The 72,089-nt window shown below is 37.3% G+C and overlaps 1 non-coding gene across 1 annotated transcript; it reads left to right on the top strand.

Annotated features, from left to right (window-relative positions):
- Positions 1 to 42,720: 42,720 nt before the first annotated feature.
- On the top strand, positions 42,721 to 42,827 carry LOC141721931 (small nucleolar RNA R71). The gene has a single exon (XR_012574971.1). It is a non-coding gene; the product is annotated as a small nucleolar RNA R71 (small nucleolar RNA).
- The last annotated feature ends 29,262 nt before the right edge of the window (positions 42,828 to 72,089 follow it).

Genomic DNA, 72,089 nt, shown 5'->3' with positions numbered 1-72,089 from the left:
GGTGCCTGCTTTAGTCAATATAGAGCCTTGAGTAATTTGTACTCAAAATTTGCAAATTCTGGATCTTCAAAGCCAGGTGGCTGTTTCACATAAACTTCTTCTTCTAACTCACCATTTAGGAAGGCACTCATGACATCCATTTGATACACTTTAAAATTTGAATGTGCAGCAAATGCTAGAAAGATCCTTATTGCTTCAAGTCTTGCAAATGGAGCAAAAGTTTCATCATAATCAATTCCTTCTTCTTGTGAGTAGCCTTTAGCAACCAACCTTGCTTTGTTTCTGGTAACTATACCATTTTCATCCATCTTGTTCCTGAACATCCATTTTGTCCCAATAATGCTCCTATTTTTTGGTGGAGGAACTAACTCCCAAAATTTGTTCCTTTCAAACTTATTAAGCTCCTCTTGCATTGCAGATATCCAATCAGGATCCATCAGAGCTTCTTCAGTTTTCTTGGGTTCTATTTGAGACAAAAAGCATGCATGTAGGCACTCATTAGCAGTTGCACTTCTAGTCCTCACATAGCAGTAGGATCACCAATAATTGCTTCTCTAGTGTGACTTCTATCCCACTTCCTTGTATGAGTTTGTTGACTTGTGCCTTCATCAATTTCTTCATTATTGGTATGACTGCTAGATCCTTCTTCTCTTTCTCCGCCTGAGTTTGTGCTATCAAATTCAGGTTTTTGAGATGAGCTTCCATTCCCATGATTTTCCTTGTTAATGGGATATATGTTCTGAGTGTAACATGCAGTGTTAACAGCCTATTCCCAGAAACTTGTTGGCAACTTGGCATCTTGCAGTATTGTTCTATCTGCCTTAACTAATGTTTTGTTCTTCCTTTCAACTACTCCATTTTTTTGAGGTGTTCTAGCTGCGGAGAATTCTTGAACAATCCCTTTATTTTTACGGAATTCACTCAATGTTGCATTCATGAATTCCGTTCCATTATCACTTCTCAATGTTTGTACACAGTTATGATCTTCAGCCTATTTTTCTATCTTCTTTATGTGCTCAATTATGATGTGTGGAGTCTCATCCTTAGAGTGCATGAACTCTACCCAAGTGTACCTTATGAAATCATCCACCATCACAAGAGCATATTTGTTTCTTGAAATAGATAAGACATTTATTGGCCCAAACAAGTCCATGTGAATAAGTTGCAATGGAGCACTTATAGAATTCACAGTTTCTAACCTATGACTTGATCTTTTCATTTTTCCTTTCTGGCAAGCTTCACAAGCTTCAACTTCAGCAAACTCTAGTTTAGGCATGTCTCTTACAAACTCCTTTTTGACCAAGGTGTCAACTTCTTACAAACTCCTTTTTGTTCTTCTGATGCCTTGGTGTAGAAGCAAAAAATTCCATTCTTATTTGTTGAGTCCAAGTATGCAACAAACAAGCTTCCTTTTCTTGCTCCTTTCAGAGAAACTTCACCAGTTTTCTTGCTGATAAAAGTGCATTCTTCTTTGTTGAATAAAATTTCAAAACCTTTGTCCTTAAATTGGCTAACACTGAGAAGATTCACTTCAAGACCAGCTACCAGTGCTACATCATAAATGACAATATTTTCAGAAACAATCTTGCCATATCCCATTGCGAATCCTTTGTTGTTGTCTCCAGAGGTCAGCAAAGGGCTAGCCTTCTCCTCAAACTGTGATAACAGGGCCTTATTGAAAGAGATATGTCCTAAGTCCAATCGCGTATGAGGATTTAGGAATAACTTTTATGTAATCTGTTTTGATTTCATTGATATTAATAAAAGACTTGTTTTGTTTTTATTACGGGCTCCATCTATTTAAGTGTTTAAATAAGATATACCATAGTTTAGAGTAAAGCTTTTTATAGATTATGATGAGATCATAATAGTGAGATCTAAAAGATTATAACTCTAAACTTAAATAGTTCCTGGTCATAGAATTACTAACTGGTAATTAATAATCTGCAAAGATTGGTACATACTATGCTTGCTCCCTTCAGGAGGATGTCTGTTCTCATAGGCATTTGTGTGGTGACATTATAGCTAGTATGTAGGTGCTTATTAGGGAATAAGTTCACTGAACATGACTCGATAAGTTGAACAACTAATGGAGATTACTCACGTGTCAATAGTTATTCACTGAGTGATAGTTGTACAAGTGTCCTTAGACTGGAGATCGTTAAAGGTATCTTATATATAATGAACTGTGTTTTGGTTTAGTCCTTAGTCTCAAGGACATCCATTAGGTCTATTCTGGGCATAGGGATTTGTGTATAGAGATAGTTAACGTCAATAGAGGATCTACCCCTTCCAGTATAGGAAGAGAATATCCTATGTTATTCTTAGTATGCGAGTTCTGGAATCTCTGGCCAGAGTGTATGAAATTAGAATGGAGTTTCTAATTTGCATTAATATGAACTTTGCATTATGAATAAGAAATCATATGATTAAATTTGACAGGCTTGACACAAGATCCATACCATGTATTTAATCGATATATTATAAGGGTAGAAGGAATTCATTGTACGGTAACTAGTCACTAACAGGTTCTTGATATTCTAAGCAGTGAATTCATATTATCCGGATAGTCGCGATATGTTGAGAAGCATCACTCACGATGTAGAATAAATATAATTAATCAGTTAATTATATTTAGTGAATTTTAATATTCACATAAATAATTAATAAAAGTTTATTATTATTTATTTCTACTACCGGCATAATATTGAACCTACAGGGTCACACCATAAAAGAATATTTTCTTTGATGAAATAATGAGAGAGAGAATTATTTTCTAAATAGTTAAGAAAAGAAATAATGATTAAAATAGTTTTAATTATTATTAAAGCATTTTATGAAGATAAAATGTGGGGGTTAATATATATAAAGATATATTATAAAACCCTAGGAAAGCCCTATAAATAGAATGAGATGGATGGCTCATTATATACACACACAATTTTGGTTTTGTGAAAACCCTAGCCTCCATCTTCTTCTTCTCTCTCTCTCTCTCCTAAAACTCCATTTTTATAAAAGCTTAGTTTTATAAAAAGGTTCATCGAAGCGGATCGTTCTTGGTGGATACCGGTAGAGTGCTTCACACACTGAGGAGCAACTGCTAGCACTCCAATTTATAAAGCTTCGATTCACGAGGTATGGTTTCGATTCCTCAGTTTTTTCCCTTTTATACGTTTTTCTATATGTGCGTTATATGGTTTTTACGGAATAAATGTTATTTCACGCTTCCGCTCATCCGTAAATTCCTTCATTGGCATCAGAGCCAGGTCCTGCATATAGAGATTCATATAAAAAATTTCAGATTTTTTAATGCATGTATGGATTTGTTATGATTTTTGCAAGTTTATTTGGATTTAATTATGAATTAATTCGAAATAATTTTTTCATGAGATTTTGACTACTGATCTGGGTTCTACAAGTGTTGTAGATCATCTAGGTATTTTTTTCATAATTTTGTGATGTGTAGATTATTTGTTATGAATTTTTAAAAATTGTTTTGATTAAAATTCATGAAATAATTATGCTTTTAAATAATTATGATTAAAATTTGCACAAGGACCCATGGCTGATTTGATGATTTTTCTGCTACTCCATGATTTAAGAAATCATATTATTTTGATTTTTATTAATTTATTAATTAAATGTTAATTAATTTATTACTAATAAAATTAAAATAATAAATTAATAAAGAGTTATTAAGGAAGGGAGTAAAGGGAAAGGGGGTTACATCTCCTAATTGTAACAGCAGCAAAAGGAAACGGCAGGAAGAAGAAACAAAAAATAAAAATAAAAAAAAACCTGATGCGGCTGTGCTAGGCGCGTGCGCTGCACGCGAGGAAGGGGTGTGTTGCGCATTCCGTGAATGCGTTACACACTGTTGCGCATTTACGGAATGCGTTACACGCGTAAATGGCTCAACAGTGTTGTAACGCATTACGTACATGCGTTACAGCCCGTATGTCCACATTAAATTTGATTTTTTGGGAGTTTTGTAACTCCGTTTTGGGCGTGCAATATATCGTTGGATTCGTTTTCCCGAGACGGATCTAATGGAGTGCTCAAATATTTTTTATATAAAAGTTTTTGAACTGTTTATATTCCCGAAAGTGTTTTAAAGCATGTTTTAATTGTTTTAATTGCTTTTAAATGCTATAATAAATCCATACATCATTATATCAATGTGTGACATGATATTACTTGCATGCTTACTTGTTTATTTATTTTTATATATGAGATATATGCCTGTGTTTACCTTGCGATGATAGATTTAGGTGAACTTAAATCAATATAAGGCGCGCTCTAGAAAATCTAGAATAGGAATCGTTTCTTGCCTTGACAATAATATTATGAATACAATCATGAGATTCTTGTGTTTATGAAACACGTAATTAAATATGAATTTTCAATTTTGAGAGAAAGGATGATTCTGTCAACAACATATTTCTATCTGTAAGAAAGGGTTATTAAGTGACGCCTCTTGACAATGCTCCACCCGATCTGGGAATCATCGGATTATCGATTATTGATTTGAAATATTTAATTTAAAAGGAAGAATCTCTTTATAATATGATTATGATTGTAACGTAATATAATCCCTCTAAAATTAAATAATATCAAGTAGTAATTGGTCAATGACACAACGGGCTTGTGTCGGTCATATCCTTCCAACATGATAGAAAGTGGTTCTTATTTTTAAATCATTTTCGTTTCGTGCTACAGCCGAGGGCTTTGATTTCAAAATAAGAAATACTTGTCTATTACATAGAGATGTGTACATTGAATTAGAATCTAAAGGTCGTTACGTGCTACAGCCGTGGGTCGTTGGAGACTGATTCAATTGTACGAAATGTTGGGTTAGACTTGACTTAGAATATTGAGTTTGTCATGCTACAGCCGTGACTCAATTATTCAAGAGGCTAAAATTATATTAGGGAATAACATAAGATGTAATTGACAAGAGTTGTCTGCCTATTGAACAACACATGACATTTCGTGCTACAGCCGAGGTTGTGTAATGGAATGTAGGATCCCTATTCCCACTAGCATTATGAATGCCTAATTTTGACTTAGGGGGTGTATAAATTAGATAAACTAGTGGGAGCCACTTATGAATAAAGACCCGATTCATATAGTGTTTTGAAATGAAATTGAATATTTGCTAAGTGTTGTTATGTGTTTATCATTTACAGATTTACCATATTCGTTATGTCTTCTGCACTATCACTCCGGAGTATACTAGATGCTCACAAGTTGACTGGTCCTAATTTTGCTGACTGGCTTCGAAACTTGAGAATTGTTCTCAGGGTTGAGAAGCTGGAATATGCGCTTGACTCACCTAAGCCTACTGAACCTGCTAACGATGCACATAATGATGAACATGTTGTGTATCGTAAGTGGATAGATGATGCAAATGTTGCTCAATGCATCATGCTAGCTTCCATGAACATTGAGCTACAGAAGCAGCATGAGCATATGGATGCTCACACTATCCTTATACATCTACAAGAGTTGTATGATATGGCAGGGAGGACAGCTCGATATGAGATATCGAAGGAGCTGTTCGGTTGTAGGATGTCTGAGGGATCATCCGTGAATGACCATGTACTTAAGATGATCAATTTGATTGATAGTCTTGGACAACTTGGTTTTGCCATGGATGGGGAGCTGAGCCAAGACTTGGTCTTGCAATCACTTCCGGGTTCATTTTCGCAGTTTGTTGTGAACTTTCACATGAATAAGCTGGATGTCAGCCTGGCTGAACTCCACAACATGTTGAAGACTGCGGAATCAAATTTTCCCCCTAAGAAGAGTTCTGTTCTTCTAATTGGTGAAGGTTCCAATCCTAAGAAAAGGAAGAGGAACCCTTCCAAGAAGAAGAAAGTAGGTGAAGAAAAGCCGGTTCCACCAAAAGCTGAAGACCCCAAGAGCAAAGTTGTTTGCTTTCACTGTAACAAGGTGGGGCACTGGAAGAGGAACTGCAAGGTTTACCTTGCAGAGTTAAAGAAGAAGAAGGGGAGTGAGACTACCGCTTCTGATTCAGGTAATGAATATGTCATTAAGTCAAATTTCTACTTGTGTATTAGATACCGCCTGTGGTTCTTACATCTGCAATTCGTTGCAGGGACTAAGGAGAAGTAGGACTCTTGGGGAAGAGAAGGTGATTCTACTGATGGGAAATTGAGCAAGAGTTGCTGCTGAAGATGTAGGATCATTTCATTTACATATGCCTACGGGCAAGACTATTGTTTAAAATAATTGTTATTTTGTTTCCTCAATTGTAAGGAATATTGTTTCTATTCCTATGTTGGATTTGGATGGTTTTTCATTAAGAATAATGAATGTTCTATCCTTAAAGATAATATTCTTTATTGACGTGGTATTTTAAAATGGTCTGTATGTATGTGACATAATTTACTTCAGATTGAACAAACTAATAAAAGAAAAGGGATGATGAAAATCTCACTTTCTTTTGGCACTGCAGACTTGGTCATATTAGTGAAAATAGACTGCGGACATTGCATAAGGAAGGGTTACTTGACCCCTTTTGATTTTGAATCATATCCTACATGCGAGTCTTGTCTATTGGGTAAAATGACCAAATCTCCATTTACTGGACATGGAGAGAGGGCTGCAGATTTGTTAGGATTGGTACACACAGATGTATATGGACCAATGTCTACGCAAGCCATGGGTGGATTTTCATACTTCATTACTTTCATAGATGATAGATCTAGATTCGGATATGTGTTTGATAAAACACAAGTCTGATGCCTTTGAAAATTTCAAAGAGTATAAGTATGAAGTGGAGAAACAAACCAAAAATGGTATTATAACTCTTCGATCAGATCGAGGTGGTGAATACTTGAATGGAGAGTTTCTGGATTATCTCAAAGAAAAGGGTATAGTCTCCCAGTGGACTCCTTCAGATTGGTATCTGAAAGGAGAAATCGAACTTTGTTAGACATGGTTCGGTCCATGATGAGCTATGCGAATCTTCCAGTATTCTTATGGGGTTATGCATTGGAAACCTCAGCATATTTACTGAATAAGGTGCCTTCCAAATCTGTCCTCAAACTCTATATGAGATATGGAAAGAAAGGAAACCGAGTCTTAAACACGTTAAGATTTGGGGATATCCAGCTTAAGTCAAGAAAGTTGACCCAGATAAGCTGGAATCTCGATCCGTAAAATGTAGTTTTGTGGGATATCCTAAAGAGACTTTAGGGTATTACTTTTACACCGATCATAGGGTGTTTGTCTCAAGACATGCTACCTTCTTGGAAAAGCAGTTTATCCTTGAAGGAAACAGTGGGAGAAAAATTGAACTTGATGAAGTTCAAGAAGCACAAACTACTACGGATCAAGTGGAAACACCTGTTCAGACTGAACAACCTTCTGTGGAACAGCCCGTTTGTAGGTCAGAGAGAGTGTCTCGCCAACCTGAGAGGTATTATGGCCTTGTCATTGAGAATGACAATGAGTTGTCAATCATTGATGATGACAACCCTATGACCTATAATGAGGCTATGAGTAGTGTTGACTCAGAGAAATGGCAAAGTGCCATGAAATCCGAAATGGAATCTATGTATACGGTATACAAAAGAAAGATTAGAGCAGATGGCCAGGTGGAGACCTTTAAAGCCAGGCTTGTGGCAAAAGGATTCAAACAAAGGCAATGGATTGACTTTGATGAAACCTTTTACTTGTAGCCCTGTTAAAATCAGTTCGGATTTTGCTTGCGATTGCTGCTTACTATGACTATGAGATCTGGCAATTGGCCAGATGGTTTTCTTTCCAAGGGAAATGAAAACCTAGTGTGTAAGCTGCTGCGAACCATATGTGGTTTAAAGCAAGCTTCTCGTAGATGGAACATCCGTTTTGATGAGACAATCAAAGAGTTTGGTTTTATCAAAAAACGTAGATGAACCATGTGTCTACAAAAGGGTTAGTGGGAGCACGGTAACATTTCTTGTATTGTATTGAAAGAGAGTTGACACACATAACAACATAGCAGACCCACTCACAAAGCCACTTTTAGAAAGTCACTTTGATCATCATAAAGACAAGATGGGTGTTAGATACCAGAGTGATTGGCTTTAGTACAAGTGGGAGATTGAAAGAGATATGTCCTAAGTCTAATCGCGTATGAGGATTTAGGAATAACTTTTATGTAATCTTTTTTGATTTCATTGATATTAATAAAAGACTTGTTTTGTTTTTATTACGGGCTCTATCTATTTAAGTGTTTAAATAAGATATACCATAGTTTAGAGTAAAGCTTTTTTATGGATTATGATGAGATCATAATAGTGAGACCTAAAAGATGATAACTCTAAACTTAAATAGTTCCTGGTCATAGGATTACTAACTAGTAATTAATAATCCGCAAAGATTGGTACATACTATGCTTGCTCCCTTCAGGAGGATGTCTGTTCTCATAGGCATTTGTGTGGTGACATTATAGCTAGTATGTAGGTGCTTATTAGGGAATAAGTTCACTGAACATGACTCGATAAGTTGAACAACTAATGGAGATTACTCACGTGTCAATAGTTATTCACTGAGTGATAGTTGTACAAGTGTCCTTAGACTTGAGATCGTTAAAGGTATCTTATATATAATGAACTGTGCTTTGGTTTAGTCCATAGTCTCAAGGACATCCATTAGGTCTATTCTGGGCATAGGGATTTGTGTATAGAGATAGTTAACGTCAATAGAGGATCTACCCCTTCCAGTATAGGAAGAGAATATCCTATGTTATTCTTAGTATGCGAGTTCTGGAATCTCTGGCCAGAGTGTATGAAATTAGAAAGGAGTTTCTAATTTGCATTAATATGAACTTTGCATTATGAATAAGAAATCATATGATTAAATTTGATAGGCTTGACACAAGATCCATACCATGTATTTAATCGGGATATTATAAGGGTAGAAGGAATTCATTGTACGGTAACTAGTCACTGACAGGTTCTTGATATTCTAAGCAGTGAATTCATATTATCCGGATAGTCGCGATATGTTGAGAAGCATCACTCACGATGTAGAATAAATATAATTAATCAGTTAATTATATTTAGTGAATTTTAATATTCACATAAATAATTAATAAAAGTTTATTATTATTTATTTCTACTACCGGCATAATATTGAACCTACAGGGTCACACCATAAAAGAATATTTTCTTTGATGAAATAATGAGAGAGAGAATTATTTTCTAAATAGTTAAGAAAAGAAATAATGATTAAAATAGTTTTAATTATTATTAAAGCATTTTATGAAGATAAAATGTGGGGGTTAATATATATAAAGATATATTATAAAACCCTAGGAAATTCCTATAAATAGAATGAGATGGATGGCTCATTATATACACACACAATTTTGGTTTTGTGAAAACCCTAGCCTCCATCTTCTTCTTCTCTCTCTCTCTCCTAAAACTCCATTTTTATAAAAGCTTAGTTTTATAAAAAGGTTCATCGAAGCGGATCGTTCTTGGTGGATACCGGTAGAGTGTTTCTGTTAGATATATTTGATAATGTCATGGCTAATATGTTTTATGTTTAGATTTCAGATCTTATTTGAACAGAACAAATCAGTACTTAACTGATCAGTACTTATACTGGAAGTCAGAACTTAAGGGATATCAGTACTTATGTTATCAGGAGATAGATATCAGAACTTAAGTGCTGAAGGACGATCAGATAAGGACAGTAGCTGATTAAAGTTAAGAAGATCAAGATAAACATAAGAAGAGATATGCATGAAGAAGGAATTCCGTGAAGAATGGAATACTTGGAATAGAAGATATCTGATTGATATATTTTAGGAAGCAGAATTATATTCCATATCAATTAGCGAATATCTTGTAACTGTGTAGTATATAAACACAGAAATAGAGTTTACACTATATGTGTTATCATTATCGAGAATATTATTTAATATAACTCTAGCAGCTCTCGTGATATTTTGTTCATCACTGAGAGATAACAGTTCCAGATTGTAACAGAGTTTATTGTTTAAATAAAGTTTGTTTTCTGTTACATAAGTTCTTGAAGTTCGATTTGATTGTGATAAACACTGTATTCACCCCCTCTACAGTGAAAGTGTGACCTAACAAGTGGTATCAGAGCTATCTGTTAACACACATACAGTTAAAGATCCAAACACAGTCATGTCTGACACAGAAACTGCAACTAAGCCTACCAAAACTGAGGAATCATCAAAGACATCAATTCAGAGTCGATATGAGACTATCAGAGTTCCCATATTGAGACCATCTGAATATCCCATATGGAAGGTAAGGATGACCATGTTTCTGGAAGCAACAGATCCAGAATACCTTGATAGAATCAGGGAAGGGCCTCACAAACCTACCAAGCTCGCTGTTGTAGTTCCAGGTGAAGCAGCAATGACCGTACCAAAGGAAAAGAATGATTACACTGCTGAAGATATAGCATCTATTGCTAAGGATGCCAAGGTACGTCACTTATTGCATAGTGCCATTGATAATGTAATGTCAAACAGGGTAATCAACTGCAAGACTGCTAAGGAGATATGGGATGCACTGGAGACAAGGTGTCAAGGAACTGAAACAGTTAAGAAGAACAGGAAGACAATACTCACTCAAGAGTATGAACACTTTGACTCTAGGACTAATGAGTCATTGACTGATGTGTATGAAAGATTTGTCAAACTCTTGAATGACTTGTCATTGGTTAATAAGGAGTATGATCTTGAAGATACAAATCTCAAATTCCTGTTAGCTCTTCCTGAATGTTGGGATTTGAAGGCAACAACAATAAGAGACAACTACAATCTTGATGAAACAACTCTTGATGAAATCTATGGAATGCTCAAGACTCATGAACTTGAGATGGAACAAAGAAGCAAGAGAAAAGGAGGAAAGTCAAGGACAGTTGCTCTCAAGGTTGAAGAGGAATCCCCCAAACCATCTTCCTCAAAGAAAGATAAGGGTAAAGCTCTTATCATAAAATCTGATACTGAGTCATCAAGTTCTGAGAGTGATGATGACTCAGATTCTGAAAGCTTGCCTGAAACTGATGCTGATGAGGAGATGATGAAGCTGTGTGCTCTTATGGTGAAAGGAATCACAAAGATTGCATACAGGAAGTTCAGGAAGGGAAAGAAGTTTTCCAGGAAAGGCATAAGTTCTGATAAGAAGAATTTCAGAAGATCTGAAGGAAAAGGAGGAAAGTCTGACAAAGGAGATTATGTTAATGTTAAATGTTATAATTGTGGTGAGAAAGGCCACATATCTCCTGAATGCAAGAAGACCAAGAATGACAAAGGCAAAGCTCTTGTCACAAAGCAGAAAAGCTGGACAGACACCTCAGACTCTGAAAGTGAGGAGAACTATGCATTGATGGCAAATGCTGAAAAATCAAGTTCTGAGAGCAGTTCTGAAACTGCTGAAACAAAGGTACCTCAGACTACTTATGCTTTTCATACTGATGATATTAATGAGTTGAGAAGATATCTTAAAACCATGTTTGTTAGTTATAGAGATCAAACTTTAACATGTGAAAGATTAACTTCTGAAAATCTTGCTTTTAAGAAAAGAAACAATTTCTTAGAAAAAGAGTTAGTCATGTTTCATCAAACTCAGAAGGATAGAGATGATGCTTTTTATGTTAGGGATGAAGTGCTAAAAATGAATGAATCTCTAAAAACTGAGTTAGAAAAGGAGAGAGAGATTATCAGAACTTGGACTAACTCTGGCAAAACAACTCAAAATTTGCTGAGCAGTGGAAACTGGAAAGAGGGCTTAGGTTATGAAGAAAATAATGAAAAAGGAACTGAAGAAATTAAGCCTGTTGATAAGCAAAAGCCGAAGTTAAAACCTGTTAAGTTTGTAACTGAAAAATCCGAAACTGAGAAATCAGAAGTTCAAAAGGAATTAGCTTCTGACAAACTAAAACAGGAAAAGACAGCTGAAGTTAACATAGGCTTAATGACAAAGAAGCAGCTTAAGCATAAGCTGAAAGATGTTAAGAATGCAAACAAGGTAAAATCACCTAGGAAAAACAGGAATGGAAAGGAAGGTGTGAATAAAAGCAATAACTATAAATCTATTCCTGATGCTCCTAGGAAAGCATGTTATAACTGTGGAAGTTCTAACCATCTGGCTTCTTTTTGCAGGAAGAATAAGAATATTAACTCCTTATCTACAAAGTCAGGAGTTAAGAGTCAGTCTGTTAGATACAAACCACAAAATCCTTGTTTTCATTGTGGTAGTTTATGGCATTCCATTTATACTTGTAAGGAATATCATAGTTTGTACTATGATTATTATCAAATAAAACCTTCTTTAAAGAAAGTTTCTGTTGTTCCTTCTAGTATAAGTTCTGATAAGAAAACTGTTAACATAAAATCTGATGTTAAATCCGCTGCAAATGTTAACAAACCTAAAAAGGCCAAAGGATCCAAGCAAGTCTGGGTCCTTAAAACTAATAATTAGTGGTCTTTTTGATTGCAGGGCAACAGGAAAAATATTTTAGTTCTGGACAGTGGATGTTCAGGACACATGACTGGAAATAAGGCCCTGCTATCAGACTTTGTGGAGAAAGCTGGCCCAAGTGTTTCTTATGGAGATGGCAACATTGGAAAAACTTTGGGATATGGCAATATCAATCTTGGGAATGTCATCATTAAAGATGTAGCTCTAGTCTCAGGACTTAAACACAACTTACTGAGTATAAGTCAAATCTGTGACAGAGGTTATCATGTTGATTTCTTTGCAGAACATTGTGAAATAGTTAGTAAATCTAAAGGAAAAATTGTTCTGAAGGGATTCAGGCGTGGTAACATTTATGAAGCTAAGCTTTCAACAAGTTCTGATGGTTCTGCAATCTGTTTAGTGAGTAGAGCCTCAACTGAAGAAAGCTGGAATTGGCACAAGAAACTCTCTCATTTAAACTTCAACAAGATAAATGAACTGATCAAGAAAGATCTTGTGAGAGGACTGCCAAAATCAGTGTTTGTTCCTGATGGTCTTTGTGACTCATGTCAGAAGGCTAAACAAAGAAAATCTTCATTCAAGAGCAAGACTGAATCATCAATTCTTGAGCCTTATTATCTACTTCATGTTGATCTATTTGGTCCAGTGAATGTCATGTCTATTGCAAAGAAGAAATATGCGTTGGTCATAGTAGATGAGTTCACCAGATACACATGGGTGTATTTCTTGCACACAAAAAGTGAAACTGCATCTATCCTGATTGATCATGTCAAACATCTGGATAAATTGATCAAAGATTCTGTGAAAATTTTGAGGAGTGATAATGGCACTGAATTCAAGAATTTGATAATGGAAGAGTTCTGCAACAATCATGGAATAAAGCAAGAATTTTCTGCTCCTGGAACTCCACAGCAAAATGGAGTTGTTGAAAGGAAGAATAGAACTCTAATTGAAGCTGCACGAACAATGCTTGAAGAAGCAAAGCTTCCAACCTATTTCTGGGCTGAAGCTGTGCAGACTGCTTGTTTTACTCAAAATGCAACACTCATTAACAAGCATGGAAAAACACCATATGAGATGGTGAAGAACAAGAAGCCAAATCTCATATACTTTCATGTATTTGGATGTAAATGTTTTGTTCTCAAGACTCATCCTGAACAGCTATCCAAGTTTGATCTAAAAGCTGATGAGGGAATCTTTGTAGGATATCCACTTTCTACAAAAGCCTTCAGAGTCTATAATTTGAGAACAAAAGTGGTCATGGAATCTATCAATGTCTCTTTTGATGACAAGAAGATCACTGGACTTGAAGATTGCATTGATCATGATAAGCTGAGATTTGAAAATGAAGATTCATATTCTGATATCTCAAGTCCTGACAGTCTAAGTCCTGATACTGTAAATTCTGATGGATTAAACTCTGATGTTATTGAAACTGTGGTGACTACGTCAAAGGAAGATGCACCAATGCAGGGGGAGCATACTCAAGATATTATCACATCTCAAGAAGCATCAGAACATACATCTGGCTCTTCAAATTCTGATTCGTCAAGTTCTGATAAGCCAAGTACTGACAGTGCTGAAAATCTAAATACTGAAGGATCCAACTCAGAGAGCATAGTTTCAGGGGGAGCATCAGAAAATGAAACCGAAGACAGCATGAATCATGGGGGAGCATCCAGTTCTAGAGAAAATCTTCCATCTGCAAGGAAGTGGACAAAATCACATACACCTGATTTAATAATTGGAAATCCTGAGGCAGGTGTCAGAACTAGAACAGGTACTTCGAATGAATGTCTTTACAATTCTTTTCTCTCTCAGTCTGAGCCAAAGAAAGTGGAAGAAGCTCTTCAAGATGCTGATTGGGTGCAAGCAATGCAGGAAGAGTTGAATGAATTTGAAAGAAACAAAGTCTGGACCTTAGTGCCAAGACCCAAGAATAGATCGGTTGTTGGTACAAAGTGGGTATTCAGAAACAAAACTGACAGTGATGGCATAATTGTAAGGAACAAGGCAAGGCTGGTTGCAAAAGGATATTCTCAACAGGAGGGAATTGACTATGATGAAACATTTGCTCCAGTTGCTAGGTTAGAAGCCATAAGGATATTCATGGCTTATGCTGCTCACAAAAAGTTTACTGTCTTTCAAATGGATGTGAAAAGTGCTTTTCTCAATGGAGAATTGGAAGAGGAAGTATATGTTGAACAACCTCCAGGCTTTGTAGATTCCAAACATCCAGATTATGTCTACAGGCTTGATAAAGCACTTTATGGACTTAAGCAAGCTCCAAGAGCATGGTATGAGACTTTAGCTCAGTTTCTTCTGGAAAGTGGATTCAACAGAGGAACTATTGACAAAACATTGTTCTATCTCAATCATGGCAAGGACTTACTTCTGATCCAGATTTATGTCGATGATATTATTTTTGGGTCTCCAAATGACAAACTTTGCAAAAAGTTTGCCAACCTAATGCAGTCAAGATATCAGATGAGTATGATGGGAGAACTTAGTTATTTTCTGGGCCTTCAAGTCAAGCAGACTGAAGAAGGAACTTTTATTTGTCAATCTAAGTATACCAGAAACTTGCTGAAGAAATTTGGAATGCAAGACTGTTCAAGTGCATCCACTCCCATGGCCACTGCAACAAAACTGGATAAGGATACTGGTAATTCAGTAGATATTACTGATTACAGAGGTATGATTGGCTCACTTCTCTATCTAACTGCTAGTAGACCAGATATCATGTTTGCTACCTGTCTTTGTGCAAGATTTCAAGCAGATCCAAGAGAACCTCACTTAACAGCTGTAAAAAGAATCTTTAAGTATCTTAAAGGAACAGCTGATCTAGGATTATGGTATCCTAGAGAATCAGATTTTAAATTAATAGGTTACTCAGATGCAGATTTTGCAGGTTGCAAAATTGACAGGAAAAGCACAAGTGGAAGCTGCCAATTTCTTGGAGGCAGGTTGGTTTCTTGGTATAGCAAGAAACAAAAGTCAATTTCCACATCAACTGCAGAAGCAGAGTATATTGCTGCAGGAAGCTGCTGTGCACAGATTCTCTGGATGAAGAATCAGTTACTGGATTATGGGTTAACATATTTCAAAATCCCTATTTACTGTGATAATCAAAGTGCTATTGCTATGACAGGTAATCCAGTTCAACACTCTATGACAAAGCACATCAGCATCAGATACCATTTCATCAGGGAACATGTGGATGAAGGTACAGTGGAATTGCATTTTGTTCCCACAGATCAACAAGTAGCAGATATCTTCACAAAACCACTGTGTGAAGCTACCTTTTCAAAATTGGTAAATGAACTTGGAATGATTTCAGGTTCTTTCTCTAAATCTGCTTAAACTTGTTCTATGTTATCAGACTTTATGATCAGTATTTACAGAATTAATCTCTTTGTATATTCTGTGCATTAATTGATAAATGTCTTTAAGTACTGACTGTTGTCTGATATATGTTTCTAAACTCTGATAAGTGATATGTCTGTTTCAGTAACTATTTAATCCCATGAGGATAACTGTGCTAGATACTGACCTACTAGTCTTCAATAAACAAATGATCCCATGAAAGAAGTAATTATTTCTGTGGAAATCTTATGACACAAGCAAATTCTGATAACTGAGCTTAGTTAAGTTTACTTTGTATATCTTATTACTAAGTCACAAATTAGAATAATGCTACTCATCTGTTTAAGTTCTGATTCTAGTAAAACTGCTGAATGTACTAAGTGCTGATAAACCTCACTTATCAAAAGAAAAAGAAAAAGAATCAAAGAATAATATCAGGTACTCCTTTGAGATCTAGAGTAAAAATGTGAATGGGACGACCCAAGTGCATTGCTGGTATTAAGTAAATATGCATTAGAAAAGCAAAATATTTTTCTTGGTGACTTTTCACACTCTATGATTACTGGAGAAATACTCTGATAATAGCATAAATTCTAATAAACAGTCGTGACTCACTTACACTGAGAAGCCTCTGTAAAATAGAATTTCAAAAGATGCATAAAATTAGCACAAAAACAGTAGAGGTGGACTCATGCATGAACTCATTTATCAGTAGGTTTCAGGATAATGACAGCTCTTTAGCAAAATTTTAATTATGACTTATTTCTAAGATGTACTGAAGTAGATCAGACTTTACTCTTTGTCTGTTATTTAGCTTAATGCACACACACATCACTCCATATGAATGATGAAATTTCTGTGGTGGTCTATGTTATTTTAGATAAACAGTCATTGTGTCACTTCTGCACAAATTCTGAGGACAAGTTCTAGTTCCACGTTCTGATGATTAAGTTCTGACGTTCATAACTAAGAACTTGTATGAGTATTTACTAAGATAGATATCCCTTGTTTGAGTTAAGACATTATGTTCTGATGACTGTTAAGTTCTGGTATAGGTCTAAGTTCTGATTTTTCAGTCTAACCCTTTACTTGACTTATCTGTGAATAAAATTTGGTAACAGTCTCAGATTAATTTCGAAATGTTGAAGTGGAAGATTAATAGTCTATGGTTAAAACATAATGGCACTAGTCCTTGAACAGATCACTCTTGTTACATGTGCACATTCCTTTTCCAATGACTGTTATTCTTTTTCAAAGTCTAGGGAGACGAGGTAGAATTACTTCTACCTGTCAGCATTCAATTTCTTTGCGTCTCTTGGCATTCTCTTGCCTATATATGCAGCCACTTCACATTAGTCTTCTCATCACACTTGTATCACAAATTCAGTCTTGTTTTTCATTTACTATCACAAATGGCTGAATTTGGCTGGTTCTACAATTACGGTGATGAGACGGTGCATGTCTTTTTGAATGGAATTCCAACTCCCTACCCTATCACCAACATCCCTCACAATCTCTGGATTCAATTTCCAGAGGTTATCAAACGTGATCTGGTGGCCGTTCGAAGAGACCTTCACCTTCGTCGTATCCGTCAGCAAGAGCGAATCATTCGACTCGCTATCTTGTTTGTCGAAGATAGGAAGAGGAAGATGACTTAATCTCGTCTTCTTCCTGTTCTTCTTCATCCTCAGCTTTGTCAGGCTTCTTAGCTAGGACTAAAACTGTTGATGTTAGGATTAGAAGCTTAGGGAAAATCTTGTATTGATGTAATTTCTATTTCATATATGTATTGACTTGATATATTAATGAAAACTGTCTTTACTTCAAGATTTTGTCTCTGAGTTATTTTATCTTGTGTTGATAAATCCTGATTGATATTCTGATGACCATTTAAATTTTGTTTTTATTTAAGTTCTGATTCTCCGTCAGCACTTATTCATAGAAATTATCTCGGTCATTTTTAACATGATTCATTTTCAGAATATTAATGTTGCAGTGAAAAACAATCCAATCAGTGATAACGGGTTAAAATTTGAATTGTTTCCCTTGATAAAAGGAACAGTTTTTTTTTCTTGAAACTCGGCAAATGGGTAAGTCATGATTACTGTTTTCTCGAGCCCAGTAACTATCCGTTATTACTGCATGTCTGACAGGTGTCCAACGGTAACATTTTTTTTGTATAAGTACAGCAGAGAGAAGATTTCTTTAATCTTTTTAATTTCTTCATCTTCTATCTCTCTTCTTACTTTTACTTTGAGAGATGAATCAGATTCTGAGGATCAGATTCCATCTTCAGAACCTATGATATATGAAGCTGAGAAGGCAACTTCTCAGAAGGATTCTGCAATTGGGGGTTCTAGGCTTCTCAAGAGGCTTAGACGTATGACGGTTCCTGCAACTCCCAAGGAATCCACATCAACAAGGAAGTACAAGAAACAGAGGGCACAGAGGCCAGTTTCAGATGATGAGGAGGAAGCAGCTAAGGAAGGGGATCAGGAATCTCTGATCTCGCAAGACAAGGAATTTGCTCCAGTCACTTCTTCTCCGTCAACTCAATCTCAGGAACCTGAATCTGACAAGGCTAATTCACCTTCTATATCTCTTGTTGATCCAGGCACAAGTGCTGAAATTGATATTCAGAACTTGGTTGTGCCTGAAATACTTTTGTTAGAAGCTCCAACAACAAATAATCCTTCCACAACACCTGTTACTGATGCTGTTCAAACTCCAGAGTTATCACTATCACCTTCTCTGCATCAAGATGATGATCAGATTTTAGGTGAGCATCAGGATATGGCTGTTGATCAGAACCTAGTATCCGATCAGCAATTAGAGGATGTTGAAGCCTCCATTGCTACTCACACAGTTGTCTTATCAGAAGATACTGATTCTTTAAGTTCTGATGCTGCAAATGTTGGAGATACTGGTGAAGCTGCTACAACTGTAGATGCTGATGCAGCAGGTCCTTCAGGACATACTCCTCCATTGACTCTTCCTAAGTCTGAACTGCTAAAGGAGTTTGTTATCAGGGATGCACCAGTACCTTGGAGTGAAACTCCTGCAGGTCAGGAGTGGACTAAGGAATGGAACTCAGTTTCATGTGTTCCAAATGCTTTACATCTTGCTGAGCACTTGACTAAAGCTGATGAAATGTTAAATTCTGATGATTTTAAAACCCAGCTTAGAGTCACTGCATTGAGTACTAAACATCTACAAGGTCTTCATTCCAATACTCATGCAGAGCTACACAAGATTCAGGAGAACTTTATTAAACAGGAACAAGTTTGGAAACTTGATAAGAAAAAGTTCTTCCAACCTACCATTGACAGGGTTGCTTATATTGAGAAAACTCAAGAGAAGCAACAAGCTCAGATTGATCAAATTCTGACAAATCAAGCTTCTCAGCAATCGCAACTTACTGAAATCCAGACCTCAGTGGAACTACTTATCTCTCTTTTATTACCTGCTGATGCCAAAAAGGGGGAGAAGGTAATTAAGTCCAAATGCAAAACCAACAAGTCACTGCAAGGAAAGGATGATGGAAAAGATGACCAAGGAAACTCTGGAATGGGTAGTGGTCATAGTCAAGGTAGAAGGTTTACATCAAGACAAGCTAGTCACAGAACAAGTTCTGATACTGGGAAAAGAATAAGTTCTGCTGCTGGTAAAAGGATAAGTTCTGATGAACTTCTAGATCTTGATGAGGAAATGTCAAGACAGTTATTTCTTCAAGAAAATCCAGGGATGGACTTGGAAAGTTTAAAGGAAGAAGAAGCCAGACTTAAATCAGAGAAAGTCACATCTAAATCTGAAGCTTCTGGTAAAAAGTTACTTCCAAAACCTAAAGGCATTGTGATCAAAGAAAGGATACATACTGAAGAAACTTTGGCTAGATCACAACCACAGATAGATCCAAGATCCAAGGGTAAAGAAAAGGTTGGTGAACCTATCAAGCCTTATGTACCTCCTGAGGAAGAAGAAATTACTGATGGAAAAGATAATCTTGCTCTGACTTCAAGAAAAGTTCTTAAAACAACCTCTGACATGGCTCAAGTTGTTCAGAGTCAAGAAATTGTAAGTTCTGATATTCAGAAGAAGCAAGTAACCTCTGACAGTGCTCAAGTTAACTTGATATCAGAAAATAAATCTAAAACACTCCTACCAGGATTCACTAAAGCAAAACAGACTCAATCTTTGAAGACTACTTCAAGTGGTTTTGAAGCAAGAGTAGTTACTGGAAAGGAAGCTAGAGATAAAACTGGATTGGGAAGTGCTGATGAAAGAAGAGTACACAACACTACTGATGATCCAACTTCCTTGTGTGAACCAGGTATTGGAGCAACTCCTGAAAGATTGAATCAACTAGAATCTGTACAGATGGTTTACCATACCTACTTGAAAGAATACATCATGTTGTATTTCATGACAGATGGTAGGGTTTATCATATAAGACAAAATGCCATTCCGTTGAAGTATTTTGAAGAATTGGAGCATGTATTGTTCTTACTTCAAGTGGATGACAGAATAACAGAGACTGCTGCAAACTACTTAAAGGAACAGATTCAGAGACAGAAAAGACTTTATTCTGTTAAGTCTGACAGCAGATATGTTCCAAAGTACAGAAATCACAATGGTGATATTGTTGATATGAAGCCTAATACTGCACAGATCAGAACATATCTTGGTATTAAGGGGCTTGAATTCAATCTAGAGTCTAATAAAGCTTATGTCATAAGACTAGATCGGGAGTTGAGAAAAGCAAAGATTAATGATCTCAGAGCTGCAATATTTCAAGCTGGTGAAGATACTGCAGAGCTTAAAGATGTCAAACGGAGAATGATTGATGAACTCAGATATGCTGAGAAATGTTTGTTGAAGAATTATCTCAGAACAACTCCTGACATCAGAGAGATCAGAAAATGATGAAGCCAAGTCGAAGATCTACAACTGCTTAAATTCTGATATTTATACAGATTGAAGTTGTTATCAGAAGTTGAATTGGTAAAAACTTGAAGGACTGTAAGTTGTAGTTATCTTGTCTATTTCTCATGCATTTGTACTTAATGTTTTTGACATCATCAAATATCTGTTAAACTTGTATATTTTGTTAATTTACAAGTTGGGGGAGATTGTTAGATATATTTGATAATGTCATGGCTAATATGTTTTATGTTTAGATTTCAGATCTTATTTGAACAGAACAAATCAGTACTTAACTGATCAGTACTTATACTGGAAGTCAGAACTTAAGGGATATCAGTACTTATGTTATCAGGAGATAGATATCAGAACTTAAGTGCTGAAGGACGATCAGATAAGGACAGTAGCTGATTAAAGTTAAGAAGATCAAGATAAACATAAGAAGAGATATGCATGAAGAAGGAATTCCGTGAAGAATGGAATACTTGGAATAGAAGATATCTGATTGATATATTTTAGGAAGCAGAATTATATTCCATATCAATTAGCGAATATCTTGTAACTGTGTAGTATATAAACACAGAAATAGAGTTTACACTATATGTGTTATCATTATCGAGAATATTATTTAATATAACTCTAGCAGCTCTCGTGATATTTTGTTCATCACTGAGAGATAACAGTTCCAGATTGTAACAGAGTTTATTGTTTAAATAAAGTTTGTTTTCTGTTACATAAGTTCTTGAAGTTCGATTTGATTGTGATAAACACTGTATTCACCCCCTCTACAGTGAAAGTGTGACCTAACAGTTTCACACACTGAGGAGTAACTGCTAGCACTCCAATTTATAAAGCTTCGATTCACGAGGTATGGTTTCGATTCCTCAGTTTTTTCCCTTTTATATGTTTTTCTATATGTGCGGTATATGGTTTTTACGGAATAAATGTTATTTCACGCTTCCGCTCATCCGTAAATTCCTTCACTTATCACCTGTCATATGTCTGGAACACCCACTGTCAATAATCTATATGACTTTCTTCACTTTGCCCTACACACAATGAATTTTAAGTGTATTTAGCAACCCAAATAGTGTTGGGTACTTTGTTCTTATTAACTGATTTAGCAGAAGTAGAATTAGTTGTTTTAGATAAAATAGAATTCAATGATTGTTGTGCATTTTCCCTATCCGATGTAGACCCAATTTTTGTTTCTTTAAGGTCTACTCTCAGTTTGTGGCAACTTTTCATCACTTTCAAGTTGCAAGGGATGCAATCAAACTTGTCACAGAATGAGTAGAGATCATTTGCATTTGCTTCATTATATTTACATGCTCCTTCAGCTGGCTTGCTAACAACCTTTTTACAAAGGTGAGTTAGATGATTTACAGAGCTACATTTTTCACACTTCTTTCTTGGAGCATCTACAACATAAGCAAAATTATTACTTTTATTTATCCCAATTTTCCCATTTCTATTTTTCTTCTTCTTTCTTGTATCTTCAGTCTTGGTTTTTTTTACAGTTATCTTGGAACTTTGATTATCCATGAGCTTCTCTTCAGATTTGGAAGATGGAGTTGCTTCGGCATTTTTCTTCTATTTATCTTCATCAGCAATTTCCTGCTTGATAATCAACTCTTCTTCACTGAAGTTGACCTCACATGCCTTGAACATAGGTGAATCAACCTTTTTCAGGATGGTTGGAACATTTTCAGTTTCTGTTTCTTTCCCTTTGTCACCTATATTCTTTTTCTTGCTGTTCAAGGCATCATGGTCAAGACCAATAGCAATGTTTGCACATGGCTTGTTTTTCTCATAGTACTGTCCAATTAACTCAGATGCATTCTTGAAGGATTTCAATTTAACTTCATTCTTTTCCAGCTTTTCCCTTAGCACGGCTTCAATTTCACTTGCACACTTGAGCTTGTTCTTCAGATATGCATTTTCTTGTCTTATAGTTTCAAGCTCTACCAACAACAATACAGTTTCTCGTTTCTCACTTTCAAGCTTCTCATTTATTTTTGTCAATCAGCTAACTTCTTCATTAGCAGCAATCATACTTGTATGAATGTGAAACATTTCTGTGCTCATCTTTTCTATAGTTTCCTTATATTGACTCACATTTAAATCAATGGTAGTGAGGGTTGGTACCTGTGATTTTGATGAGGATGATTCTCCTTGCTCCAAGGCCATTAAAGCATAATTTCCAACTTCCCCATCTTCATCATTATCAGAATCATCCCAACTTTTTCCCTCTGCAATATAAGCTTTGCTTTGTTGTTTCTTCAGAAGAGCTTCATACTTTGCTTCCAGTTCAAGATAAGCTTTGTCTTTCTTTGCTTTCTTGGGTTTCCTGCATTCTATAGAAAAATGGCCTACTTCATCACAGTTGAAGCACCTTATCTTTGATCTGGCAACAGATCCAGTTTTGTAACCATTTTTGCTATCAGATGTGTACTTCCCTTTTCCTTTCCAGCTGTTATCTTTGTTAAAAGACTATCCTTTACCCTTGAAGAATCTTGGCTTCTTTACTCTAATGTTAGAGAACTTTCTTTCCAGATAGGCCATTAACTGATCAAGCTCATCAAGTTCATCCAAAGTGTAAAACTCATCTTCTTCCAATTCCAGAATGACCAGTTCTTGTGAATCATTTATTCTTTGCTCACTTGTTGAGGCAGCTGAAGTCTGAGATCTTGGCTCATCATTAGAGGTCTGGTTATCATTGACAATTAGGGCACTTGAACCATCTACAACATCCCCTTGACCAGACCTTAATGATTTCCTTTAAATTATTTCTAGTTCATATATTTTCAAGATTCCATACAGGACTTCCAGAGTTATTCTGCTCAAGTCTCTCCCTTCCCTGATTGCTGAGATTTTCTGTTCCAAATGATCAGGGAGAGTACGCAAGAACTTCAGGTTCACCTCTTCAGCTTCATAGTATTTGTTATGGAGCTTCAAGTCATCCATCAGCTTATTGAACCTTTCAAACACATCAGTTATACTTTCTTTTGGCTTGGCCATGAAACCCTCATATTATGAAATTAGTATCCTTCTTTGATTAGATCTTACTTCCTCAGTTCCCTCACAGAGTAATTCAATTTTTTCCCAGATTTGCTTGACAGTGTCACAGTTGACAATGTTGTTGTACATTACATTATCAAGTGACTCTATCAATATCAGCGGCAAGCCACTATCCAGGGAAACTTTCTCTTTTTCAGGCTCAGAATACTCAGCAGGGTCTTTTGGAGCATAATGAGCTAGAATGACCATATCACCATTTGTTGATTGTTCAACTCTAACCATAGGAGTGAAGGGCCCATTTTTGAGAATCTGAATATAGAGTGGATTGGCCATCCTGATAAACAACAACATTTTCTTTTTCCAAAGAGTGTAGTTAGCTTTATCAAATGTAGGAATTTTAATGCCACTGATCTTCTGTGTATTCATTCTTCCAAGATCTTGAATCTGTTTACTTTCAAATTTTGCTTTGATATCACTTGTTAGGAAATGAATAACACACAGAGGGGGGTGAATGTGTTTTAATGTTTTTATGCTTTTCTTGAGCTTTTTATGGTTGAACAAAGTAAATTAAATCTTGTAGTGAAGTGTGTTATTGCAGAAATTAAACGTGCAATAATAAAGAACACAGATCTTTCAAAACTCACTTAATTTTATATTAAAATTAAGAATGTTTTGCTACAAAATTTATAGGCTCTTTGTTAAAGAGCTTAGCTTCTTCTTGAGAGAGTTATAAGATTTTCTATCTAAATTGTTACAACTAACTAAAGGACCAGTGTTAACTTTATAATTTAGTTAACTGCTGGTTTACACAGTGTACAATAAGACATGATATTAACTTTAGTAAACTGTCACTTGTCATTTCCATTTTAGGAAAAGTATATCTTCCATTTATGGCTTAACATATCTTAGCACCATGTATTTACTTTGATCTTCCTTTGTCAGTTAATCTTCACCATTAATCTTGCACATCTTTCAAGCTGCTTGTTGTAGACTTGTCAATCCAGCTATTTGGATTGTTTGTTGATTGTAAATCTTGGATATTGAGCTGGTCTGCAAATTTGTACTTTAAGACTTTACCTCGAGATCTCCATTTGGTCTATAGAGAACTTGACATCTCGATAAGTATATTGGCCTATCGAGATCTCTAATACTCCATAGTTAATTTGACTTGTAGAGGTCTCTGAGTTCTCTATAAGAGAATCTGGCTTGTCGAGATCTCTAGTCTTCATATATTCACTTTGACTTATCGATATCTCTGAGTTCTCTAGTGGCTTATTGACTTATCGATAACTCAGAGTTCTCTAGTCAAATTTGACTTGTCGATAACTCAGAATTCTCTAGTGAATTTTGGCTTATCGATATCTCTGAGTTTTCTAGTGGAATTTTACTTATCGATAATTCAGAGTTCTCTAATGAATGTTGACTTGTCGATAACTCTGAGTTCTCTAGTGAAGAAATGACTTGTCGATATCTTCAATCTTCATGTCTTCAATTTGCTTGTCGATATCTCTTCGGGTTCTCTATACGCTTTTCTAACTTCTCGATAAGTCATTTGGAGTTCGCGAGTGACTTTTCTATAACACTAAATTTGTGACTTGGAGAGATCTTGACTTAGAATATTTTTATCCAAACAAATTTATTCAACTCCAAGCTTCTTCATAATTTTCTGAGACATGATCTTCTTGATCTTCTTCCAGATAGAATCCTTAGGCTTGATACTGTTTAAACAAAAAGACTCCAGTCTGCTCTTTTACATTTTTACAGACTTTAAATGTTACAAGTATAAATGCAAACTAAGATTACAATACAACTTACTTAGGGTTGTTAATTTGACTTAGTCTTGTTAAAGTACAGGCATGTCTTGCACACCAGTTATGTTAAGTTATCTACTCATAGCCATTGATGAACAAGTATATCGATGGCTAAGAACTAGCAGTTGATATAATATTTTTATCAATTGCTAGATAACGTAGACTCCAAGTGTTCATTTTGTCTACCAATGGCTAGAATTATCTATTGATAGTTAGAGCAGATAAAATTAGACTAATTACAATTCTAAAACAGATATTTCCTATCAGACTAGAATTGTTCAGACACTTGGCTACTTGTTTACATGCAGCATAATTTCATCCATTAGATATTCAATTACCAAAAATTATGGCATGTAACTAACTTTGTAACAAACATCAGGGTTATGTGCTATGACTACTAGACAATTACATATAGTTTGATCTAGAAAATCCACAAGCATCAAACTGATTGAAGAATAGATTTTCATCAAAAATCAGAGCATATAATCCGGCTACTTAAAAACATGTAGTGTGATTTCATCCTTTGATATACAGTCAAATCATCAAAAATCAACACATATAAATGACTTTACTATAAATATCCAGATTGTCTTATGACTACTAGACATTAAAGCTTAAACTGATTTTGAAAATCTACAAGCATCAAACTGTCTGAAGAGTATATTATCATCAAGGTCATAACATTAAATCTGGCTATTTTAAGCATATATCTGAAAAAGATTGAGAGACGTTTTGGCATACCTAGCTCATTGGAAAACCTTGTGGAAGTGAATTCTGATTGGTAGAGATATCTGCTTGTTGTTGATGTGCTTGACTCTTGATTTAAAATTGAACCTTCAATAAATGCAGAAGCTCCTAGTGATGTCTCAATAGTTTAAATTCATTCCAACTGTAAGCTAAAGTCAAAAAACTGACATTTTATCCATGAATTACGTGATCATCATCCAGCTTCAGTGTCTTCACGCTCATTAGTAGAGATTGACACATTTTAAGCTTCATTGTAAGTTTAAGAGTTTATTTTCTCTTTTAGATGGTTACAACTGCTTGTAGATTCATTCATGTCCATTTGTACACTGTACAAACTACATTCAGACATCCAGTTAGATCAAACTCAGAGTTTTTAGATTATCAAATTTTAAGGATTTGATAATTCGTAGATATGTTTGAATAAATACTTCAAGTATCTAAGTAAGAAAATACTGGATACAAAATAAGAAAAGAGCACAAAATATGTGATAAATTTAATCTTTGATCTACTGTGAGTTAAATATAAAGAGAGCCAACTCAGTTCTTACATCTTGATATATTTACAAAAGCACACATTTCAGACATATAAGAGTTATCATAAGTGATTTTGTAGATATGTAATCAATTTGGTCAAACATCTAAAGAGAGACAAGCATACACAGTATTTGACTTAAACGGATTTCATCACTTCATTTTCTTGATTAGTGAGCTTACTTATCATGCTCATTTTATATTTAAATTTAACAAGATTTTGATACAACCTTTTTAAGAGTCATCAAAAGTAGAGTCAATGATTGTATTATTCACACTAATATACAATTATTCTAGATAATATTCATTTCTATCAGAGAGAATTCTAGGCATTTTTACCTCTAAAGAAATGGCTCCTAGATAAATATTGAAAGTAGCAGTCTTACCATGCTCTAGAAAATTATATTTTTTCACATACTGCTTTTAGAAGCTAGTCATCATGCGTCTTCTTCCTTGAATCATCCAGATCCTAAGATTGAGGTACAGAAGCTTCTAGTTTAATATCTTTAGTTAGGAAATCACTCCATGTTCCACCCTGGTAGTTTTGAAAGCCGGCATGTATCGAGTAGATATGAAAGATCTAGATTGCTTTTGACTTTGTCATCAGTGAAAGATTTCACTGTCAATATTTTCTTTCTGCACATAATCTTCAACTTCTTTGAATTAATTTCTTGAAGTCATTCCATTTTCATCTACCTTGTTTCTGAGTCCTCAAAAGATCCCTCTGACAGTCTTGTCTTCTGATCTAGGCACCAGCTCCTTAACTTTGTTTGTCTCAAGTTGATTTGACAGTTACCGCAAATCAAGTTGATTCTAGAAGAATTTCTTTCACTTCTTGAGATATCCCTTGAGCATGGGATTGTTGTGTAGGTATTCGATTTGAAATGATTCATATGGTTCCTTTTCTGATAGATATTTCTCAAGAAGATAAGATGATAAAGCGACTGATTATCTCTTTCCTTTGATAAGACAATTTTGATGTTGACAAAGAACCATTTTTGAGCTGCAGATAGTCATATTTTCTTGAAAGTCTTTCTGAGTTGTATCAACAAATGATGACATCCTATTTTTTGTTGACTAATATCCCATAAATGGCTAGCTCTTTTTAATCAATGACTATCTTGATTAATTGATCAATGGTTATTTCATTTTGTTTTTCAACTGCTATTTTCACTTGTATTGGATTAGCCGGTGACAAGTTTAAGCTTTCTGAACATATCATAACCAGCAGCTTGTCAGTCAATTTTCTTATCTTCTCATTGAGAAAATTTTGAAGATCATGATCCACCAATTCTTGAGTCTTCTTGTTGTCGGATGCATCATGGATTGATTCCATAATAATATTTCTTCTAACTGTCACACAATAGATTGTATAGATTCTTCTTGATAAGCAGGTCACTGAAGTTCCTTCTTCTACATAAACTTCAAGATTGATAAGAATCACTCCTTAATTTAACTAGAAGTGGATGCATCCAAAGTCATGAAAGAGACTCCAGATTATTTTCCTTTCAGATACTTGATTGACCAAAGACATATTCTGAGTAGAGCATGTGAAGCAAATGGCTTCCTTCCAAAGATATGTGATTATCTTTGATTCTCCAAGTGTTATTCTTCCTGAATATTTGAGTAATTATTTGTGCCTTCCAGTTTCTCCATTCTGTTGTGAAGTTCTTGAAATAGAAAACTCGGGAGTTATTCATTTCCTTGAGTAGAGTTCCTTAGTGTCACTGATGTTAATCTCAATAGCCCTTAGTTTCAAGAGCACCAAACATATCCAATTAAATGTTGAGATGACATAAGTAATCACAGAGTGGAATATCTATAGATACAAGACATGAACTCATCCCTTTGGATTCACATGTACGAATTGCAGGTGATTGCCAAAAACTAACTCTGTCTTCTTCTTCCTGCACAAAATGTTCTTCTTCTTATTAGATTGATAAGTACCAAGAATATCATTCTTGGACATCTTCAATTATGATGGTTCTCCTATGGAACACTTCTTGATTGAAGAATTTAAGTAATATAGCTTCTTGTGATCTAGCCAATCATCATCCTTGTTTGTCTTGTTGAGTTGAAAAACCATTAATTCACCATCGTTTGAGGTGAGATCAGCTACATACATATTTCCTTTTTTCTTTCCAGAAAAAAGGACCTTGTTATCATTATTATTAATGACAGCATAGGCTTCTTTGTAAAAAATGACTTTAGAGTCATTATCACATAGTTGTCTAACACTTAGCAAATTATGCTTGAGTCTCACAACTAGTTCTACATCATCAATGATGACATTTCCAAGTGAGATTAAGCTATATCCCAAAGTGTGACCTTTACTGTCATTTTCAAATGTGATGTTTGGGTCGGATTTTTCTTCAAACTTGGTGAGCAGGGATGAATCTCCAGTATATGACATAAACAACCACAGTCTATATACCAAACATTCTTCCTCTTTCCCTACACACATAAAATCTAATTCAAACTGATTTTGATACCCAGATCTTTTTGGTATAATCATGTTGATTGCCTTTTTTGCCTTGAACCCTATTGCTATTTAAGAATGGGAAGGGTTAAGGTCTACTTTTACTCTAGGTGATGGTCTTTGAGCAAAAGTAATAATGTTAAAGTTAGATAAGCAATTTAAAAAGTGCATCTTATTAAATGAAGATGTATATATGCTATTCTTCCTTGCAAACTCTAAGGGGAGTAATAAGGATTAAAATTTGTTGGCATGTTACTGTTGTTTTGACTAAACTCTCTAGACATGTTTGGAAAGGCATTCATATGTATGAGTGGAACAGACATGTCAGAAATGGTGATACTATTACATTGAGAAGATAAATGATTAACACTGCCACACTTGACGCAAGATTTTTTCGCACTAAAACACATGCAAAAATATACGCAAACGCACGTGATCACATGTAGTATAAGATATAAGTCAAGTTCATTCCCACATGGATTGGTTTAGGTTAAGTTCAGATTATGCACTTATGCAACAATGTATGATTATAGTTCACAACTAAGACAAGTAACAAGTTGGAGTTGATTAACTACTTAGGAAATTACAATAATAAACTTAACTAAGATATTAAAAGTGATTTACTTATATGAGAATAAAACATGGGATTCTAAATTCAATAAATACTTCATTCAAAGTTTATATCTTTATCAATAGCATGCGATGGTGATGATAACTAATCAGATAACACGAAATTAGTATACGCTATCTTTCGATATACGTATACCCTACTACGAAACATCCAAAATCAAGATAGAAGTTGAGTAGACACCAATTATGCTTAGTCCCTATATGTCTATAGAAATTGAAAACATAACGGTTGAAGAGCAAGTTATTTATCGTGATCACATAGGGCAGATAAGATGGTTAAAATTACCTACGAATCATGCATAACAAATATACATGAACCTATGTTAGCATGGCAATTTCTAAACCTCTATATTCATTTTCGCTTTATTGGAGATTAACAAACAATATTATATGTTAGCTACGCATCAAAGACGAATAAGCACAACTAAACTAGGAAATCATAAACCACCACACACTAAAGATTTAGAACAATCAACTATTGAAATCCATAAGTAAATCTACTAGAACCCCATGACAACGATTAGTTCATAATCGAATGCATCATCACTGTGTATTCTATTGAAAACATGATAGTAATTAAGTTCAGAAAACTAAGATAGAATATAGAAGTATCAAGATTTAGAACAAAGCAAAAACAAGCATCCAAATATCGACCAAATCAAAGAATACACAAGAATAAACTAGGTCTTCTTCTCCATAGCCGTCTTGTGCTCTCTAGGTCTTTTTTATGCTCTCCCTGGCTTCCTTCCTTTGAAAAACTTCTTTCTTTTATTATATATAGGCTGCGGCAGATCTGGATGCTTCAAATCTTCAAATCAGAGTAGAATCAGGATTTTGCAAAAACAACCCGGCGTGGCTGCCCCTCCTTGAGCGCGGGCGGGCCAGCCTTTTGACAAAAATGCTGAATTTTGTTATTTTGCCTCCTTTCTTCGTGCGATCTCCTGAAACTCCATTCCTGACCTCTTATTAGCGTAAAAACATTATAAAACACAAATCCTACTCCTCCTGAGTAGTGCCCTACAATGCAATTACACAAAACACATCAAAAACACCACATACTCGAGTTCAAAACATCAAATTTAAGCCGATATGAAGCGTTCCAAGTGGATATAAAATCCACTTATCATACCCCCAAACTTAAATCGATGTTTGTCCTCAAGCATGAACAGACTCAACACTAAAAACAACATAAATGCATGAATGCAACTACGTGAAAATGAAATGATCCCCTTCGGAATAACTATAACCAATTAATAAGCAAATGTCGCTAAGAATGTAATTATTCGAAACAGAGTTCGACCAAATCCCATAAACCAACTTACAAGCCAGAAATGTGCGTATGAGCGATGCTTAACAGATATACTCCCAACACTAGATCGATAATCATATCACATTCTTTTACCAAAATAATCACAAGTTTATAAATAGAATAAACGTTAAACACATAATGATTCACAACACTTCAGTTTTACTATAGTTATACAAGGATTCATGCTTTTATAGTGAACATATAAACACAAATTCTTATTTGACCACGCAATGAATGAGGTCTCAAAAGACTTATACAATAATACCCATGTAGCGAGTGTTAGGTTAGCAGATCCCAGACTATAAAAACCTTAGGTCGCTAAGCACAAAGTCCCCTAGAACTTAATAGCTCGAGCATTAAAGAGCTCACTCTTGGCCACTTATGCATGTACACATATTAACACATATTTTTTTCTTTTTTTTGTTTCTGAATGAGTGTGTTTCGCTCCATCTCATTCAACCCTAGACTACTCATAAAAATATGAGCCGTCTACTAGCCATTTGATGCCTAGCCTTATTCACTATAAGCAATGATATCCAAGTTTTTCTCCAGCTTAAAAATCAGTGTTACTTCGTCATTACGGGAATAGCACAAATTCTAAGTATAACCAAATGATTCAATCTCAACAAACAAACAACTATAATCATGATCTAGTTCGAAAGCAACCTATAATACTTGTGAATAAATTTTATTTCTGGCCATGCAAATCAATTCATTAGGACTTAACCATCCCTCTATTCGATATCATTACACTCAAATCAACATCAACGAATCAATCAGAAACAGCGCAACCTAAGGAATCATATTATATGCATGCAAATGTAACTAAATGTACTCACACAACAACATGAATAAACATGCAAACAAATATGAACTAAATGAAAGATCATGCAAAAATATGAATGAACTACAACTAATCATGCAAAATGAATCTATATGGACACACGCAAACTATTAATCCTTACATTATCACCCCCAAACTTAAAATTTTCAATATCCTCATTGAAGGTAATAATAAGGATTAAAGGCATACCTAGTCATCGGTAGGATCACCCTCCTCGGGTGGAGTATCAGGCGGAGGGTACACAGAATCAGCTCCAAAAATAGGCCAATCAACCTCGACATCAGTGGCTCGAAAAGCATTACCCAAAGCATGTGTTAAATCAGCTGCAAAACGACTGTGCATGTCATGCATCGCATCCATGTTCCTAGCCAATCACCTGTACTGCGCATCGCCAAGTCCAGAACTGTCACCTGCCTGCTGATCACGTGAAGATCTAGTGGCTCCACGAGCGGCTCTAGTGGCTGCCTAGCGTGCCTGAGAAGAACCCCCACCATAAGTCTGATTAGCTGGCTGGCCACCTGGCAAATGATCATATGTGTAGCCCAAGCCCTTCTCATCGGCCTTCCCACCATACCACTCCTTCAGCTACAGAATTGCTGAACTATCAATGGGGGCACTCGGCATCTGTAACTGCTCATACTCGGGCCACCTGACACCAACTGCGGTGCATAACCTCGTGATAATTGAGGCATGAGGAATCGCCCCATGGTCCCTCCTCGCTTAAAACACAGCATGTTCTGATAAATCACTAATCCGAGATCCACATACTCTTCATTAAGAATCCCCCATAGCAAAATAGCATGATCCACAGTAACTTCGTGCGAGTGCGAAGATGGCATGATAGTTGCACACACAAATAGGTGCCATGCCCTAGCATATATGTTCATACACGTAGAAGGAAAAGTAAGCGACTCATTCGTGCCCGCCTTACACTTCCAATCCGTCTCAGGAACACACAACTCAGCCACAATATAGTCCAAATCAAAATCCTCCCTTGTCTTTTGTACCCAATCTTCAATAGTAGGCCTCCTCGCGGGTTGATTGATAACCCTACGAATAGCCTCAGGGGTATAATCCACCATTAACACACGAACCACAAAAAATCCGTTCTTGTCCGCCTTAGCATTCACATAAAACTTGTCACACCCCAAACCGATACCACACGCAATAAATAAATGCGAAACATAATTATATTACAAGTTATAAGTCCAAAAGATGATAATAATAATACGATTATAAAACCAACCAAAATATTAACAATCCCGAGATCTTTACAAGTTCAGAGTTTGGAACAGCCCTTCTAACTAATATCACAATTACATACTGGCGGATACTGCCTATATATATTCTACCTGCACCCTCAAATGGTCTTCACCCTGCCTACCGGTTGTCTTACGGGCGGTCTGCTTGGGACGAACCATGATTGCTAGTTGTAGAACAGGGTTAAATGCAAGAAAATGAGCTAAAACGCTCAGCAAGTACTAACAGTTCTATTATACAAGGCATTATCTCAAAATCATGGGTTCATCAATCAAGGGGTTATAGATGCTTGTAAAAATGATAATAAGAAACATGAAGTTTTAATATAAAGACATGGTAGAATCATAGTAATCGAAACATGGCATATGGAATCATGGCATTGTGACAACATGTTATAATATAAAGGCATGGTAGAATCATGACGACCGAATCATGGCATATGGTATCATGGCATCGGGCAATCATGTTATAAATATCAAATCATCAAAAATCATTTTAGGACGCTATGGATTACAGTCGGTGATCAGCCGCGAAGTAATTTTGAACACGATGGGTTCTCAAATATAATGGGATCTTTAGGCTATATGTGAGCCTATCAATAAGTGTGAAAAGCACTTGCGTCTAGTCCAATCCACTAAGTCAAGAAAACATTTATTTTATTTTTAATGTTTTATAACATGGATGCCGGGAAAGATTTGGTATCACTTTAATGGAATTGTAACAAGAGAATTCAAGTTCACTAATGAGGTTCGCTTTAGGGAATTTGGTAGAGAGTTTAGTATTCACGGTTTAATGGATAAGGAATATTTTGAAGGTAAGGTACTAACAAGATTAAGAGTTATTAACAGAAGTATTCGAATTAAGAAATGATATGGTGATTATTACAACTTAAGTATTCACGAAAAAAGCATATAGACTTGCAACAATTATAAGCATAAGGAGATAGTAACTTGCCTTTCAACAGTTCTAAGATTATTCAATCTTGACGGCACGAATCTTCCCCTTCGCTTCGGAACCTACATATTATATTAACCTCATTACTATTCACCCTAAAACACCTTATAAGCCTATAAACTCCTAAACTAACTTTTAATCTTATCATAACTACTATTACACAAAAACTTATAATTATAAGAATACATATAACTTAATTATATGCAATTCAAGTAATCCACATAGTCACATAATCACATAATGGCTTGACGTATACTACTAGTTATTTATACTATAATATTACCTAAATACCTAAATACATAAGCAAGTAACACATAAGAACTATTATTGACCTTAACTTAAACCTAAAGATGATGTGCAACACTCGGATTCTTCACCTCTAAGTCCCAAATACAATATATATCACTAAAGTTTTCCTAAGGCCACTCTAAAGGTGCTCTCGAGTTTCTTGGTGGAAATGGGGTATCTCCACCTTGGGCCTTCACTACAAACAACTTCCTACAGGTCGTTAAGACTCTAAACTAACTTCTAAAGTTGGTGAGACTCAAAGGCCTCACTCCTATAGGTTTACAAAAATTAATACTCATACTAAGTTTCCTGCTAACACCAGTTTGCACATCCTGTGCCCCTTGGCCGAAATCTCAACTTCTACATGGGGCCTTCTAACAAAACCAATTCCCATGGATTCTTAAGATCAAAACCTAACTCTCAGACTTGGTTTTAGGCCAAGGCCTCACCTGGGCCTCTCTAGGCCTCTGCTCAAAGTTGACACTGTCCAGCGTCCCTCGAATTCACTCTGCCCTGTTTTTACTCACATAAAACTCACTTTTCTCACTCAATTATTAATTTTAATGCTTGGTTAAACTTCCTAAGGATACATTATACTTATTTAAGCCAAGGCCCCATGAAGGCCTAGCTCATGACATGGTTATAATCGACCAAAGTTGAAGCTTACGCAGTCCTGCCCTGTTCTGAGTTACTCTCGGAAATGTGTGTGTGTACCTACCTAATTGCAAGTTTTTCAACAAATCAAAGCCACTGAACTCAAGTAAAACTCAATTCCTAACTCCAGTAAACTCGGGCCTAGCAAGGCCTTACCAAAACTCTCCTAAAAAAACCTGTACTTATGGTGAAAAATTCTGCTACATAGTGCCTAGTGTACCTCTTCCACCTTAACTCCCATTTCAACACCAAAACCAACATGCAAGCCAACAAATCTATCCTACAGTATATACAACCCTATTAACTATCATTTTATGGAAAATACAAGCATAAACCTATCCATATAAGCCATTTACCGAAGCAAAACAGAGAGCATAGCAGAGCAGATTTTACTTATACAAATTTTAAGGAAATTTCTGAACCAAAAATACATGGTATCAACTTGATGACTAGATTTTATCATGAATTATCAAGGCACATAGCATACTAGCATTTTAGAGAAAAAACCGAGGCATGCATTGCATAAAAACTCAAATTTAAGTCACATAACACATTTATCTGAAATACTACTTATTCTACAACATGCAAGTATAAACTTCACTTTTTAACGTAAAAATCATGGCATGCAAGGATGGAAACTTTGTAAAATACATATTATAAGATCATAAGTTCTTTAAAAGTCACATGCAAAGTCTCTTTCTTTTTGAAAATAATTAAAACTAACACACAAACCACAAAATTCATTCGGCTCCTTGGGAGTCATTGGCGAATGCTTGAGGCCAAGATCATGGCTTGAAAATGGAAGCAAAACACTTCATCAAGACCATCTCTTGCTCAAGTTTTATGTGCCATATTGAGTTCAACTCTAGATTCACAAGAATCAAAGTTAAACCATTGGCTTTATCCATATGCAACTAAGAACTAACCTTAAATGATGAGATGGAACCAAATGTAGTTGACCCTTGCTTAGAGGAGTTGAAAGGTGTAAGAAAATGGAGAAAATGAGGAAGAAAAATGAGAGGGGTGGGGGAGATTTTGGTGCGGCCGAAAGGGGGTAGGGAGAGGAGAGAGTGGAGTGATGTGTTGGTGAAGAAAATGAGGTGAAATGAGTGTTTAGTCTAGCTTTTGTCTCATTCAAATGGTAGTGGATTTTACTTTTTACCATTTTATCCTTCACCCACTAATAGCAAGATTTTGCATGCAAGGTTTTATAGGTCATTTAGTTGGTCAAATGGAGTTAGTGGAGGGTGAAAGGTCGGTCTTATCCTTGATCTCTATTTGGGTGGAATTTGCATGCAAGAGACACTTGTAATTCAATAACTATTAAAAGTATAATTAAAAAGAATAAGTTTTAATAATTAAAATATAAATCCATAAATCACAATATTAATACCATAAATACTATGAGATTTTAGAAGTTTAATAAAATTGTTTTCAAAAATTTTGGACAAAAAGAATTTATATTAAAAATAGTTTTTCTAATATTATCATACTAATAAAGCATAAAAAATATAATTAACACATTAAAAATCACACAGGAAATTGCAAATAAATTGACTCTACTCCACAATATTAGAATATAATTTATCCGTCTATTCGCAACTTGTTCAAATATCACTAAATCATGAGAATCTCAATTATTTCTTAATCGCGTCGTCGCAACTATTCAAATATTATCAAATCGCGCTACTTATTTAATCGCGTAACGAAAATCTTACTCGCATACAAAAGATATACGCTTAAACTATTCCAGCAACATTCGCAATGCCATACGACAAAATTATATGTAATATATAACGAATCCACATAGTCGGCCTTATAACACAGAATATTTATGAATAAATACATCTCACTTTATAAAATAGCTCAAATATTTAGTGGTTGTCACAAAACTCCCGGACAATGCTCATCGGGACTGCAGCGGGTGTCTCACAGAAAGTTTGCCATCTCAACCCAATAATCATCTCCAAAAGCTTTCCATCCTTCGCAATGGGTAAGAAACACATCTCCTTCACAATTGATTTAGACATCATTCTAATAAACTCTACTTGTTCCTCCGAAGAAGAAAACATGTTCACCGTGCCACCCATGCTAGAATCCTTGGTAGTCGAGGGATGAGTGCTACTACTCCCAGTGGTTCTTGCTCTCTTAGGTGCCATCTCAATAATAGAATATAGATTTGGGTGCGAGTAGTGTGAAGGAGATGCTAGGGTTTTGAAAGAATAAGAAGATGTATGTATATAAGAGATGTGTATATATATAAGATAGGTAGGTAATGGGTAGGGTTTAGAATTGTTTAGGATGAAGAATTAGGGTAGATTTAGGTTAAGAATTCGAGTAGGAGTGTTTTGTACTGAGTTTTCTCTATTTTTTCTTCTTCTTTTTTTCTGTCCCAGGGAGGTAGCGGGGCCGCCCTGCCTTCAGCGCGGGCGCGCCGTGTTTCTGGACAATACAGCGCGGCCGCCCCACTTCCAGCGCGGGCGCGCCGTGCTTCTGAAAAATCAGAATTTTTTCTTTTTTTTTTCTTTTTCTTCCTTGTCGAACCTACTATAAAACAAACATGGGTTGCCTCCCATGAAGCGCTTGGTTTACGTCGCTAGCTTGACGTGAATCTTCGAATCAAGTTGTTGACAGAACGGCGCTCACCACCTCACGGTTCGCTGTATCACCATAGTAATACTTCAACGTATGACCATTTACCTTGAAGTTTGGTATGGATACTTATCAAAAATCTCCGCAGCTCCATGTGGTAACACAGTTTTGACAATGAACGGCCCTGACCATCTTGACTTAAGCTTTCCTTGAAAGAGCCGGAGACGAGCATTGAACAATTGAACTTGTTGACCAGGAATAAATGACCTGCGCACCAACCTCCTATCATGCCATCTCTTGAACTTCTCCTTGTATAACTTGTTGTTCTCATAAGCATGTAGTCAAAACTCATTGAGTTCATATAGTTGAAGCATTCTTTTCTCTCCAGCAGCTTCCATGTCCAGATTCAGCTTCTTCAAAGCCTAATACGCTCTATGCTCCAACTCCGCAGGCAAATTACACACCTTTCCATACACCAACTGGAACAGTGACATACCTAAAGGAGTCTTGTATGCTGTTCTATAGGCCCACACAACTTCATCTAGCTTCAACGACCAATCCTTCCTTGATGGACTTACAACCTTCTCCAAAATTCGCTTGATCTCTCGATTCGATACTTCCACTTGCCCATTAATTTGGGGAAGGGAGGTTGAGCAATACGATGATTCACATGATATCTTTCCATAAATGCAGTAAACTTGCGATTGCAGAAATGCGATCCCTCATCACTGATTATAACCCTTGGAGTACCGAAACATGTGAATATCTGCTTACGAAGAAAATTTATCACCACCTTCACATCATTGGTTGGCAAGGCTTTAATCTCAACCTATTTAGACATATAATCCATCGTCAAAAGAATATACTGATTATTGCATGATGAGACAAATGGCCCTATGAAGTCGATTCCCCAAACATCGAAAATATCAACTTCAAGAAGAACATTGAGAGGCATCTCATCTCTCTTGGACATATTTCCAACCCTTTGGCAACGATCACACCTTGACACGAACTGATGGGCATCCTTAAATAAATTAGGCCAGAAAAATCCCACTTGAAGAATACGGGAAGTTGTCTTCTCTCCACCATAATGACCACCATACACAGTAGAATGACAATCTCGCAGAATACCCTCAGTCTCACTATACGGAATGCATCTTCTGATCATTTGATCTGCTCCCTGTCTGAACAAGAATGACCCATCTCGTCGATACCACTTCACTTCATGTAAAAACTTCTTCCTTTGAGCATAAGAGAGTTCTGGGGGAATAACATTACTCACAAGATAGTACACAATGTTTGCAAACCATGGTTCTTCTTCTTGCACCCCAAAAAGCTGCTCATCGGGAAAAGATTCATTGATTAACTTCTTATCTTGGGAAGCATTGCTTTGATCTTCCAGTCGTGAGAGATGATCCGCTACTTGGTTTTCTGTACCTTTTCTGTCTTTAATTTCTAGATCAAATTCCTGAATCAATAGAATCCATCAAATCAAATGAGGTTTTGAATCTTTCTTCGAGATAAGATATCGAATATCAACATGATTAGTGAAAACTGTCACTTTTGTCCCAAGTAAGATCGGAATTTCTCGAAGCCATGGACAATCGCCAAGAGCTCCTTCTCTGTAGTAGTGTAATTTAGCTGAGCACCATTAAGGGTTTTACTAGCATAGTAAACCACATGGAATATGTTCTGCTTTTTCTGGCTCATAACTGCTTCAACTGCATAGTCACTAGCATCACACATCATTTCGAATGGCTCATTTCAATCAGGTGTAGTAATAACAGGTGTTGTAGTCAAACTCTTCTTCAAGCTCTCAAAAGAAGCTAGACATTCCTCATCGAATTAGAAAGGGACATCCTTCTTTAACATATTACATAAAGGTTTAGAGAATTTGGAGAAGTCTTTGATGAATTGCCGATAGAAACCCGCATGACCAAGGAAACTGCGGACTCCCTTAACTGAGATTGGTAGAAGAAGGTTTTCAATAGCCCCTACCTTGGCCTTATACACTTCAAGACCCTTTCTAGATATCTTGTGCCCAAAAATGATACCCTCTTGCACCATGAAGTGACATTTTTCCCAGTTGAGCACCAGATTGGTCTCAACACATCTTTTCAGTACCAAGCCAAGATTATGCAAGCACTCGTCATAGGAAGTCCCGAAAATAGAGAAATCATCCATGAACACCTCCATATTAGTGCCAATCATATCATAGAATATGGCCATCATGCATCTCTGAAAAGTAGCAGGTGCACCACAAAGTCTGAAAGAAACTCGACGAAAAGTGAAAATGCCGAAAGGACAAGTAAAAATGGTTTTCTCCTGATCTTCTGGGGCAATGCAAACCTGATTATAGCCTGAATACTCATCCACAAGACAATAATACTAATGACCAGCCAATATATCAAGCATTTGATCAATGAATGGAAGTGGGATGTAATCATTCCTGGTGGATTTATTCAGCTTTCGATAGTCCATGTATACTCTCCACCCTGTGATTGTCCGAGTAGGAATGAGCTCGTTCTTCACATTAGAGACAACTGTAATGCCTCATTTCTTAGGCACACACTGCACCAGGCTCAATCATGCACTGTCAGAAATAAAATAGATGATTCCTGCATCCAACCATTTAAGAATTTCCTTCTTCACGACCTCTTTCATGATAGGATTAAGTCTTCTCTGTTGCTCAACAGTTGGCTTACTTCCTTCCTCAAGCAGAATTTTATGGATGCAATAAGAAGGGATGATTCCCTTGATATCTGTTATCGTCCATCCAACTGTTGATTTGAATTCTCTCATAATTCTCAAGAGATTGTCTTCGTCACTACTTGAAAGGTCAGATGTAATAATAATAGGCAAAGTAGATGCATCACCTAAAAAGGCATACCTCAAGTGACCAGGCAGTGGTTTTTAACTCAAGTGTGGGAGCTTCCTTGATAGATGGTTTAAGACGCTCCTGAGAATTTTTCAGCTCCGCTAATCCAAGAGACTCGAATGGAAAATCCAATCTCCTCTTCCATGGAGAAGCATTCAAATATTGCAGCTGCTCTACTTCTTCTTCATCTTCACTATCAGATTCCCCTGTTAAGGCTCTCTCTAAGGCGTCAGTCCTTAGCATTTGATCAAGCTCTGAAGTCACTATAGAGTCGACCAACTCTATTTTAAAGCATTCCTTTTCATCAGTAGGGAATTTCATTGCATTGAAGACATTGAATGTCACGTCCTGACCCTGAACTCTCATTATAATCTCACCCTTCTGCACATCGATCAGAGTTCGGCCTGTAGCTAAGAATGGTCTCCCCAAGATAATGGGAATCTTCTTGTCTTCCTCGAAGTCCAGGATAACAAAATTAGCAGGAAAGATAAGTTTATCCACCTTAACCAAGACATCCTCCACTACACCTCGCGGATAAGTGATGGAACAATCAGCCAACTATAAAGACATGTTTACCAGTTTTGGATCAGGTAGGCCAAGTTTCTTGAAGACAGACAAGGGCATGAGATTGATGCTAGCTCTCAAGTCACAAAAACACTTGTCGAAAGACAGATTGCCAATGGTACAACGTATCGTAAAGCTTCCTAGATCTTTAAGTTTAGGACGGATTTTCTGTTGCAGCACATCACTGCACTCTTCTGTTAGAGGAACGGTTTCCAACTCCTCAAGTTTAAGCTTCTGAGATAGAATAGCCTTCATGAACTTAGCATAGCTCGGCATCTGTTCTAAAGCTTCCGCAAAAGGTATGTTAATATGCAACTTCTTGAAAACCTCCAAAAACTTAGCAATTTGCTTGTCGAACTTCTGCTTCTGAAGTCTTTTAGGATATGTATGCGGAGGATGTACTTGTTTGTCCCCTATATTTTTCTCAAGAGTAGTGTTTTCAATCGCTTTCTTCTTTGTTTCAGCTTCACCATCCTTTTTCTCAGCAGAATCAGCCAAAAGCTCAACTTCTAAGTTTTGAGAGGGCCCGGGCGCGCCTGTATTCTGGAAATAAAATTCAGATTCTTCTTTTTCTTGATTCTGAGGGCTCCCGACCTGTCCAGACCTTAGGGTGTTTGCCTTAAGCTGTTCCTTGACTTCTCTCTTTCCTGGATTAGCCGTTATGTCGCTATGAAGAGTTTCTTGAGGTCGGTTCAATAAAGCATTAGCAATCTGCCCAATCTGATTCTCCAAAGCTTTAAAAGAAACCGCTTGGCTTTTGCACATAAGCCTCAACTCCTCCAATTCAGATTTTTCATTAGAAGATGGACCGACACCTCCATGAGATTGTTATTGCATTACCTGTGGCTGAAATTGCTGCCTTGGTGCATATGGTTGCTGAAAACCAGGAGGATTAAAATGTTTGTTTCCAAACTGCTGCTAAGGCTGTTGCATTGCATTTTGATTGTTGCTCCAGCTAAAATTTGGATGATTGCAGTTATTAGGATGATAAGAAATAGGAACAGGTTGCTGCGACCTCTGAAAGTTGCTCACGGACTGAGCTGATTCATTAGATATAACACATTGCTCTGTCGCATGTGATCCTGCACAAAGCTCACAAACACTCATTATCGGTTGAAAACCATAGTTGGTCAAAGAATCGACCTTCATAGTCAATGCCTGTAATTGAGCAGCGATAGCTGTAGCTGTATCCACCTCAAGAACTCCTGCTACATTGCCTTATGGTATCCTCTGAGTTGGATTATGATATTCATTCGCAGCCATCGTCTCGATCAACTCAAAAGCTTCCTCATAGCTTTTAGCCCATAGAGCTCCACCTGAGACTGCATTGAGCATAGGTCTTGATTGTACTCCCAAGCCATTATAAAAAGAATTGATCATCATCCAGTCAGGCATTCCATGATGAGGATACTTCCTAAGCATCTCCTTGTAGCACTCCCAAGTTTCACATAAAGATTCACCCGATTGATGTGCGAACTGAGTAAGAGCATTCCTGATTGCAGCTGTTTTTGCCATAGTGAAGAATTTAGTAAGAACCTTTTGTGCAAGATCCTCTCATGTCGAAATAGAACCTGGTGGTAGAGAGTGCAACCTGCTCTTTGCTTTATCCCACAGAGAGAATGGGAAAGTCGCAATTTCACAGCATCTTTAGAAAGATTATTGAATTTGACCGTGTCATAGATCTCGATGAAATCCCTGATGTGCATATTGGGATCTTCCGTTGGAGAACCCCAAAAAAAACTGAGTTATGTACCATCTGAATCGTGTCAGGCTTGATTTCAAAGGTATTAGCTGCAATAGCTGGCCTGACAATGCTAGATTGAATGTCATTGATCTTGGGTTGAGAATAATCCATCAACATTTTCGTTGCTGCTAGTTCTCCCATTGTAATAATCGCGTTTTCTTCAACTTTCTCAACTTCTTCAAAAAATTCTTCAACTACTTTATCTTCTTCAATTATTTCCTTCCGAGATTGAGACCATGTTCGCATACATGCTCTCTAGAGTACCTGAAACACAACAAAGTACCCTTATAAGTAAAATAGTCCGAGTCAGTGAACTTTAACGACCACTGACGTCAAGCACATAAACCAAAATTTAACACTGATCCCCAGCAGCGACGCCAAAAACTTGTTTGCACTAAAACACACGCGAAAATACACGGAAGCGCACGTGATCACAAGTAGTATGAGATATAAGTCAAGTTCATTCCCACAGGGATTGGTTTAGTTTAAGTTCAGATTATGCACTTATGCAACAATGTATGATTATCGTTCACAGCTAAGACAAGTAACAAGTTGGAGTTGATTAACTGCTTAAGAAATTACACTAACAAACTTAACTAAGATATTAAAAGTGATTTACTTATATGAGAATAAGACATGGGATTCTAACTTCATTAAATATTTCATTCAAAGTTTATGTTTTATCAATAGCATGTGATGGTGGTGATAACTAATCAGATAACACGAAATTAGTATACGCTATCTTTCGATATACGTATACCCTACTACTAAACATCCACAATCAAGATAGAAGTTGAGTAGACACCAATTATGCTTAGTCCCTATATGTCTATAGAAATTGAAAACATAACGGTTGAAGAGCAAGTTATCTATCGTGATTACATAGGGCAGATAAGATGGGTAAAATTACCTACGAATCATGCATAACAAATATACATGAACCTATACTAGCATGGCAAGTTCTAAACCTCTATATTCGCTTTCGCTTCAATAGAGATTAACAATTAATCTTAGATGTTAGCTACACATCAAAGACGAATAAGCACAACTAAACTAGGAAATCATAAATCACCACACTCTAAAGATTTAGAACAATCAACTATTGAAATCCATAAGTAAATCCGCTAGAACCCCATGACAATGATTAGTTCATAACCATGGATTCCATTGAAAACATGATAGTAATTAAGTTCATAAAACTATGATAAAATATAGAAGTATCAAGGTTTAGAACAAAGCAAAAACAAGCATCCAAAGTATCGACTAAATCATAGAATACACAAGAATAAACTAGTTCTTCTTCTCCGTGGTTGTTTTGTGCTCTCTAGGTCTGTGTTATGCTCTCACTGGCTTCCTTCTTTTGAAAAACATCTTTCTTTCATTATATATAGGCTCCTGGAAGATCTGGATGCTTCAAATCTTCAAATCAGAGTAGAATCAGGATTCTGCAAAAACAACTCGGCGCGGCCGCCCCATCCCGCTTAGAGCGTGGGCGCGCCGGCTTTCTGACAAAAATGTTGAATTTTATTATTTTGCCTCCTTTCTTCGTGCGATCTCCCGAAACTCCATTCCTGACCTCTTATTAGCGTAAAAAATTTATAAAACTCAAATCCTCCTCCTGACTAGTGCCATGTAATGCACTTACACAAAACACATCAAAAACACCACATACTCGAGTCCAAAACATCCAATTTAAGCCGATATGAAGCGTTCCAAGTGGATATAAAATCCACTTATCAATTTTCTTGATGCAAATTTGTAAAAAGTGCGCTTGCTAAGCTTATTAATCTCTACTTTTCCATTTCTTTTGTTCCTTCTACTTAATCTAGTCTGAGATTTAAGTTCTCCTTTTAATCTTCTGTTAGATAAGTATCCTATGTTATTCTGCTCAACTCTCTTAGTTTTTGCTACATTCTCTCCTTAAAGAGATCTTGCTCACTGGATCATCATCTTCAACTATTATGTCTAGTTTTCAAGTACTGATACTATCTTTCAGCAAATAATAAATGAATATTATTTGCTAATGAATAGTTATCAGTCTTAACATCTTGTTTAAATTTCTTATTCTCCCTATTTCAAGTATCTTCACAGAAAGCTTCCATACTTTCAAGATCTGTGAATTTATTTGCTACATCCCTAGATTCCTTCCATTTGGAAATTTCCTCTTTTTCAAGATTTACTTGGCTCTTAAGAATTTCTTCCTTCTTTAATATCCTCAGTAGCTCATCTTTAGCAGCAAGGCAATTTTTCTTAGCATTTTTATATTCGGGCAACTGCATCTCTAGTTAGTTACTTCTTTCATATAACATAGAATTAACAGTTTTAATTCTAATTTTTTTCTTTTTAAGAGACTTCAGAGTGACATGCAAGTTGTATAATTATGAACACGTATCGTTGATAGTTTCTTGGCATTCACCCTTACTTATCTTAGAGAGGTCAACTAAAATTACTTGATTGTTACACGATGGTTCCTCTGACTCATTATCTTTAGCCATAAAAGATAGATTGAACAATTCTTTGTTCAGGACTAGAATCTGGGATTCTACCTCTTTCTTAACCATGGTTGATTGAGTGGTATTCAATTCAAGATCTTTAAACCTTCTGTATGTTGAAGGCTTTCTCTGATACCAATTGTCATTGAATACAAATTAAAAAATTTACGTTAATTTGTGCATGGTGAAGGAAATATGAACACGGATGTTTATAATTTCAGGTGGGTTATTTTTCGACTTACCACCTGAGGTTTATTTTTGAAGAAATAATCTGTTACAATTACAAATGTAATCTTACAGCTGCAGTTTTCAGTGTTTCACTCAGAGAAGGATATCTCTCTAAAGCTCTTTGAAAATGAAGAACCTATTTCTTAAGTGAGACACTACTACTACTTGGTTTATATATCACCAGGTTACAAAGCTTTCTAAATTAAACATATTGCAGTATTCAAGGTCCAACAAGGTTGCTTCTTCATTCTCTTTACTATGATACTTGACAAATGAGGATAAATATTATCTTGATATACAACCTTGAATATCTCTTCAAATTTCCATACACGAAAATAGAATGTTTATTCTTCTTTAGAATCCAAGATCACATGCAAAGTTTGTCTTGGCTTCTCATCTTCTTTTCTGAGATACCTATCATCCAATGTGTTCTGACAATCCTAGATTTTTATCACCGTCACGTCACTATCAGAAGCTATAATTTGTGTTATCCGTTGATAGTTGTTAGTCGTAGAACTTCCTTATCCATTGGAAGTCATTCTGCTACAGTTTCCCTTAACCATTGATAGTCACTTGATTAGCAGTTGATAGGCTGACGTATATAGCAGTTGATGCTTCTCTTCATTTAACAGTCAAAGATTCACTTCACTTAATCTAAATTACATGTCATCGAATATTTACACTTAGCCATCCTATTCTAAATTATCCATTGAGTCAATATGACTTCTGAATAAATAATTGCATTGCTAACTGTTTATTAAGTTCTTAGAGAAGATGTTACAATGACCACAACATTTGAAGGACTACTCCTCAAATTGGTATCCCTTAGGACGGTTAGCAGTTGGAGGTTACTTTTTGTCTTAACATAATTATGCAAATGTAGTTTTTTATCATCATAACTTAGGCTTGATTCGAACATCAACTGTCTTCTTAAATAGAACTCCTGGATTTTCCTCACATTTAAGTTTATTATTTTGACTTCTAGACTCATGTTTTTTCAAAAATACACTTCCCTAAAATATTACTAGACAATTCTTTTACAATTTTATTCTTATTTCCTTATTTTCGTATAATCCCATTTTATTTAATTGCTTTACTAAAATCCCCATTTTGATTGATTTTCTAAAGAAAGCCCGTCACTACCGGCGTAAATGATGGCAAATGAAATTTGTCAGTCGAAGAGCCTAATTTGTTAAACTTATTTTTAATTAAATCCAAGGCATGACGAAGCCCATCAATAGGGCACAAGATTAGTAGCAATCAACTAGTTCACATGTTGTATTCCATTATCTTATCCGTAGGCGTAACAACATTAAAACACATAACGGTACATGTCAACTTCTTCTCACGCGTATCCTCTTATAATTATTTCCCAAATCATTCCCGAAAATCTGGAATCCTTGCCTTGTGTCCATAGGGTTGTTGTTAGGTGGTATCAACCCATGTACCACATCGATGAGAATAAATATAGTTCTCTTGTATATAGAGCAACCAATTAACTCCATTAATATGAGGCCTTTTGGAATATACCCAATACAAATCCGTGCGGGCCTGGCCAGAGCGAACAATATCATACTAGTGTCGAGTTAAAGTTTACGTGCATCCTATCACATGGTATCAGAGCCAAAGGTTTGGATCTATACCCTATGGGGGTATTGGGCTGTAGTAGTTCGGTGTGGGTGGTTTCCCTCGGTGTAAACGTGGTTGGAAAATCTTGTTAGTCCCTTAACAATATAGCAAGAATTACAGAAGGGGGGTTGAATGGAATTCTTGAACCTTTTTCTTGAAATAAAAATGTTCAACTTGATTATGGATATATTTGTTTTGATTAGCACAATGCGGAATGTAAACTTGAATGAATCACAACATAAGTAATTAAAAACAAGAGTCTTTAAAAACTTTCTGGTGGATTTAAACAATTCCATCAGAGATATATTTAATATATCGAGAGAACTCCGTGTGCAGAAATGTTCACAGCTGCTTACACAAAATAGAACTGCTAAGAACACAGGAAATGCTAAAGATAGTGCTTACAAAGATTTCTCTGTTGTTGTTTCTTAGCTATCTCAGTTTTTTTCTATTTGCTACTCTCTTGGTTTATATATTACCAAGATTACAAAGTCAAAAGAACTGAACAAATATAAAATCTAACAGTCTTAATCTTTGCTGCTTTTCATCCTCTATTACCCAGTTAATGGGCTTCCACAGTGTGTTTGTATCCAACTCAACGGCTGTGTGTCAGCTTTCACTATTCAACTGATGTTTGAATTCTTGATATGATCATCCGTCGACTTTCAGATCATCCGTCGACTGCTATGTTAAACATCCGTTGATAGTCATTTGATCATCCGTCCAAGCTTTGTTAATCATCCATTGGTAGCTATTTTGGCACTTGACTTCATTTCACTTATACAGAATTACAAGACATTGCTTATGTACAGTTAATCAACCTATTCTGCATATCTAGTTAAAGTCAACATGACTTATATGTGTTATGGATAAAAAGCTAAGGTTATTACTTGTTGTATTTAATACAAAGATTCGGGAGCTCAAGGCCTTTAATGGCTGCTCTCGTGTTTCGTGACTCAATCTGCCTTTACGAGATGCCTACGTATCTCTGCGAATTAGAGAATCAAGCCAAAAAACGTAGTTCTGATTGGTGGGGGTGAGACCCCTTATATAGATGTTGGTGGTCCTTGAATTGGACTTGGTATAGGAGACTTGGTGGGCAAGTCTCATAGTTAGAATGGACTTTGGAGTCCTAGATAGTAGGAAACTGATCCCTTATCCTTTTAGGTCCCCTTGAGGCTTATCTATAAAGATTTATATCCTTATCAAGACTCTTCTCAACAGCTGATTTTTCCCTTATTAATTAATTACGAAATTAATTAATAATCAGGGCTTTTGGGCCTTTTTTATTCCATCAGGCCTGATCTGGTCCATCAGGCTTAACCTTTCTGGTCTGAATATCATACATCTTCTTATTGGGTCCAGCAGCCCATTATTAATAAAATCAGGATTTATTTATCCCTATCATTTGCCCCCCAACTTTTGGGAAACATTGATTAGGTTTCACAGAAGTTAAGTCTATTCATTCCCTTACAGGGTTTCGTTCTTGCGTAAAGTGTGGAGCGACCTACACGTTTACAACGAGTTTTTCCTTTTATTCAGGAATTATTTTGATTTCCAGGAATTTTTCCCTTATTTCCGGGATTTTTTCCCTAATTTCTGGATTTTTCCCTAATTTTTCTGGGATTTTTCCTTATTTTCTGGAATTTTCCCTAATTTTTCTGGGATTTTTCCTCATTTTCTGGAATTTTCCCTAATTTTTCTGGGATTTTTCCTTATTTTCTGGAATTTTCCCTAATTTTTCTGGGATTTTTCCTTATTTTCTGGAATTTTCCCTAATTTTTCTGGGATTTTTCCTTATTTTCTGGAATTTTCAAATTTCCAGCCCTTTTTTCGACCAGGATCCTAGTCGAAATTTCGACCTGGATCCTAGTCGAAAATAGGGGTCAGCCTTGTCATCCTGGTCGAAGGATTTCGACTAGGATCCACGACCTGGATTTCGACCAGGATCCTAGTCGAAATTTCGACCTGGATCTAGGTCGTCAATTCCCCACTTTTAGCTTCTGATTTTGAGCCCTTCGACTAGGATTTCGACCAGGATCCTAGTCGAAATTTCGACCTGGATCCTGGTCGAAAATTCTTTGGTTTTCTTGATTCCTGGTCGAAGAATTTCGACTAGGATCCACGACCTGGATTTCGACCAGGATCCTAGTCGAAATTCGACCTGGATTTTTAATCCTTATTTCTGTAAAATGCTTGTCTAATTCGACCTCATTCCTAGTCGAAGTTTCGACCTCAATTCAGTTCTATTTTTTCCGCTTTTTTCGTGAGTCTAGTCGAAAAATTTCGAGCAGGGATCACGACCTGGATTTCGACCTGAATCCTGGTCTTTTTTCTCCGTTATTTTCGGGTGTCTGCTCGAAAGTTTTTTAGCAGGATTCACGACCTGGATTTCGACCTGAATCCTGGTCTTTTTTCTCCGTTATTTTCGGGTGTCTGCTCGAAAGTTTTTGAGCAGGATTCACGACCTGGATTTCGACCTGAATTCTGGTCTTACATCTTTTTATTTGGGCCTTACATTTTTTAAGGCTAAAACTGAATTTTCCAAATCCTAATTGGATTTGGGCCTGGATTTCTCTATTGGGCTTTATCAAATATTACTGGGCCTCTTTATTGGGCTTTATCAAATATTACTGGGCCTCTTTATTGGGCTTTATCAAATATTACTGGGCCTCTTTACTGGGCTTTATCACACCCTGTTTAGAATGCCCTAGAATTCCTAGGAATATTCTGGAAGATGCTTTTTCCTGGGCTTTTTCTCATGGGCCTTTGTTCTTAATGGGCTCTTTGTCCCTTCAACTTCTTTTTCCTCCTATATAAAGGAATGAGGAAAGGTCACTACTCCTCACTTCCTCATTTCTTTGTTTTCTTCTTCATTCTCCTGCTAAGATTCTCAGAGCAATAACAGCAAGTCGGAGCTCAAAGCCTTTCTCAGGAGTGCTTTTTCAGGTAAGATTTCTCCCTTTGTTTTTTGTGTTCATTTTTCCATTGTGTGCCATTTTAAGACATCCTATCTACGTGCCTCATACCTTTTTTCAGATGGCTGACAAAAGAATGACTCGTTTGGCCAAGATGAACGTGGCTAGAAAGTCCAATGATTTTCCTATTCGATCGAGGTATACTTCCTTAATCGACATGATCAACACTCGAGGGGACGAGTATCCGTCTGATGCGCATCTGGACGCACACGATCATATCAGCGCCTTACGGGATCCCAAGGAGCTGGAAAAGTTGAGCGGCTGCTTCAGAATCAAAGAACCTTTTAAGCTGGTTCTTGCAGGTCCGGCCGACAGGGCCTGTCAGTGGAAGAAGGACGCGCTATGCGTCTATAGGGATACTCTAAGGGCAGGTATTAGACTCCCTTTTCATCCATTCATTCCTTTACTTTTGGCTGATGTAGGCATCAGCCCTTGCCAGCTTCCCCCCAATTCCTGGAGGTTGATCCTATGCTATCTGTCGCAATGCGCCAAGCACAGCATCCCCACATCTGTTGTTGTTTTCAGGAAGATTTTCCAGTTCAAGAACAGCCCCGATAAAAGTCCGGGTTGGGTTTCTATCAACCAACGCCCCACTATCCCCCATATTGTGAATGGGAAATCCATCCCTGACAACAATTTGGGGTGGAAGAAGGATTTTTTGTTTATAGTTTGGGAGGGTGGAGACTGGGGTTCCCTATTTCGATCTTCTTTTGGGATTGCCGTGGATGGGAGCCCAAATGACATAGCTTTGTCTGAGGAGGAGGCTAGAGGTTTCAACCTCCTGACGCAAGACAACGGCACCTCCCATTCTTGGGATCTTATCCGGGAGACTGTCCTGGTAGAACGCGGCCTCTCGCCCGTTCATAAGAAAAGTAAGTTCCTACCTTCATCTACTTTATTTCCTGCATTTTTATTCCATTAGTTTTCAACTGACTTTGCTTGTCGCAGTGGCTGAGAAGATTGAGGAGGCTACGAAGCCAAAGGACCTGGAAACGACCAGGATGAAGAGGGCTGGGAAGATTTTCAAAGATCCTAGGCTTGGTGATCGCTTCCCTGAGTTCCTCCTTCAGGCTATGGAGCCAAATGAGGAAGGTCCCAGCCAGGTTTTGCGCACCAAGCAGAGGCCAGGGGCCTATTTTCAACCTGCCTGGGGGATCCGGGGCAAGGACTCAATATTGGGCAGCACAGCCCTGTCCAAGGAATGGTCCAAACATTCCATCTCTCCGGTGGACTATCAAGACTTTGTCCTCCAACAGGACTTAGAGGGGAACGAGCTTTTTGGAGCCCAAGCCCTGGCGACAGTACGCACTTTACTTATGCCTTTTACACTTTTCTTTTCATGCTTCTTTTCTAAAGTTTTGCTATTTCTCTTGCAGGCTAACGCCCATTTTCAAGGGGCAATTCACCAAGCTAAGGCTTGGAAGGTTGGCCTGGAAGATGCCAACAAGAAGTTGGAGGAGGCCAACCAAAAAATTGAGGCCCTTGAAGCTCAATTGGCTTCTTCCACTTCTGACCTGGAGACGGCCCGGGCTGAAAACGTAATCTTGAAGGCGCAGAAGGACAAAGCCTTTGACGGCTGGATGGATACCCAAGAATTCAAAGACCTGATGGTGGAGCATGACGCCCTTCTTCACCCAGTCAGCTACAAGGAGGGTTGGGACGCTGCTGTGGAGGCTATCCAGGATGAGTTTCCCGAGATCCTTGAGCAGTCGCCCTTTCCCTGCCCTGTGCGGGTTCCAGAGCTTGGAGGCGTTACTGAGAAGCTTGCTGGCATGATCAGGGATGGAGAAGAGGAAGATTCTTCTGAGGAGGAACTCGAGCCTGCTACTAAGAAGGCAAGGGTGGAAGAACCTTCAAAAGTAGTGCCTCAACAGCCATCATCTCCTGCAGAGGGAACTTCCACAGGGACTTCGGAGGGTTCGACTGAGACTTCTGAAGAGACGACTGAAACTTCCGAGGAGTCGTCGGATAGTGGTTCTGAAGAATCTCAACCTTCCAAGGCCTAATTTTTTTGTATATCTTCTTTATGAACTTTATTTTTATCAGAAGTTGTTACCCTTCGGGGTTAAATTTTGTATGTTGCTCCTTCGGCCTCTTATCATTATAGTCTTAATGTGCGTTTAAACATCCTTTAGATAGAAATAACTTAAAACTCTTTAACATGAAGTCTGGTTTTTCAAAACCTTACATAGCATGGGTTCGACCCTAATCAATAATAACTTGACAATGTAAATTCTACTGGAATATAAAATCCTACGCAAGCAAAGCTTCCAGGTGCTTTTAAACCTACTTGTCTTAATGACAAGTGAGAATCGTACTTCGCCTATCTTACACGTAGTAAACCTTCAGGTTTTGTGCGTGCCAGGTCCTCGGGACTTCAAAACCATCCACAGTCTCGAGCTTGTAGGTTCCTCTACCTTGAACACTCTTGACTCTATACGGCCCTTCCCAATTTGGGGCAAGCTTCCCTTTTTGTCCTACACCAGATGCTTCTATCTTCCTCAAGACTAGATCGCCTTGTTTAAAAAACCTTTCTTTAACCCTTAGGTTGTAGTAGAATGAAGCTTTTTTCTGATATTCTACTATCTTTGCATGTGCTTTATCTCGCACTTCATCGATTAAATCCAGGGCTAGCTTCTGCCCTTCCTCATTTTCTTTCTCATCAAAAGCCTGAATCCTTGGAGAAGAATGTGATATCTCCACGGGAACTACTGCTTCTGCCCCATATGCCAACATGAAAGGGGTCGCACCTGTCGTGACTCTACAGGTAGTCCTATAGGCCCATAATATGGGAAGTATCTCATCCACCCAATTATTTCTTGACTTCTCGATCCTCTTCTTTAATCCGTCCAGAATTATTCGATTTGCAACTTCTGCTTGCCCATTAGCTTGTGGGTGAGCGACAGAGGTGAACCGTAACTCAATTTCATTTTCTTCACAGTACTTCTTGAATTCCTCATTATTGAATTGCGTTCCATTGTCAGTGACGAGGATACGGGGAATTCCATATCGGCACATAATATTTTCCCACAGGAATTGTGCAACTTGCTTAGTTGTGATTTTGGCCAAAGGTTTGGCTTCGATCCACTTGGTGAAATAATCAATGGCTACAATCAGAAACTTCCTTTGTGCCGTGGCCATAGGAAAAGGACCTAGAATATCCATTCCCCACATTGCAAAGGGAATAGGCGAGTTGATAGAGGTCAGCATCTCGGGGGGTTGTCTAACAACTGGTGCATGCTTCTGACAGCGATCACACTTCTTTACATATTCTTTGGCATCAGCCATCATTTCTGGCCAATAAAAGCCTAAACGGGTTATCTTATGAGCTAAGGCCCTGCCCCCCAAGTGTTGCCCATAAATACCTTCATGCACTTCCTCAAGAGCTAAGCGTGCCTCATCGGGCCTGAGACACCTCAAGTAAGGAACCACGAAAGATCTTTTATACAGAATCCCGTCTATCAATGAGTACCTTAGTGCTCGAATAGTTAATTTTCGTGCTTCGGTTGCATCGCTTGGCAACCAACCGGTTTGAATGTGAGCCTTGATGGGATCGATCCATGACGTCCCCAGGCCTATGGGAGCCACGAGCTTAACATCTATGCTTCGTGTCCTCAAAACACGAAAGTATACACTCCCTGAACTTTCTTCTATCTCAGATGAAGCAAACTTTGATAGCGCATCTGCCTTAACATTTTCTTCCCTTGGAATGTGCTCAACATGGCATTCATTAAACTGGGTCATCACAGCCCTTACTAGGCGGACATATTTAGCCATTGTATCATCCCTTGCCTCAAATTCTCCCTTTACCTGGGATATGATCAGCTTTGAGTCTCCACGGACCTTTAAGTTTTTGACTCTAAGTGTCCCAGCTAGACCAAGGCCAGCTATCAGGGCTTCATATTCTGCCTCATTATTTGTGGTTGGGAAGTCTAGCTTCATAGCATACTCAATTAAGAACCCATCAGGGCTTTGCAGAACCAATCCTGCTCCACTGGAATTTGTTTTTGATGCTCCATCAAAATAGAGAACCCAATATTCTTTCTCCTTGTCCCCATTGTCGACTCCCTTGTCTTGAGGTATGGTATCTTCCTGCCCCCCGACTTCTTGGTTGGGTATGGTACATTCCACCACGAAGTCAGCTAGTGCCTGGGCTTTTATGGCCGTACGTGGCTTATACTTGAGATCGAATTCTCCCAACTCTATTGCCCACTTAATCAGTCTCCCACTTGCCTTGGGACTGTGAATGATATTTCTCAGTGGCTGATTTGTTAGCACTTCAATTTGGTGAGCTTGAAAATAAGGACGCAGCTTTCTTGAAGCCATAACCAAGGCTAAAGCGAATTTCTCAATGGCTGAATAATTCAACTCAGCACCATGCAAAATTTTGCTGACATAGTATACGGGTTTCTGGACTTTCAGTTCCTCCTTAACCAACACGGCGCTCAAGGCGCTCTCCGAAATAGCTAAGTACAAGAATAAAACTTCATTCAGAACTGGCTTGGCCAACAACGGGGCCTGGCCCATATACTTCTTTAACTCTTCAAATGCCTTCTGATTTTCCTCACTCCATACAAAGTCTTTGATGTTCTTTAGTGACTTGAAAAATGACAAGCACTTGTCTCCTGACTTGGAGATGAATCGTCCTAACGCAGCGACCCTTCCTGTGAGCTTCTGAACATCCTTGACAGTTTTAGGGGGTTCCATGTCCAGGATTGCCTTTATTTTATCGGGGTTTGCCTCAATTCCCCTCTTCGAGACCATCAATCCCAAGAATTTTCCAGATCCTACTCCGAAAGCACACTTCGTCGGATTCAACATCATCTTGTGGTACCTCAGGACCTCAAAAGCTTCCCTTAAATGGGCTATATGATCAGTCTTTACTAGACTCTTGACTAACATGTCATCAACATAGACTTCCATAGTCTTACCAATAAGATCCTTAAAAATTTTATTCACCAACCTCTGATAGGTGGCTCCTGCATTCTTGAGACCAAATGCCATAACAAGATAACAATAAACACCAAAGTCAGTGATAAATGATACCTTTGGAATGTCATCCTTATGCATTTTGATCTGATTATATCCGCTAAATCCATCCATGAAACTCAGCATCTCATGTCCAGCAGTGGCATCAATCAAAGTATCAATTCTAGGCAGCGGGAAACAGTCTTTGGGGCATGCATCATTCAGATCAGTGAAGTCTATACACATTCTCCACTTTCCATTAGCCTTCTTCACCATTACAGGGTTTGCTAACCACTCCGGAAATTGAATCTCCTCAATGAAACCAGCCTCTAAGAGCTTTTCTACTTCCTGTTTTATAGCCTCTTGTCTTTCCGGGGCAAAATTTCTTTTCTTTTGTTTCACTGTCTTCCGGCTTGGATCCACGTTTAGCTTGTGAGTAATTAACTCCGGGTCTATACCTGGCATATCAGCTGCTGACCATGCAAACACATCACTATTTTCTTGTAAAAATTTCACTAACTTCCCTCTAAGAGGCTCCTCTAATGTGGCTCCAATGAAAGTCATCCTCTCAGGATTCTCGGGGTCTAAAGGAACCGAAACCAATTCTTCTGCTGGCCTTCCTCTATTCTCATCATTTTCTCGAACATCCATATCTTCAATAGGAAGAACCTGCCCCCCGACTCCATCTGCCCTCAAAGAGGCCACATAACAGCTTCTAGCCATTTTTTGATCTCCTCTCTCTTCTCCAATACCGTTTCGGGTGGGAAACTTCATGACTGAATGGTAGGAAGAGGGGACTGCCTTGAAGGCATGTATCCCTGTTCTCCCCATGATAGCATTATAAGTTGAACTAGCCTTTACCACCACAAAATCCAGCATCTGCGTTGCTTGCCTTGGCTCCATACCTATGGTGGTTGGCAATTTAATTATCCCTTCCACAGGACATTCTACTCCAGCAAATCCATATATCGGCATGTCGGTTGGTGTCAACTGGGAGTCGTTATACCCCATCCTTAGAAAGGTGTCGTGGAGCAAGATATCCACAGAAGCACCATTATCCACAAGGACCCTCTTAACCGGGCTATTTCCTATTATCGGCGTTATGACCAGCGGGTCGTCATGGGGAAACTTCACACCCTCTAGGTCGGAATCATCAAAAGCCAATGTTACTTCTGTCCTGGCCCTCTTCGGGGCTTCTCCAACAATATGCATAACCTCTCTAGTATATGCCTTTCTGGAATTTTTGGACAATCCAGCAGCAGTTGGACCTCCAAAGATCGTGTTTATCACAGGCCCTCGAAGTCTCGGCCCTCCATAAATGGTGTTTATAACTGGTCCTCTAGGTTGGGGATTCCGCCCCTGATCATCTTGGTCCCTCCTACGATCTTCAAAGTTCTTCCTTCCATTACTATTTCTGTCTCCTCCATCTCCAGTATACTTGTTCAATCTTCCTTTTCGAATCAAAAACTCAATTTCATCTTTCAACTGCCTACACTCATCGGTGTCATGGCCAACATCTTTGTGAAACCTGCAATACTTGCCCTTATCTAGCTTGGCGGGATCAGCCTTCAAGGGCTTAGGCCAGCGAATATCTCTGTCTTTCTCAATCTCCATCAAAATCTGACTTCTGGGAGCATTCAGCTTAGCGTATTCAGTGAACTTTTGCCCAGGTCCTCCCTTCTTGGGGGTTGAATCAGGGTTTTGTTCAGTTCTAGGATATTTATCCTTAGCGATATACTCCAAATCAGTTTTTCGTTTCTTGCCTCCAGTGGGCTCATTACTTACTACGGTCTTCCTCATACTTTCTTCAACCTTGATATACTTCCCTGCCCTCTCTTGGAGCTGCAACATACTCTCAGGGGGTCGTTTGGCCAAAGACATCTTGAAAAACTCATCCCTAGTTCCTTGTTGCAGTGCTATCATGGCTACCTTATCATCAAGGTCTGGGACTTTTAAAGCCTCCTTTGTAAAACGATTCAGGTAATCTCTTAAGGATTCCTTAGCTCCCTGCACAAGACTCATAAGAGATGCTGAACTTTTCTCATGGACTCTTCCACTGATGAATTGCTTAATAAAAGCCTGACTTAATTCTCTGAATGATCCAATAGAATTTGGGGGTAGGCGACTGTACCATCTTTGAGCCATACCCGACAGGGTTTGAGGAAAGGCCCGACATTTTATAGCATCGTTCACGGGTTGCAGCAGCAGTGCATTAGAGAATGTCCTAACATGATTAGCGGGGTCTCCCGTGCCGTCATAGGCTTTGATAGTGGGCATCTTGAATTTCCTTGAGATATGGGCATTCATTATTTCTTCTGTGAAGGGTGGAGTTGGATCATCAGGATCTCCAAGGGGAAGGAGATTGCTTGGATCAGTTCTTGGGACAGCAGCCCTTCTTCTTACCGGACCATCCAGGTCTATGATGGGAGGAGGATTTCTCCCCCTAGGAGATATGTGGGTTCTGGTGGCTTGGTGAGCCTCCAAGTCCCGTCTCAGCCTTTGGATTTCAGCCTCATGAGCCCTGATCTTTTCCTGCACTTCTTGGGGATTCGCCCCTGGGGTGCTTTGGGGGCGTTGTCTTCCATCGGCCATTGGCTCTTTTCCAGGACGCCTCCTTCTCGGGGCCACTTCATCATCCGAAGATTCGGAGTCTCTCTCAGTGTATGGACCAGAAAATTCCCGATCCTCAGGGATAGGATCCAAACCTCGTATATAGGGGGGCGACCGCCCTCGTGCTTCGCTTCGCCCAGCATATCCGCTTCCTCCAACCTCAGGATGAAGGGGCATCCCATAAGGGGGGTTAGTAGTAACAATAGTTGAATATTCATACCCGACGGGTCGAGAATTCACAGGTATATGTATTTGTTGAACTTGAGGATTCGTACCTTGAATAGTCGGGGGAGTTGTCCCTTGTGGCTGAGGATGAGGTGCCCCTGTCTGGGCTTCCCCCTGAGTAGATGCATAAGTTGAATGGGGAGGAATCTCCACGGTTGATGAAATCACCTGGGTTGTCCCTGATGGTGTTCCCTCCTCCAGAGTGCTAGTTGTTCTCCGTGTTCTCGCCATGGTTGTTGTTCCGTTATTCCCACAGACGGCGCCAAATGTTATGGATAAAAAGCTAAGGTTATTACTTGTTGTATTTAATACAAAGATTCGGGAGCTCAAGGCCTTTAATGGCTGCTCTCGTGTTTCGTGACTCAATCTGCCTTTACGAGATGCCTACGTATCTCTGCGAATTAGAGAATCAAGCCAAAAAACGTAGTTCTGATTGGTGGGGGTGAGACCCCTTATATAGATGTTGGTGGTCCTTGAATTGGACTTGGTATAGGAGACTTGGTGGGCAAGTCTCATAGTTAGAATGGACTTTGGAGTCCTAGATAGTAGGAAACTGATCCCTTATCCTTTTAGGTCCCCTTGAGGCTTATCTATAAAGATTTATATCCTTATCAAGACTCTTCTCAACAGCTGATTTTTCCCTTATTAATTAATTACGAAATTAATTAATAATCAGGGCTTTTGGGCCTTTTTTATTCCATCAGGCCTGATCTGGTCCATCAGGCTTAACCTTTCTGGTCTGAATATCATACATCTTCTTATTGGGTCCAGCAGCCCATTATTAATAAAATCAGGATTTATTATCCCTATCAATATGCTACTTCACATTCTATACAAAGGTGCATACAACACTGTGCTACAAACTTATTATTACATAAGTTACTCACTCGATGGATAATTGTTTAATCATCCGTCGGGACTATAATGAGTTATCCGTCGGGACTATAATTCTTATCTGTCGAGTGCTACATTATTTCACTAAGTAAAATCTACTTAGATGTTTTGTTTAGGTAATCATCAAGTACACAACATATTCACAACAATCTCCCCCAATTTATGTCTACTGGAATTGTAGCCATAAATTAAGAGATACTTGATGATAACAAAACATCCTAAACATATATCTTTAAAGATAAGCAGATAAAACTGAAAGTGCTTCAATTTAAACAAGAATGTACAAGGTTTGGCTCACAGTCAGTTCAAGATGCTCCTCCATTCTGAGCAGATTTTTCTAGATTCTTGAAGGTCTGGATCTTCTTCCAAGCTTTCTGTTGTTTTTTTCAATTTGATTCTGGAGCTGTCTGTGGAATTCTAATTCATCAGATTCTGAGAGATCTAACATTTCTTGCATTTCCAAGAGAGTCTCATTACTAGAGATACTCAATTGGTCTTCTAATCTGAAGAATCTTCTCACACCCTTGTCATCCATGAATTCCATCAGCCAGTAGGGCCTTAGATGCACTCTTCTCCCTGTGTATGGGATGTTAAGAGTTTTGGGTAGTGCATCTTTGGCTCGAACACTCCTTAGCTCTTCAATCTTCTTCAAGACTAATCTTCTTGCAGTTATATTGAACCCAAAGTTTTTCTTGAAGGATGAATAGACTTTGATCAACACAACTTGGCTTTCTTGAAGTATCCTGTGAAGAGGCCACTGAATCTCCCTTCCCCCTTTGTACTTGAACACCAACCTTTCAGGTAGGTTTCTGTATGCATCAATTGCCCTTACCTCATCCAGCTCCTCCAGATAAAGGTTTAGATCTGAGAATTCTTTGATGTCACACAAGTACAAGTAGTCTCCCCTGTTGACCTTGGGATGAGCTTTGACTACTGACTTGGATTTGAGAGGTGACAGCTTCACTTTCTTGACTGCCCTTGATTTTGTCCTTCTTGGCTTAGTAAGAATTGGCAAGTTGAAGTCAGGAATTGGTAATTTATCCCACTCTATTGGCTCATCCTTTGGCACAATAGGCTCTCCATGTATGTTCCTGTAGGGGTCCACCACCCTTATATCTTCAAACACCACCGAGGGCTTTGATGCTTGAGTTTCAGCTTGAGTGGATTCCTTTGGAAATTGATCTTCCAATTCCTTGTCAACAACATCCAACTTTCTTTTTGTTCTTTTAGCCAGTTCTTTCTTTCTTGGGGATTTCTTCTGTTTTTCAATCTTCTTCTCTGATTCAGCAGTTTGAGATGGTTGAGAGGGAATTTGTTGAGAAGAATTCACAGCCTGTAGCTTGGCCAAGATAGCAAACTGTTCTTTCTTTTGTTTAGACTTCTTTGCATCTAGAGCAGCTTGCCTCTTTTCCTGCTTCAATCTGGCTTTTTCTTCTTCCTTTGCATGAGCAAATTGTGGATGTCCAGCTACCACACAAATTTCCTTCCCATTTCTGAATATCTTTGCAATTCTCTTTCTTGAGGCTGAATCAGCTGGATCTTTGTAGAGTAGAATAGATCTTGACAGAAGCTTCTTTTCATCAGGCTTGGGTGTCTCATACACAGAATCCATAGGGTTCTTCAAAGATAACTTTGGATAGTTTGCCCTTGGTTTAAGAATTATCTCAGCCTTTGTAGTCTTGATGCAGAAAGATTGTCCTTTCTCCAGATAGTTCATGCTCATCCCATTCACATTGATTGGCTTGACTTGAGAGTGATGGATGGCTGACTGATCTGGTTCCTTGACTAATTGAAACTTTTTCTGTATTTCCTCATCAATCTTTTTCCAGTTGATCAGAGTCAAATCTCCTTTATCAGCATCTTTCAAATTTGCTGCTGCTGTATTTATAAGATCTATACCATCTGCAACTGGTGGCTTGGAGATAGTAATTGAAGGTACAATTACTTTGCTGATTTGAACTAGAAGTTTCTCCCCCTCAGTTTGTCCTTTCTCCCCCTCACTTGATTCTCTCTCCCCCTTTTTGTTATCATCAAGTGGAGGAGTTAGGCCTTGTGCTTTAGCCAGTTGCATAAGAAGATTTATCTGAGTCTGTTGATTTTGAAGAAGTAGAGCCACTGAATTCTCAATAACTTGAACTCTGTTCTCCAGCTTGGCTATCTTCTTGTCAGAATCTGATTCTCTACTTAATCTTAGTAATAGATCATGCATGGTACCATATGGCATTATTGAATCCAGCTTCTCAGAGTTATATGTCTTTAAGTCAGCTATCTCCTTTTTCGATTCATCCACACTGAGATTCTGTCTTGAGTGTTGGATCTTCATTAAATGCAAAGAGTCTAGGTGAGCTTGAAGAACAGCCTTGGTACCAGCATCTGAAGTTTCCTGAAGGGCCTGCTGAATAGTTATTACTTGTTTTACTAAAGACACCTCAAATTGCCCTGGTGAAAATTCCTTTGCCCATGCCCATTTAGGTAAACTGAAAGCAGAACTTGGGTCTTCAGCTCCCCCTACGTCCATGCTTCCATCCAAAGAACCAGAGTCATCATCATCAGAATTTACTCCAAATTCTTCAGATGGCTCTCCAGCTTGAGAAGGCATTCTGTTAACAGCAGCTTTATCCCTTTGAAGAGATTCTGTGATGTGCACTAAATTCAAAGTCTGCTCTACCTCCACATTGCCCTGAGCAGCCAACAGTTGATAGGCTGAAATAGGGTGAGTAAAAGTATCAGCATCCAAGGAAATGTTATCAATTACAGCTTTGTAATGTTGCTGAAATTGTCTTCCCTTGTCAGCATAATCCACAATCATTGACTCACTAGCAATGGCTGGTTCCATCCTTATTTCTTCAGTACCTGCCTTTCTCTCATATTCTCTCTTTTGTTGCATCAGGGTCTCACCCTGGCTCCCCACCCTCACACCCTCACCTTCACCTACTAAGGTGGGACTCCTCTCACTCACTTTTGTCAATCCTGAATGAATGGATTGCTGAGATTCACTCTTTTCCTCTCATTTTTCCTGGGAGCAACCCAGCCTCTCACTCAATGCACTCTCTTCTCTCAGTCCTAAGAGTGATTGTATTACCACCAAATCTTCTGCACTTGAAATTATTGAAGTTTGAAGTTGTGCAGAGACACTCGACGGATAAGTGATATCCATCGGGTGAGTGGTAAAGCTATCCGACGGATAACTGCTGTTAAGCTTATCCGTCGGGATACAATCACTACTCGACGGATGAGCAATATCCATCGAGAGTAGAAATGAATGAGGTGGGAAGAGAAACAATTGTTGACTCTGTGTTGATTGAAGTTATTTGAGGCATAGATGTCACAATAGAATCAGAAAGAATTGGCAAGTGAGCCAACAAATCATCTAAAAGATGATGCTCACTTGTACTGGATTTTGGCTTCCCCAACAGAGTTAAAAAAGGGGAATCAGGAATTGAAGTGTTTATCATGTCCACTTCCAGTGAGTTAGTTGGTGAGTATTGTGTTTCAGTGGCTTCTATAATGAGAGATTTTGGCTGTGACTCCACATTTATTGGAGCCACATCAATCTGAATTTGAGAAGGTGCAGGGACTGTGTCTTTAGCACCAGTTTGCACTAAGTGTGTGCCTTGTGCATCCCCAATTGTTTTGGATTTCTTCTTTCTAGTGTAAGTTTGGTGTGAGCTTGTGTCCTTAACCCTCTTGGCCTGTGCTCTTGGATGAGAGCTTTGTTCAATAGCCACATCCTTTTGGGAGGATGCAGCTAGAAGTGAGCTTTTGTCCTTTTTAAGCACTACAGTTTGTTGGGAAACTGCAGTGTGGCTAGGCTGGGATTCACTCAACTCTCCAACCTTATCCTTGCGGTTTCTTTGATGTTCACCCCTTCCCTCACCTATCTTACCCTCCTTCACACTCCCCTCTTTGGTTTTGGTAGATTTTTGAACCGGTACCTTTTGAGAGATACCAGAGGGGGTTTTCTTTGATTTGGATTTAGAAATTGCAGTTGTTTTGGCAGCTTTGGTAGGCAACTGTTTGGTCATTGTCACAGTTGCCATAGCTATGCCTGAAGTCAAAGAAATAGAAGAGATTGGAATAGTTGAGGGTCTGGATGAACTTACCTCACTTACCTGAGGTGTCAGAATTACAGGAAAATAGAACATTGGCACATCCTTGTGATGGTTGGCTCTGTTCAAGTCTGCAATGATTCTTCTCTCTTGAACCCAACAAGCTAATTTGTTGTTTGGGTTCTCAAGTTCAATCTCTTGACAAAGATGGTTAGCCAAAAGCATAAAAAATCTAGCAGAGTAAATATTCTTTCCTCTTTTGGCTAAGTCACCTAGTTTAAAACCTAACTCATACACAACAAGGTCACTGAAATTGTAATATTTGTCTGTAACTAGCATGTATAGCATGTTAAGCATGGAAATGTTCACAGAATCAAAATTACTGATTTTTCCAGAAAAGACTTTAGTTACTACATCACACAAGTAACTCCATTCCTTCCTAAGACCTAGTCTTCTAATTTCACTTAGTTTTGCAGTAGGAAGTGCATAATGAATGGAATTGAGCATATTGACAATATCAGTGTCAGTGTGTGGTGCAGTTACATTATCATCAGGAATCTTGAAACATGCTTTTATGACATCACTATTGATACAGAAATCATTACCTTTGATGGTTAGAGTGATGGTTTTGTCAGTAGAGTTATAGATTGCTGTTGTCCACATCTCCTCAACAACTTCACAATAAATTGTGGGTGATTCCAGCATGGCAAAACTTAACTTGCAGTTGTTCACGAAGTCCATCATCTTATGATAGTCTTCAGATTGCTGAATCCCCTTATTGACCAAGGTAGTGAAGTTGTTCTTCTCATAGATGAACCCAGTCTATGACATGATCTTAACTACGGGTGCCATTGTTAGAGAAGAAAAGCTTGAAAAGAAAGAGGATTTTTGCTTGAGTGAGAATGAAGTAACACAGTTGAATTTGAGAATGATAAAAGAAAATGATTAGAATGAAATAAGCTTTTATACTTTACACAAAATCAACTGATAAAAATAATAAAGAGAAGTAAATTACCCAATAGAAATTGTCTAAAATAGTCGTTTTAAAATAAACTGTAAAAATTCCACCCATTATCCGTCGTGTAATGCTTACAACTGTAAGTATACTCGATGGATAATGTTCAGGGAATTAACGGTTAAGATTTAGACACTTCGACGGATGAGGATAAGTTGATATCCTTCGAGCTTTAAAGTACTCCAGAAAAGTAATTGATTTTTATTTACAATTTGTATATCGACGGATGACTTAACTCGATGGATAATGGTCATCCGTCGAGATGCAAATTTTGACTTAGCCAAAATTTTCATCCAAGACTAAAAATCAGTTAAATTTCTGGCTACTTTTCAACTTGCAAAATAATTCAGATAGATTCAAGAGTAATTAAGCATACCTAACTCACTTACCAACCTAGAAAAGGTGGATTCATCCAGTGGCTTGGTAAAAATATCTGCAAGTTGCTTCTCACTTGGAACAAAATGTAACTCTACAGTACCATTCATTACATGTTCCCTTATGAAATGGTACTTGATGTCTATATGCTTTGTCCTTGAATGTTGCAGTGGATTTTCAGTGATGGCAATTGCACTTGTGTTGTCACAGAAAATAGGAATCCTTTCAACTTGCAAACCATAGTCTAGCAATTGATTTTTCATCCATAAAATATGTGCACAGCAACTGCCAGCAGCAATATATTCAGCTTCAGCTGTAGAAGTAGAAACTGAATTTTGCTTTTTACTGAACCAGGACACAAGTTTGTCTCCTAAAAATTGACAGGTTCCTGTTGTGCTTTTTCTATCAATTCTGCAACCTGCATAATCTGCATCTGAATAACCAGTTAGATCAAAGCCAGAATCTCTAGGATACCAAATGCCAAGGTTTGGTGTTCCTTTGAGATATCTGAAGATTCTCTTAATAGCTATTAAGTGAGACTCTCTAGGATCAGCCTGAAATCTAGCACACAAACATGTAGCAAACATTATATCTGGCCTACTAGCTGTTAAGTACAGAAGTGAGCCAACCATGCCTCTATAACTTGAAATATCCACAGACTTTTCAGTAGTGTTTAGTTCAAGCTTAGTTGCAGTGGCCATGGGAGTTTTTGCAGATGTGCAATCCATTAGATCAAACTTCTTTAAAAGATCAAAAATATATTTAGTTTGACTAATGAATATTCCATCACTAACTTGCTTAACTTGTAAACCAAGAAAGTAAGTTAGTTCTCCCATCATACTCATTTCATACTTGCTTTGCATCAGTTTGGCAAACTTTTTACAAAGTTTCTCATCTATAGAGCCAAAAATAATATCATCTACATAAATTTGAACAAGTATACTAGAGCCATTCACATTTCTGAAAAATAAAGTTTTATCTACAGTACCTCTTGTGAAGTGATTTTCCAAAAGGAACTTTGATAAAGTGTCATACCAGGCTCTAGGTGCTTGCTTTAGTCCATAAAGTGCTTTCAGTAGATAATAGACATACTCTGGGAAATTTGGATCTTCAAAGCCAGGAGGTTGACTTACATACACTTCTTCCTCCAAATCTCCATTCAGAAAGGCACTTTTGACATCCATTTGATAGACCTTGAAATTGGCATGGGCTGCATAGGCTAAGAAGATTCTGATGGCTTCAAGTCTTGTAACAGGAGCAAATGTTTCATCAAAATCTATTCCTTCTTGCTGACAATAGCCTTTAGCAACCAATCTTGCTTTGTTCCTTACTACTATGCCATTTTCATCCATCTTGTTTCTAAATACCCATTTGGTGTCTATTGGATTCTTTCCTGTAGGCTTGGGTACCAACTTCCATACTTTATTCCTTTCAAATTGGTTTAGCTCCTCCTGCATAGCTAAAATCCAATCAGGATCTAACAAGGCTTCTTCTACCTTCTTTGGTTCTTCCTTAGACAGGAAGCTGCTGTATAGACATTCTTCTTGAGTTGCTCTCCTGGTTTGAACTCTGGAAGAAACATCACCAATGATCAGTTCAAAGGGGTGACATTTTGTCCATTTTCTTGATTGAGGTAGATTAGCCCTAGATGAAGAGACCTCAATGTTGTCTTGATGTGTGATTGAGTTTTAATTGCTAGAAACTCCCCCTGAGTTTGTGGATCTTTGATTTGAGATTGGGGTGCTTTCTATGGGTGATCTGCCTTGACTTCCTGCTCCTTTTGATAACCCAACGGATGGTGAATTTTGAGCACCGACGGATGAGGCAGGTTGTCTTCCGACGGATAATACAGATTGCCTTCCGACGGATGAAGCATTATGTAACTCGACGGATGTTGAATTTTGTGCTTCATTTGTAGTAGATTTGTCTGCATTATCCTTAGACACTGTTTCTTGATCACTCTCATCATCACTTTCATCACTGACCATCTCAATATTGTCGAATTTGAGGCTCTCATGGTAATCTCCATCTTTTAGTCCTTCAATCTTTTTATCATCAAACACAACATGTATAGATTCAACAACAATGTTGGTTCTTAGATTGTAGACTCTATAAGCTTTACCAACAGCATATCCAACAAAAATTTCTTCATCTGCTTTAGCATCAAACTTCCCATTTTGATCAGTTTGATTTCTCAGAATATAGCATTTACAGCCAAAGACATGAAGAAAGTTCAGAGTTGGCTTCTTGTTCTTGAACAATTGATAAGGTGTCATGCATCTTGCTTGATTAATCAGAGAGATGTTCTGAGTGTAGCATGCAGTGTTTACAGCTTCAGCCCAGAAGTATGTTGGTAGTTTTGATTCTTCAAGCATTGTCCTTGCAGCTTCAATAAGAGATCTATTCTTTATTTCCACTACTCCATTCTGTTGTGAAGTCCTTGCTGCTGAGAACTCATGCAAGATTCCATTTTCCTCACACAATGCTCTCATGACATAGTTCTTGAACTCAGTTCCATTATCACTCCTGATTCTTCTAACTTTGAAATCAGGATGATTGTTAACTTGCCTTATGTGATTGATGATGATTTCACTAGCTTCATCCTTGGACTTTAGGAAATAGGTCCAGCAGAACTTTGAGAAATCATCTACAATTACTAGGCAAAATCTTTTCTTTGAGATTGACAATATATTGACTGGTCCAAACAAATCCATGTGAAGCAGTTGTAGAGGCTCTTCAATTGCTGAATCAAGTTTCTTCCTGAATGATGCTTTAATCTGCTTCCCTTTTTGGCAGGCATCACACAGTCCATCCTTTGTAAACTCCACCATAGGAATGCCACTAACTAACTAACTAGTTCAAGAGATCAACTAAAGGTTCTCGAATACGATTAAAAAAATGATTATAGGCCAGACTAACCCAACAGAAGGAGACGCGAGGAGTAAAGTAGAACAGTCAGGAAAATGGAAGGTGCACAATCGTAAATTATTAAAATTAGAAAGAAAATCAGATTGGTATAAATCAAGTTAGTCCATCAAGACAATGAGATAGATAGATAGAACGGTTACGAATGAGTTGACCATGTAGTTACAGGCATAATGAGTTCATAAGATGTTTAAATGTATATGGCTAAGAAAGGTAATTTAGCTCCCTACGTATAAAATGAAGGTTGATTCGAGTTACGAGAATGACAGAAAGTAAATATGCCGCGGTCTCAGTGCATCATTTACAAATGAAGAAGAAGATTACAGGAACGGTTAAAAAGCCTCCAATGCGATGGGATGTAATTACAAATTAGATTATTTGAACGAAGAAACATATGAGGACAAGATTCAACACTGAATAACAATTGGAAACGCATGTAGGCACGAGTTACTAGAATTAGAAAGAAAAAAAGAATTAAGATGTGTTATGTTGTTCCTCCTAAGTAGTAAATAAACAGGATAAGTAGAAGTGAATTGGCTTCACCGTTACCCATACAGCGCATTCATAAGGAGTTTATCTGTATATATTCAGAAGGAGTAGGTTAGCTCCATTATATATAGGAGATGGAGAGTTGAATTGAGTTATGCAAGCAATAAATAGAATATGATGTTAGCGAGAGGCTATAGAGGAAAGATTGGTATTATACGTTAAAGTTATGAAAAATTATGAGGTTGAGAGATTAACCTGAGAAAATGAAAGTTATATACTTGAAAAGTATTAGTATTATTCCTTAGCGTGATTCTGAGGACAGAATCCTTTTAAGGGGGGAAGGATGTAACATCCGGGAAATATCGTATAATTATTTATATCAATATATTATTCTTATATGAATATTATATGAATTTTTGGTGAATTATCTGGTGTTTGATAATAATATTTGGATGTTTGTATGTAATAAAATGTGAGTATGTTAATTTTAATATGTCCAGAATAAAATATAGATAATTAAGGTATTTTTCTGGTAATTTTTGGAATATAGATGATTTTATAATGATTTATGAATTATTAATTATTTTCTGATTAATTATAAAAATTATTTTATAAAGCCGGGAATCGTCCGACTTCAATCGTTTTTACGTTTTTACAACCCGAAACTCTTCCGAAAACTCCTTCCTAACCTAATCTGGTAATTCCGGACATTTTCCATGTTTTGACTTTTTCGATCCGGATTACGGTTTGACCCGTGCGCGGCCCGGTGCAAAATTTTCGATACGATAATCATTTCGGTAAATCAACGAAACCTGTATTTTCAAAAGACGAGATATTATCAAATTATTTTTGTATAGAGTATTTTATAAAAAGCCCGGTTGAGATAATTATCCAGAATTGATATCAAACCGGATCGTTATTGCAGTTACTGAGCGGCTAAGCAACTAATTTAACGATCCAAAATGATCCAGAACGATCCAATATTCCATAAATATAAATAGCCTATTTCTTATGTTGTTTATTCCGTTTATTCATTTGCAACCAGTAAAAATACCGTAAATACAGAGAAAACCCTAGAAAACCGATATGTTTCCGAGAATCAAACACACGAACGAAGGCGTTATCGAACTCCGATTCGGGCGTGCAGCATATCAAAACGAAGCTCTCGAAATCTTCTTTCTGAATCAATCATCAATTTCTGCCCAGAAATCATGGTAATTTTCTTATTTATTTAATTATATTCGAATTATTTGATGATTAAATTATGAAAATTTGTTCTTGATGTTATTGATGTGATTTGATGCTTCCATCGTGTAGATAATATTTTTCTGGTCAATTTGGTATATTATACTTCAAAAATAGAGCTCAATATCATGTAGAAATTAAGGTTTGATTCTCTGAAAATTCTTTGAATATGTGTTCTTGGTGTTCTTGAAGAATTCTGAAAATCAAGGTCAAATTTGAAGGTGATGCAGATTTCAGAATTCGAAGTATGAGTAACCAAAATGTTCAAATTTTCATGCTCTATCTATATCTGTCATCAAATCATACAAACGATTGGTAATTTTTTCAATTCGTTATTTAGGGTTTATGTTCGAAATTGGGGTTTCTTAATCTATGAATCGTTTGTTGATTTGGATGCTTGGTAAAGCTTTATCATTTAATTTTAAATTGATTGGTATGTAGAATTGATGAATATAACCCCCGTAGTAGTATAAACGACTTCTTGAATTTCGATTTTTACTTTTCGATTTTCTGGGTTATACACTGATTGTTTGTTGATGTGGTTAGTGTTATTAGATTGTAGGAAATCCCAGCTTTATGTTCATATGTAAATCGTTGTGATTAGTTAAGAAATGAAGCAAATCGTTGCTTCGCCGGAAAAGCTTGATTTCATCGGCTTCAATGGCTTTCAGGCCGATTTTTTTTATTCCCGACGTCGTTTAATGACGATATGATGATAGTAAGACAGCTGGGAAGAATAGCGACGAAAACCAACTAGTAATCAATTGGAAACGAAGTGTTTGGGGAGGTTTTGGGACTAACCGGAACCGGCGACGTCGCTGGAAATTTCCCAGATTCCGGCCGGCGTCCGACCCGGTCCGGGGAGTTCTTCAAGACCCGGTTTTTGACCCGCAAAATACCCGGGTTTGATCCTGTTTTCCCAATTCAATTTATGAAAATGTGTTTCTGTATTTGTATTTTTACAAATAAATGAAAAATCTATTATTAATTTCAAAAATTTGATTTTAAAATTCAAAATTCATTAATTATTTTCTGAAAATTATTTTTAATTCCATAATAAATTTTAATTAATTAATTAATTGATTTTAGTTGAAATTTAATTGTTTAATTAGTCAATTAATTTAAATGTTAATTTATTAATTAATTTAATTAGTTATTAATTATTTTTAATTGATTATTTAATTAGATTTAATTATTTAAATTTAATTTAAAAATTTTGAAAAATAGTATCGAGTTTTAAAATATTAATTTAAATTATTTTCAAAGCTTGATAATTATTTTGAAGTCAAATTCGGGTGTTCGAAGCCTAATATTTAATTATTAAATGATTCGGAGGCCGTTTTAATTCCAAAAAAATGTTCAAAAATTCATAATAAATCAACCGTTCATCCGTTTAATACGAAACGAACGCCTCTAGACTCAGAAAAATATTTTGCTTCTATTAAAAGTATTGCCGAGACCTAAATTCCTTTGTGTCTAAAGGACGTTTGTTTTATGGATCCTTCTGAGTCGGTTATTGATCAATAAAATATTCTTTTTGACCCGATTTCAATTCTAAATGTATTAAGACCTATCTTTTGTCGATTCAACTTATGTGCTACATGAATTACGTGATTATGTGTTATATGATTACATGCCTTATGTGTACGTATTATGTGAATAATGAGTCAACGTGTCTTCTAAACATTATCTGATTGAGATGTGATCTTTATCTGTTATTATCGGGCGGGTAGACGATAGGTATAAATGTAAACTAGACAATTATATATTGTTGGTTCATTAAATAGTATTATTTGTGATAGATGCACATAGTGCGAGACGTTCAAAGCCAGATAGAGATTGTAGAAGGTAAAGCCTGATTGCGTGTAGATTTGAAATGAGTGGATTCAGAATAAAGGTAAACCTAAGAGGGTAAATGATAAGAAAGGTCAAGTAGCCGTCAAGGGTAGTACAGATGCGACAGGACTGAGTGATATGGCCGCTAGTTAAAAATCAGGGGGATTCTCAATTGAGGCAAGTATTCCTAACCTTTCTCCTTAAATACTGCAAATATTTATTCGCTCCTATTCTAAGTTCAGAATAGTTAACTATTTTATATTTCGCTGCAATTACTCTTATTATGCCAGTTCTTTTAATTATTGTTCCTATAATTCGATTGCTCTCTTGAGCAAATACCCATTCGTTCGGGTTATTTACAAACCCTAATTTGGGATGTTTCGAAATCAAAATCATTTGATATCAAAATACTCTACGGGCTGGATGGTTACTATACGGGATGGGTTTTACCCAGACCATTGATTAATAGGCCATAGTTTCCTGGGTGCCCCATATGTTGGTTGGGTCTATGCAGTTGGGTATAGATCCGCACTATCTCCTGACTGATCAGCAGGTTATAGTGCATATGTTGATTTTTAGTGTCCAGTCCAATTTGTTGTTGATCGCCATTAACGGCATTCTCTCTCGAATGATTTTATGATTCCAAATTCGGACAAAACCCTGATTTAGGAAATGAATCTGGAAATCGCTTTTGGATTTTAGTTAAAGGCTGATGACAGCCAATGTTTATTCACTCACTCACTTAAATTAAATCGAATTGTGTAAACTTGTTTTGAGATGTTGTCCGGAAGTTTTCTTTTGATATTAATGTTTGAAACTCAATATATATATACTTGCTGGGCATTTTTGGCTCACTCTTGCTTTGTCAATTCTTATTTCTGCCAGAAACAGATAAGGATAAAAATGAATAGCTTAGATAGACAACAGAATATCGGGGAATCTCCGCTGCGAGAGGTTGAAGAAGTTAGAAAAATATGATTCGAGTGTTAATTCAAAGTTATTTATAATTGTATATTGGTTGTTGTAAGTTGTAAAAGATTAGATTCTTGTTTCATACCAT

The sequence above is a fragment of the Apium graveolens genome, chromosome 4, assembly GCF_009905375.1.
Source record: "Apium graveolens cultivar Ventura chromosome 4, ASM990537v1, whole genome shotgun sequence".
Lineage (NCBI taxonomy): Eukaryota > Viridiplantae > Streptophyta > Magnoliopsida > Apiales > Apiaceae > Apium > Apium graveolens.
Note: the sequence above shows the minus strand (reverse complement) of the source record. Positions and strands in the feature narration are given on the sequence as shown.